Source organism: Dermacentor variabilis, chromosome 7 (genome assembly GCF_050947875.1).
Source record: "Dermacentor variabilis isolate Ectoservices chromosome 7, ASM5094787v1, whole genome shotgun sequence".
In the NCBI taxonomy this organism is placed as follows: Eukaryota; Metazoa; Arthropoda; class Arachnida; order Ixodida; family Ixodidae; genus Dermacentor; species Dermacentor variabilis.
The window spans coordinates 104,335,601-104,402,221 of record NC_134574.1 but is presented as its reverse complement, the minus strand read 5'-3'; the positions used below and the strand labels follow the sequence as shown (position 1 = coordinate 104,402,221).

The 66,621-nt window shown below is 48.3% G+C and overlaps 1 protein-coding gene across 1 annotated transcript; it reads left to right on the top strand.

The window, feature by feature from the left end:
* The first annotated feature begins 11,757 nt into the window (after nucleotides 1-11,757).
* On the top strand, nucleotides 11,758-63,495 carry LOC142586996 (uncharacterized). Its single transcript, XM_075697862.1, has 5 exons — nucleotides 11,758-11,895; nucleotides 22,572-22,641; nucleotides 35,696-35,791; nucleotides 60,539-60,664; nucleotides 63,289-63,495. Exons 1-5 carry the CDS (start codon nucleotides 11,869-11,871, stop codon nucleotides 63,300-63,302), a joined length of 333 nt encoding a protein of 110 aa, XP_075553977.1. The 5' UTR covers nucleotides 11,758-11,868; the 3' UTR covers nucleotides 63,303-63,495.
* The last annotated feature ends 3,126 nt before the right edge of the window (nucleotides 63,496-66,621 follow it).

Here is a 66,621-nt window from a genome sequence, read left to right as displayed (position 1 = left end):
GTGGCGAATAGAAAAACGAATCGTGGCTGTTAGAAGAAGACGGGAAAGCTTAGCGTCCACATCAGATACGGCGGCTTATCTGTCCATGAGAGCAGATAAGAGAACACCGTCAACAGAAACTTCGATTAGGTTCGAGGGACTGAGTGGAGGACTTCCACATTTCGACGGTGTCGCAGCCCTTGCCTCTTGCACTGCGAAAATTAGTGTTCCTTGTCCCGGGTGATGGGACGAGCTCGCATCGGCGACAAAGAACGACGGCGAGGAGACGGCGAACGACGGGTACATGGTGTCGGGCGGAAAGTCGGCGACATAACCGAAGAGTGGTCGTTATATGGGTGGTTTGGGTTGCTGGTCACAGATGGTGCAGTACAAGGTGGCTGCACAAGATCAGGTCATCGTGCGAAGTGACCGGTGCAGCCGCACGCAAAGCATATGGGATGGTTGTCAGGGGTACACCACCAGTTTGCTGGGCAGTTCTCATCCTTGTCACAGGACGCGTATTACGGGCGGCTGCCGATATGACTGCATGGCAGGCTGCAGTTGCGGCCTAGCCACGGCGTCGGCATAACGGAGAGGCGCATGCTAGAAGAGAGTGGTTGGGTCCGCGTGAGGACTTCAGCATGGCTGAGCGGTGCAGCCACCGGGACGGCACAATGACTTGAGCGTACCTTAGTGGAGCAGCCGCAAGAAATGGTAGTGGTCTGATGGCGTTGGTCTGGTAAGACCTTGGGGATTTGCTGCTCAATTGCGCGATGGAGCGGAGGCGTAAATTTCGGTACAGGCTCTTGTTACGCGGCGGCTGAACGATGGTCATCAAGGAGAGTTGCCGTGCAATTTCCGCCCGGATGAACGCTTTCATTTCTGCATGCAGTGATGACTAGTCGGAGATGGTAGCCCAAACAACAAGTCGTTCGTCGCGCAATGACAGGCGACGTTTCAACGAGCGCTACCTGCGTAACTCCTCGTAGCTTTGGCATAGAGGGACGATGTCGGTCATGGACTGAGGATTCTTTGTGGGAAGCATGTTGAAAGAGTCGTCCTCCCTCCGTTTCAGGACACGTCACAGTTTCGGGCTCCGACACCGTCACGTTGACTCTATTACCTAAGTGCAAAAGGTCATCAATGTAGCTGGTAAATGATTCAACCACTCTGTACGTTTTTGCAAACGTGATTCCGCACACAGCTTGCGCACAGCTGGGCGACCAAACACAGTCACTAAAGAGGTCTTGAACGCGGACCACGTCGGAAAAGCGGACTCATAATTGTACCAGAGACTGGCTACATCCGCTAGATAAAACTGCACGTTGCTGAGTTTCGCAGGTTCATCCCATTTGTTGTCATTATATATATATATATATATATATATATATATATATATATATATATATAGAACAAGTCAGAGTAGTTAAGATGGCTGACCACCAACACCACGCAGCAGCCAGCGTCTCCAGTCTTCTTTCTCTTTCTTCTTTTATCTTTCCGCAACAGGACCTGCCGGATGGCAAAGCGCCGTCGCGGCGCATGGTGGGCGAAGAATTGCAAGCGAAGTATAGCTTCAGCCGTGAAATGTGCACAACGTCAATAGGCGTCTGACTTGAGTATCCATGAAAGTGTAGTGGCGAAATCTTGTAATTGACATCGTTAACGTCGTGTAGGACTTCATAAGGGCCTGTGAAGCGAGAGAGAAGCTTCTGGGAGAGGCCAACCCGAAGACATGGTGGCCAGAGGGACACCAAAGCACCTGGCGTGAACTTAACATCGCGATGGCAGCGGTTGTAGGGCTCCTTTTTCATATGCTTCGAGGCTAATAAATGAGATTGGGCGACTTGACGTGCAATGTGATCGCGATCGATCACTTCACGAGCGTTACTCAGCTGCAACACGTGGCCCCGAAGGGAGACTAGTGTCAAACGGCAATGTGGGGTTGCTACCATGCAAGACATCAAAGGGTGGATATCCTGCGGTGTCAGGTCGGGACGAGTTATACACGAACTTCACGTAAGTCAGCGTGGCATCTCAGCCGCAGTGATCGTTGGAGACGTACATCGACAGCATTTCTGTGATTGTTCGGCTGAGACGTTCCGTAAGACCGTTCGTTTGTGGGTGGTAGGCGGTGGACAGCTTGTGCTCAGTGGCACAAGCGCGCAGGAGGTCTTCGACAACTCTAGACAAGAAAGAGCGTCCACAGTCTGCAACTCTCGATGTGCACCGTGGTAGAGAATGACGTCGTGGAGGAGAAAATCGGCGAAGACTGTTGCGCAACCAGTCAGCAACGCCTTTCTTATTGCGTAGCAGGTCACGTAATCAGTATCGATGTCGATCCACTTATTTCCTCTAGTCGTCGTTGGAAAAGGGCCAAGCAGGTCAAGGACTACGCGAAAGAGCCATTCAAAGGGAACTTCAATCGGGTGGAGTCATCTGACAGGTGCCAGGGGAGGTTTCTTCCGGCGGTGACACAAGTCACATGTTGCGACATAACGACGCCCAGAGCCGGTAGAGACCCGGCCAGAAGAACCGATTTGGTACACGGTCGTATGTACGCAAAACTCCAAAGTGTCCCGCCATTGGTGTATCCTGAAGTTGTTCGAGAACGACGGATCGCAGATGATGAGGAAGGACAAGGAGCAACACAGGACCGTCAGGGTTGATATTGCGGTGGTATAAGATGCCGTTATGTAGCACGAACATGTCGCACGTGCCATCGGTGCTGCCAGATTGCACTCCGGCGATGATGGACTGTAAGGATGCGTCGCATTACTCTTCAGCGTGCATGTCAGTCATGTCTGTCAAAGTCATCGCGCAGGTCACAGGATCATGCGAAACAAAATGGGGAGGATCCACGGGGATACGTGAGAGGCAGTGAGCGTCCTTGCGGAGACGTCCAGTCTTGTAATGGACACTAAATGAAAACTCCTGGAGCCGCAAAGCCCAGCGACCAAGCCGTCCAGTCGGGTTCCCAAGGAAGACAGCCAGCAGAGGGCGTGGTGGCCTGTAACGACCGAAAACGTGCGGCCGTACAAATGTGGCCGGTACTTGGCGACAGCCCAAACTAAAGCCAAGCACCTCCGCTCTGTGATGGAGTAATTTCTCTCGGCAGGTGACAGCAGGCGGCGGCCGTCAGCTATCACGCACTCGTTACCATTTCGCTGTAGGGCGAGAACAGCGCCGATGCCGTGGCCGCTTGCGTGATGGCGGACTTCGGTCGGTCCAGAAGGAGGAGGAGGAGGAGGAGTAGATTTTAATGAATAGAAAGGACGAGAGGTCGACCTGGAGAGCGTGTCTCTAGCCTGCTACTCCTCACTGGGGAAAGGGGAAGTGGGAAATACAGGGAAAGGTAGGTGGCGGGTGAATATGTTATGGTACAATGAGATACTATATACACGTTGTCCAATATGCAGATGCGCAGTGTAGACGCTATGCCAGTAAGAGTAATCTTGTCCATGCCCAGGGAAAGGTAGGTGGCGGGTGATTATGTTATGGTACAATGAGATACTATATGAAGGTTGTCCTATATGCGGATGCGCACTGTAGACGCAATACACGTAAGAATAATCTTGTGCATACAAAAAGTAATATTGTCCCAAAAAGTTCTTGCGCAAGCACATTTCGTACTGACTGCACGTCTCACAGCTTCTAGAGACGATCATCTAGACCAGTCTCACTTATAAAGTTTAAAAGTGATTTTATGGCACGTTGGGCACAGTGAACCCTCCTCCATGCGCCCAAAAGCTTTTCCTCTGAAAAAGGGCGGGAGTCCAAGCTGTCAACTGTAGATTTGTGTGTTCTTCGTTCGGCCGCATATTGAGGGCACACACAAAGTACGTGAGCTATTGTCTCGAGAGTGTGACGCTACATTCAGGGTCCCGTGCTTGTCCAATCTTGTGAAGGTACCGGCAGGTGTATGCCACACCCAGCCGTAATCGAAAATGAGTGTTTCCTGGCTTCTCCGCAACCGAAGTGGAAGCCGGAATTGTAATCCAGCGTCAAGTCTATGAAGGCGCTCTTGTCGATGTTCGGGGTTGTCCCAATGTCGTGCCGTAGAAGTTTTAAGGGAGGTATGGAGCAAGGCGTTAATGTCATACCGGGAAAAATGAATTTTTATAATAGTTCCGTCAGTGTGCGCCTTTTTTGCTTCCGCGTCAGCCTGTTCGTTTCCAGCTATACCACAATGGCCGGGAATCCACTGCAGCACGATGGTACGTCCAGAGTGAGACGCCTCAGCAAGTAGTAGAGACATGATGCCATGAACCAGAGGACTATATGCGGATCTGTCAGAAGGATCAAAGTGGGCCATTATGGGAGGGGTGGTCAGAAATCCGATGAGAGCGACGAACGCGTGAGCCTGCTTCGCGCCCCATGAGAATCGCATGTCCTTCTTTAGAAGATCTGTCAAAGTCCGAGCAACGTCGGCGAAGTTTTCTGAAGAAACGGCGAAAGTAAGAACACAGGCCGAGGAAGCAGCGCACGTCTGCAGCAGAACGTGGCACAGGCAAACTGCGTACGGCGCGAACTTTTTACGGATCTGCTTGGACACTGGATGCGTCAACGACATGTACGAACACGGTAATCTGACGGCGCCCGAATCGACACTTCGTGGAGTTAAGTTGAAAGTAGGCTTTTAGGAAGACTGCAAGAATTGTGCGGGAAAAAAACAATAACGTCGTCAAGGTAACAAAGACAGGTGGTCCATTTGTAGCCTCGCGGAAGAGAGTCCATTATACGTTCAAGTGTCGCACGAGCATTGCATAGGCATAAGGGCATGACTTTGCACTGATATAAGCCATACGGCGTGGTGAAGGCCGTCTTCTAGCGGTCCATTTCATCAAGTGAAATCTGCCAGTAGCCGGATAATAACGTCGGGATATGTGTGGATGGGATAACGTCGTGACTCTATAACAATTACAGGGATTCCTTCTCACAATCTAGGGATTTTTGGCCATAAATCTAGGGATAATATGGCACACTGAGTTAACAACACTGGAGCCAGGTCAAGCGCCAATACCTGACGAGAATAGATCATCTGCTTCCAGAGTTGCGCACCTTCGATGCGCGTTGCCATCAGGATCGATGCTCGTAGTATTAAGAATCCTTTCGACTCGAGTTCGTTAGGTGGGATGCATCAATGAACCCAAGCGCACCCGGCCGATGCACTCGAACGAGCGAACACAAAGATGATATTTCATTCGGGTGTAGAAAAATTTGGGCTTTCCGTAGAGATAAGTGCAAAGGTAAACGCGCTACTCGTGCTACTTGGCAGAAGAAATAACAGCCGCGTACAGCTAGCTATCTTGCACACTATCTATAGCACAACAAAGGGATGAGACCAACATTAGCGTAGTAACAGCGGCGGAAGTATGTGCTGCCAACCACGCCCGTCCAATTTCAGTCTAAAAAGAAGCACAGCATTGATTTCAGGTGACGTAATGCGGTAGGTGGTGCAGAGCCGCCGGCGCTGTCCCGCTACTTGAGAGTTGAGAGTGAAAGGACGTTGGAGAGAGAATGATAAATGTTAGTGTTGTGGTTGTAGAACCTACGCTCGTACTAGATTTTCTTGAAAATTTATTTTGATAATATATTCCTGAGAGGCAACGTACCATCTCTAAGGTGTTTTTGAGAATTTAAAGAAACGTAGTACGGGGCCCTTTTAAGTGAAAGCGCCACAGGCGTAGAAGAAAACTGGTCATACATCAGTCTTTGAATTTGTTTCGTACCTTTGGCTTTTTTATTTTGCAGAGAGCAGAATAGCGGCTCAACCTATTTCGTACATGGTGGAATTAGCTCAATATATATGTCCCATCGAATACTGGAAAAGTTGAGAGAAGTAAAGATATCACGAAGAAATTGTGCTCGTCTGTTTTTCTGTGTTTCTGTTTTTGTTTGGCAAACAAGGATGTGAGTTGTTATTATTGCATTTGGTCACGTAGGACATTACTAGGTCATTTCTTACGCGTGTGATTATAAGCTCAAAGCAATAACAGTCAAATTTACTTGGTGGATTCTTGTGCTGAAGCTTGGTTACATACGACGCTATCGTGAACTTCTGGAGGCTCGTAGAATTGGCGGACGCGTGCTTCACTAGTTATCCGACCACATGACTGACCGGTTCTTTTTTGTGCGAACAGAGGTTGGCCGCAAAGCTAAATATTACAGGTATGGCGGAGCTCCTTGAAGAGGACTATTAAGTATGACGTTGTTCATTGTGACCGCCATTGGGGCAGGTGAAATTTTACAGGAAACCATCTAGCTCTTGTTATGAGCAGATGACATTTCCTTTTCGACTACTGTGGTTACTCGCCCTCAGGTGCTTGCAAAGTTGCACCGCGCAGTGGTCATGATAGCAGCCTACTTTCATACACAAAGCTCGACTTGATCGACCGAGAAATGTGCCCCGACTGCGCCCGCACGTAAACATATGACGCCACACTTACTCTTCATTAATGGACGCACTATCAAGTATGGAATGGCCTCTCGATCCTTGGATGTAATTATCGACCTAAATGCTTCCGGGAGCACCCACTGAGCTTACCTGCATAAAGAACTGCCGTCGATTGCCCATTTACAGAGAATCATAAGCGGGAAAACATGCATCTGTGTACGCTCCATGCTTCATTTGTACAGAGCTCCATTTTCAGGATTTTTTGCGCTGCAGCTTTCCAGTGTTGTCCAGTACGTGCATGCCGAATTTTAATTCATTGGAGAGTTTACATGGCCAACCCTTTCGTTCATGTTTAGTACTTCCTCCCGGCGCTTGAACATCTGCCACAAACGTGCTCACGAGAGATCGTCCACTCTAATCATACGTTGCAAAAATACATTTGAAAGGATGCTGGCAACAACAGTGGGACAAAGAAACTCAAAATAATCTGTGCTTGGTAAAGCCGCGAATAGGTAACATGGTAACTGGATAAAAAGCAAGGCAAACCGATTTGGCACTCACCCGACTGAAAATAGGACACACATTTGGGGAAGCATTCTTACCTTCTCACAGGTAATGAACCCCCACCTGCAGCACATGTGGGGAAATGCTCACTATGGTACATGCCCTAGTAGAATGTGAGCACTGAGAAGCTCATAGTAAAAAATTTTCAGCAAATTTACGATGAGTGTATTCCACTACATCCTGCGTTATTCCTTGAAAGAGAACCACTTTTTAAAACAAGCAGCGTGATGGCATTCCCCAGTGATGTTGGCACAGTGGAAATTATATCTACAAAGGTATACTAGCTATTGACAGGTTGACAGCCCTCTATTTTACATCCAATGGAGGGATTCCTATGATGAAATAATTGTCGCTGGCCTCAGCGGACCTGCTTCAACAGGTGTATGACTTTTCTGGAGGCCAAGGGATATCCTACAGCCTTCGATAAATATACACCAACTCAGACTTTCGCATGACCATTCAAAGGCACTGTTCTCATCTTGTTTATCTCCAAACACTGTCAACTCCTAAATGTTTAACGCCTCAATATGTACATGCCCATACTTCTGTTGCATATCTTTTAGGCATTTTGCTGTAATTGTAGGCCCACTTACATTCATACTACATACACCCTCTTACCTAGCACCATCTCACAGCTTTAATAATATTGTTCTGGCGCTCTTTGGCTACAATTGGCCCTTGCGCCTTAAACACCAGACATCATGAAACACCCTTATAATGTTCCGGAATACTTGCATACGTAATCTATTGTAAAAAGGCGCATTTAACCTACATTTTCGGAACGTTGCCTACACATTACACATACCGTGCCTCTAAATTTCCCCAAATATCAAAAAGGTGCCGTGTTTAGTTCGCCGAAGACTCCCGAGAAAGAAACTGTGAACCTCGTACGACGAACAAAAAGGAAAGAAAAGAAAGCTCAATAATTATTTACAACGTTGTATTTAAGAGAATTACGCGAAAGTATCGCAGCGCAATAGACTCAAAATTATTCCGATTTTTACGGAATTTGAAGTTCGTACACCCTGCTTTAGGAGCGTGGGAAACATTTGGAGTAACGACAGTGTACCATCTTGTAAGGCTTGAACAAGTAACTTTATATAAAGGCTGCAATAAACACACGTGGATTAAACATTTATCGCTCGTCACACTGAACACGATGCCTACTTCAACGAGATACAAACGCCATAAATCACATGGTTTACTGACGAAACCAGAAAAAGCAACTAAATACCTTGTATACAGCATAGAAGTTGGGAGAAAAATGGTATTTAGTCGCTACTTTCAAAGCCCATCAGTAACCTAAACAGTTGAAACTTTGGGTTTACATCACCCAGAAACGGAACCGCATTTTTGAAAATATCAAATCTATACGTTTCCAAGCTGAAAAGCGTAGATCTGTGTTTCAAGGCCGCGTTGTTAGGTACAGAGAAACGGAGCCCACCGGGAAAAGGAAACAGCAGCGCCGGAGGAGGGTTCTGAAACGTCAGCGGCGGCGCCCGTAGAACGTTCTGGAAACGACGGCAGTACGCTCGCAGTGCCTTGGTACGCCTTGCACACGTCGCCGCGTGGGCCCAGAGCTGCGTTCCACATCGCGAATGGGTGACGACGCAGTAGGCCCTAGGCTTGGGCCGGGAACACCGAGAAAGTACGCCACGGCGGAATAGGCTAGAGCAGCTCAATATGCCGCTAGTCATCACCGCCATCGGTAGGAAGCGGCTATGTAAGAGGATGCGGCAGGGGCCCGACGAGAGCAATACGTGATTCCTAGTTCGACAGCACATCAACAGAAGGTACAACTGAGCTTTCGTCTCGACATTCTTAGAAAGTACTAACTATTCCCCGTATATCTTTGTTTTGTTTCTATTAGGGAACGTGTGCTAGTCTATACTCTTATGTTGAAACAACCTAAATATAAATAAAGATACAGACGTCAGAAGGGACACATGCCGATAGAAAAAAAATTGAAGGCAGTTTTGTAATGGTATTGCAATAGCTGTTCACTTTGGACAATGTCTTCTTATTAACGCATGAAGCACAAAACAATTACACGACAGAAAATTGTAGAAAGACCGCACAAGACAACTGCTGCCAAAATTATTTCTCACCAAATCGCTCAACTGTCGACATTCATGAAGGTAATGTTCGCCAACATAGCAAAGATAAGTGGTGGTGACGCAATGCAATTCCGCACCTTGTGGGCAGGGGCACACACACACACACACGCACACACGCACACACACACACACACACACACATATATGTATATATATATATATATATATATATATATATATATGTATAGACGCAATGATTCCGGTATTTCATAACCCGCCGTGGTTGCTCAGTGGCTATGGTGTTGGGCTGCTGAGCACGAGGTCGCGGGATCGAATCCCGGCCACGGCGGCCGCATTTCGATGGGGGCGAAATGCGAAAACACCCGTGTGCTTAGATTTAGGCGCACGTTAAAGAACCCCAGGTGGTCAAAATTTCCGGAGTCCTCCACTACGGCGTGCCTCATAATCAGAAAGTGGTTTTGGCACGTAAAACCCCAAATATTATTATTATTATCCGGTATTTCATATCCGAACAAATTCCTGCCATAAGGCACGCCATCGTTGGGCGTGGCTGATTAATTATAAAAATCAGCAGCACATTACACTCCTTGAACACGTGAAGGCGAAGGCCTGCTGCACACGTAGCAATGCATTACGTTATTCGATCGGAGTGATCAGAATTCTTGTAAGACATAGCGGGCTGCAGTGTGAAGTAAAGGTTTTGTGATGTAGGTCGATTTCCACAACGATACTTACGAGCACCTAATGCACCATCTAGAGGTTATTTCGTTGTTTCTTTCGTTCCTTCTTTCGTTCTTTCATTCCTTCGTTCTTTCTTTCTTCATTCATATTCAGCCATTGCATCCTTCTTTGCTTCCGGAGGTATGAGCTATTCCTTATTACGCTCATTTTTTCAAGTATGAGTCATTGCTGCTGATGATATTTTTTGTATCACTCGTCTACTATTTTGGTATCACTGGACCAGACGCCACTTTTTCCGGTGTGAGTCATTGCAACGCTTCTCTTAAGTCTTTCGCCTTAATAATTTACAATCCCGTGCCCTTCGGTTTAATCGAGCAAGCTGACTTGACGTTTTAAAATATGATTAGGTGGTCCCAAAAAACTGGACATTTTGGAAGAAGCGCAGGGGGAATTTTTTTATTGCGGGAACTGCCCCTCGCCAACCTTTACAATGCGAGCGGGCATGGCGCACCCCATTCGTCGTCGGCTGCAACTCTTCACGGCGAGGCACGAAAGACAAGCCTCACTGCCCAAGTACAGGACACGTACAAAAGAAAAGCACTACTTACGTGTTTGGCATATTCAGAATATAAATTTGGCTTAAACTGTAGTTTTGTTGGATTTTCCAGCGTGCAGCCACAGTGCCCGCTTTCAAAAGTGGGGGTGGGAAATGACACACTTTGCCCCTCACTTGTAACAGTGAATTAGGGGGGCGGGGGTCACATGCCCCACTGCCCCCTGTCCTTGGTAAATACGATTATTCTGTTGAATGAAAACTGACTTTCACCGCACTTCTTACATTTTAATAATAGCAAAAACATGCAGCGGCGCAATAGATTAAGAATGTTCGATTTTATAGTTTTGTTTATTAGTGAGTTTACAGAATTTGGACTCTATGAGACAACTCACGCAAGAACATCAGATATGAGAACGTGAACTATTTCACGTCTAGTAGGAGTGAAAAGCACCTGTGAAGCCACTTGCAAATTATTCCTGCCGCAACTGACTGCGAACCCGCTCCATACAATATACCCACACATAGCCATAAATAAAGATCCGTGTACGAATCGGTCGTTTATTTAAAATATGATTGCATAGTTTATTCAAGCTTGCAGCACATTTCCAATCAGAGGCGTTTAAATATGTATTCGACACATTTTCAATGTCATTACTTTCACCAACCCTTCTGCTGCTGATGTAGAATCTTGGCCTGCACAATTGTGCACACAGAGCCTAAAATGGATAGCCTCTACGCTCATGTTCTCCCGATGCCTTTAATCTGCAGTCGGATCCCCCAAATTGCCCACAAAAGTGTCTGCAAATAAAGCCTGCAAATGCGCGCAATATTGCCGCGCGACTGGCCGCTCGAGGTACTGTGGGTGTATTCGAAGGATTCTTTCACGCTTGGAAAAACACTTTCATGTAGCACGTACTGAGCAACAGAAAGCTCTATCAGGAGTTCTTCATGTTGCTCTACAATTTTATCATTGACGCTTTTCATCTAACTATAATAACTGATAGGTTAATCAACGAATGAGGACTAATTACATAGTTAGGTAGAGTGAAAAACAGAGTATCTCCAAGTGGTGACAAACAACATTACTATGGTTCTGTCTAGCTATGTGGCATTCGCATAATTTTAAACTCGGCGCGAAAGTTAGCTGGGACACCTTGTATATAAAATCCAAGGACAATGGCCTGCTGCAGACCACCAGCTGCTGTAGATCACACACACGCACGCACGCACACACACACTTTTTTTTTTACTTCGGCATTCCTAATGCTAAGGACATTAAAAAGAAGCGCAACTTAGTTGATTTATTGCAACAACATAGCGTCACCTGCATCTGAGCAGGAATAATCATTTTTGCGAACAGTTAGGCACTTCTGCGTTGATTGTGCTTCAACATTCCCCGCCATACCCATTTCATTGTTCTGTGTTAACGGCATAAATGACAATGGCGCTACTCTATGCAATGTCGGACTTTATGGTCAAAGGTAAATGAAGTATTGTCCTCGAAAAAGTTCGCTGATCATCGTAGATGAGTCCGCAGCTCTATAAGTACGGAGTAGGACGTCTTCTTTCTGGGCACGGAATAGCAGTTACACGCCGTGGAAACTTGCCGTACAATGTCTTCATCCAGTCTACCCAGAACCGTAAGAGTAAAATACTGCTTAATTTAGTGCCGCATTGTAATAATGTATTGACGGAGCATTCAGGTGGTATCGCTGAGAGCGCCCCCTGGTGTTGCACTGATCGTATTTGGCATTACTTTACTCAACTTTCAAGTAATACAAAGAGCATGTTAAGAACTGTATGATTGCTCAGTTCTTTCACACATTTTATTTTCTCGAATGATTCCGTGTTCGCATACTTCAAGGTCTCTGGTAATAATATTTCATGGAGTCATATTTTCTGTGCTTGCAAGCTTTGTGATTGCAATCTCTGCACGATATTTCATAGAAGAGACTGTTATTTTGCCTTACACCCAGCCTTTCCGATTAGCTAGATAGCGAGTGTTTCACTTACTTTCTTAACAAAACGTCGTTTCCTGCATTGAAATACAAAATCCAATGAGATGTCAATACATTTCCTCCTAAAGTACGGGTATAAATATATCGAAACTGGTCTTGAGAATTTCTTCGATGAGCACCCGCTTTGCTAACTCCCAGGGTAGAATTTGCAAATTCCGATATGGTGCCGTACGGTATTTAGTTAAAACGTTAAGTAGTGAATTTTGATTAATTCGCCAAATGTACATTTGAACATTTGTGCAAGTAATCTCCGCCTCATTGACTAGACCATCAGCTCATGAACTAGAACTGTGGTATCTGCCACAAGTAATTAAAAGTAATTGAAACTGTTCGCTGAAACACCCGGTTTTGCACAGCCCTCACGAATTCCTCTTGTTTCTGTTTGGTGATGCTAACTTTAACTAGAAACTATGGTTATATTTGTGCGTAGATGCTCCCAGCACAGTAGGGTGCAATGTAGACTTCTGCTGCATTTGTTGTACTGTCTAATTTGTAGAAGAGGCTGGCAGGCTTATCCTTGAGCCCATCCGCATTGTCTTGCAATTACAAGACTCCTTCCTAGTTTCACGCTTCCACATTTACTGATCCCGCAATGTATACATAATTAGGATTCCGTATTTCGACATTTTTCTCTGTGCTGATCAGTTCCGGCAGGTTAGGCAATTTGATCTCTTCTATAGAATTCCAGGCTGCAGTAATCCATCATCTCTGTGTGACGACCTTCGTAACATGTGCCATCTTGCCTGACACTTCTGTCTATTCACGTTAACGATCCGTTTAAGATCACGCTTTCCACTAAAGTAGCACTTAAATAAAGTGTGAAAGAATGTGGCTGAGAAAACGCACACCAATTCGGAGAGAGTTTGCTGCGTCCCTGGACAAACGAGGACGAAACACGATATCATAACCTCCTCTCTGTCAAGCTGCCGCGAGCAGCGTCACACGAATTTTTCAATCGTGTTCGACATCGTTGCCTTCTCTGAACTCAATTCCATATTATATGAAACGGGAGGGGGGCGGGGGGCGGGTTAGGAGCTCTGAGCAAGAATTCACCTAGTGCTTTATCCGGTGACGAAACAACCGCTGCTTGTACGCCGACACCTTACGTTGTGGCAAACAAAGAGAGAAAGAAGCAATTGTTGCCGCGTTCTCCCATTGAAGATAGATAGATAGGTAAACTTTAAAACAAGAATTATCAGGAAAATCGATGATGGCCGGGCCCCTAGTCCAGGGCTCCACTGGCTCTTGCCATCTTCTCAGCTCTATGTAGCAGCTTGAGCTGGTCGTCGAGGGCGGAGCTGGAGAGCAGTGCCTCCTGTTGCGTTTCGCCTGCGACACGTGGTTTTGCCGGCGCGACGGCGGCGGGGCGGCGGACATTTTGGCCCGATCGTCGTCACCGCAACACTCATCGCCAGGTGTTTCCAGGCGCGTCTGCGGCGATGCGACCGCCTAGGGATTTCGTTCCAGTCATTGTGCCCGAAACAGGCGATGCCAAAGCAGGGACCATCTTCTCGTTACAGTCATTGTGTCCGACCGGCAGCGCCACGACAGTGTGCTGCGCAGCGCCACGACCAGGTGCTACGAGATCGTGCGCAGCGCCACGACATGGTGCTACGGCATCGCTACGACAGTGTGCGTCACCATTAGCCCATTGTACATTCACGTGCTCGTCTTTTGAGGGGTTCCTTCTTGCCCTCAACTGCGAGAGTATAAAAACAGCTGCCCCCGGACGCCAGAGGAGGGCTCCGATTTCTTCTGTTGAGTGAAGTGCTCTCCCGTCTCTCTTCTTCGGTCAACCTGACCGCCAACTCTTTGCGATGTTAAAATAAACAAGTTGTTTCGTTGTTACCAGTCGACTCATGCTTTGCCGGGACCTTCGGATGCTTGCAGTTGTACCCCAGGCCGCCAGGCCAACGCTACCCTTGGGGCTTGCGACCCAGGTACAACCACGGGCGTCAGCGCCGAGTTATCAACAGATCGTACCAGCAGTCGGATCCAAACATCTGGTTGCCAGCGGTGAGATCGCCTACGACTTCAAACAACTGTCTGCCAGCGGCGAGATCGCGACAACGGAGGCCAGCAGCAAAGAGATGCAGTTGACAGTATGCTGAGCAGCTCAACGACGATCCGGGAGCAGTGCAACGAGCCCTGTGTGACGACTGGTTGCCTGCAGCGGAACGACTGCGCGGAATTCCTGCCTGCGAGGTTAGGTGAGTGCGGGACTTTCTTCTTCTGAGCTTTGCCAGGCTTTTGTTAGTGTCAGAAACAGAGCTGGTAATTGTGGTTGTCGTTGCTGCCGGGTTAGTTTGCGGCAAGACAATAGTAAGCAGTAGAGAAAGCAGCATTCAGAGCAGCCATGGATTTGAAGTCGTTGCGCAAACCGAAATTGTTGGAGCTTGCAAGAGAGTTGGGTCTGGATGTCTCAGACAAACTCAGAAAACCAGAACTGCTAAAGGCTATTCTTGAGTTAGAGGCTGAGGATGACGAGCTGTCGGAATGCCTTGAGACTATTGAGGAGAGGTCAAAAAGACAGGAGCGCGAACTTAAAGAGCAAAAAGAGAAATATGAGCGCGAACTTAAAGAGCAAAAAGAGAAACAGGAGCGCGAACTTAAAGAGCAAAAAGAGAAACAGGAGCGCGAACTTAAAGAGCAGAAAGAAAAAGAAGAGCGCCAACACGCTTTGGAAATGAAGCGTCTTGAGGTAGAGATGGAACGCGCTCGTAATGGAAGTCAGGCACACGGTGCAGGAGAACGCGTATTGTTCAAAATGACTGACCTGATGCGGCCGTTTAAGCTTGGAGAGGACATTGGTTTGTTCCTGGTTAACTTTGAGCGAACGTGCGAGAAGCAGGGGTTCTCTCGGGAAACGTGGCCACAGCGCTTGCTCACTTTGTTACCCGGCGAGGCGGCCGACGTAGTCGCTCGCTTGGATAGAGAGGAAGCAGAGGATTTCGACAAAGTAAAATCGAGTCTGCTAAAAAAGTACCGGCTGTCTGCGGAAGCGTTCCGTCGGAAGTTTCGGGAAAATGAGAAAGGCAAAAGTGAGTCATATACAGAGTTTGCGTATAGGCTTATGTCGAACATGCAGGAGTGGCTCAAAGAAGAGAAAGCGTTTGGTGACCACGATAAAGTTCTGCAGTGTTTCGGGCTAGAACAGTTTTATAGTCGGTTACCGGAGAACGTGCGATACTGGGTCTTGGATAGGCCAGACGTGAGTACGGTGGCTAGAGCCGCTGAGCTAGCCGAGGAGTTTGTGACGCGTCGAGCTCGCGGAGCTAAGGACGGTCAAAAGGGTGAATTTGGCTCGAAGTTTGAGAGGCCGAAGTTCACGCCCATGAGATTAAAGGGGGACACGCGTAGTGCGGATGCGAGCGAAAGCAGTCCGACCAAACGTAAAGAGACGGCGGCAGCCAAACGCAGAAAGCGGTTCGAGATGAGGCGAGCGCGCTTGTGTTATACGTGCCAGAAGCCGGGTCACTTTTCGGCGCAGTGTCCGGAAACAACACCAAAAGTTGTGTTTTTTTCAATAGGCAGCACTGACGAGAACATGAAGCTTCTTGAGCCTTACATGCGAGACCTCCTCGTAAACGGGAAAGAGTGCCGAGTGCTTCGCGATTCTGCAGCTACGATGGATGTAGTTCACCCGTCTTATGTAGAACCCCATATGTTCACGGGCGAGTGCGCATGGATCAAGCAAGCCGTGGAAGCTCATAGCGTGTGTCTGCCGGTAGCAAAGGTGCTTATTGAAGGACCTTTCGGAGCGCTTGAGACAGAGGCGGCAGTGTCATCTATGCTGCCACCCCAGTACCCGTACCTATTTTCAAACAGGTCCGATCACCTCCTGCGCGAGAAGGGGCTTTTGTTTGGTGAAGCTAGTGTTCAGGCCTTAACCAGATCGAAGGTTCGGGAGCTCGCTGCAAAGGCGGTAGTTGCGGGGCCGACGTTATCAAACAACGAAAAAGGGTCAGAGGCGCAGCAAGCTGATATTCAGAGCACGCCCGAACAGAATAAAATTGAGTCTGTAGCGTTGAAGGCGCCAGATACTGGAGAGGAAAATCCCGACGCGGGAAAGTTAGAAGAGCTATCTACTGATTTGCTCATCGCGCCTACGTCAGACGGACTTGATAGGTTGCTAAAAGTCAGCCGGACGGCTTTGATAGCCGAGCAAAAAAAAGGATGGCAGCCTGGAAAACGTGCGCTGCAATGTCAAAGAAGGTATCGCCAGGAAAACTGCGCGTTTTGTGGAAAGAGGTGGAGTCCTGTACCGGAAGTATCTAGACCGCCGAGGAGTGGAGTTCGATCAGCTGGTCGTGCCTCAATGCTATCGTCAGGATCTGTTGCGCTTGTCACATGGGGGTTCGTGGTCCGGACACCTAGGAGTTAAGAAAACTAAGGACCGTCTCTTGCAAGAGTACTATTGGCCAGGGTGTTTTCGGGACGCAGACCATTTCGTGAGGACATGTGACACTTGTCAGCGGGTGGGCAAACCAGGGGACAAATCAAGGGCGCCGTTGAAATTGGTACCTATCATAACGGAGCCTTTTAGACGGCTCGTTATTGATACTGTGGGACCTCTGCCGGTAACAGCCACGGGGTACAGACACATTTTGACTGTGATCTGCCCAGCGACAAAGTTCCCTGAAGCAGTGCCGCTTAAAGAACTCAGCTCAGTTGAGATAGTTAATGCACTACTGTCCATATTTGCGCGAGTTGGTTTCCCTGCGGAAATCCAATCAGATCAGGGCACAGTGTTTACTAGCGCTTTGACGACAACTTTTCTCGAAAGGTGTGGGGTAAAGCTGCTACACAGCTCAGTGTACCACCCACAGTCGAATTCCGTTGAGAAGCTCCACTCCGTCATGAAGCGCGTGTTGAGAGCGTTGTGTTTTGAACATCGAACTGACTGGGAGCTGTGTCTGCCTGGGGTGATGTTTGCTTTAAGGACCGCGCCGCATGCGGCTACGGGATTTTCGCCAGCTGAACTGGTGTACGGTCGCTCGCTTCGATCTCCGCTTCGCATGCTTCGAGAATCGTGGGAAGGTAGGGGCGACGACCCAGTCGTGGTGGAGTACGTGCTTAAGCTCCTCGAACGCTTAAGAAGGGCACAGGAGTTGTCAGGTGAAGCAATGGCAAAGGCCCAGCAGAGGGCCAAGGTTTATTATGATCGGACAGCCAGGGCCCGTCGTTTTGAGGTTGGCGATGAGGTCATGATATTGCGCACATCGCTAAACAACAAACTAGACGTGCAGTGGGAGGGCCCAGCACGAATTGTTCAGAAACTGTCGGACGTTAACTACGTGGTAAGTCTGCCAGGAAAGCGGAAAGCACAGCAAGTTTACCACTGTAATCTGCTCAAACCTTATAGACAAAGGGAAGCAGTGGTGTGCATGATGGTAAACGTTCCTGAAGAGCTTCCGGTCGAGCTTCCGGGACTAGGCTCAGTGACGAACAGGGAAGACACCGGTCAAGTCATTAGTGACCTTATCAGTAAAGCACCGCTGTCGCCTGAGCAGAAAACCGAACTACACCAGCTATTACAAGAGTTTCAAGGTCTGTTCTCTGAGAGGCCTGGTAGGACTTCTGTACTTACTCATGATATAGAACTTACCTCCACAGAGCCAGTACGATCCAAGGCGTATCGGGTGTCACCCCGCCAGAGCGATATTATGGAGGCTGAGGTAAAGAAAATGCTACAGCTCGGTGTTATTGAGGCAGGTGAGAGTGATTATACCTCCCCTTTGATTTTAGTTGAGGTACCGGGCAAGGAACCTCGTCCTTGCGTCGACTACCGCAGGCTTAATTCCATCACTAAGGATCAAATTTATCCGATCCCTAACATCGAGGAGCGCCTTGAGAAAGTTAGTAGCGCTCAGTTTATTTCCACCCTAGATCTTGTCAGGGGTTATTGGCAGGTTCCACTTACAGAAGAGGCTAGTAGGTATGCGGCGTTCATTTCACCAATGGGAACATTCCGTCCTAAAGTGTTGAGTTTTGGTTTGAAGAACGCGCCATACTGTTTTTCAAGTCTCATGGATAAAGTGTTGCGGGGACAGCAAGAATTCGCTTTACCGTATCTAGACGACGTAGCGATATTCTCCGCATCCTGGTCTGAGCATATGACACACTTGCGGGCAGTGCTAACCCGCCTGCGCGAAGCAGGCTTGACAGTAAAGGCTCCTAAGTGCCAGTTAGCACAGGCCGAGGTTGTCTACCTCGGTCACGTGATTGGTCAGGGTCGTCGCCGCCCCTCTGAAATAAAAGTGGCCGCTGTGCGAGACTTTCCGCAACCGCGCACCAAGACCGATATTCGGTCGTTCTTGGGTGTCGCTGGCTACTATCAGAGGTACATCCCTAGGTACTCTGATATCGCGGCTCCCCTGACGGATGCTCTAAGAAAGACAGAGCCTCAAACAGTCGTCTGGGACGAGACCAAGGAAAGAGCTTTTAGCGCCCTAAAGAGTGCCCTAACAAGCCAGCCTGTGCTACGATCGCCAGACTATACAAAAGGGTTCATTGTTCAGTGCGATGCTAGTGAGCGAGGCATGGGCGTTGTACTGTGCCAACGGGAAAATGGAGAAGTAGAACACCCCGTCCTGTATGCTAGTCGTAAGCTGACCAGTCGTGAGCAGGCGTATAGCGCCACCGAGAAAGAGTGTGCATGTCTCGTGTGGGCCGTTCAGAAATTGTCATGCTATCTAGCCGGCTCGAGGTTTATCATTGAGACGGATCACTGCCCTCTCCAATGGCTGCAGACCATCTCTCCCAAAAATGGCCGCCTCCTGCGCTGGAGCCTCGCTTTACAACAATATTCCTTTGAGGTGCGTTACAAAAAGGGGAGTCTCAACGGTAACGCCGATGGCTTAAGTCGAAGCCCCTAACGTAGGAATCAGCCTCAAAATTGTTTGTTACTGATGTTTTTCTTCCTGAGGCAGGATTTTTTTTAACATATTGCTTTTGTTTAGTGTTTCAAAGTGATGATATGCTTTCTAGTGCAATTTTTCAATTTGTGGACGCGTTCTGAGTGATGCTAGACTACTGTAAGGAACTAGGCAGTGGTATAAAAAGGGGAAAGAGCCTGGCAGGGCTTAGTGAGGGTTGTGCCGTGCTTGCTGACTGAGCGGTTGAGTTTTCAGCGTAGTTCTAACGCTTGCCGGGAACGAGAACAAAAATGTGAACTCTCCCGAAGTCACTTTGCAGTGTCCCGTGCGAACCTGAACGAGAGAACGAGGCCTTCTCTGTGCGCTGCGCTCAAGAAACGTCAAGGGACGCCCGACTTCGGTTATGAGCATCATCGAGCGACATCCCTCCGGACAGCGGATGCAGTCCCCTGTCCATCGGGATCTCCTTTCCCCGGCGGGGCGGTCTGTTGCGTTTCGCCTGCGACACGTGGTTTTGCCGGCGCGACGGCGGCGGGGCGGCGGACATTTTGGCCCGATCGTCGTCACCGCAACACTCATCGCCAGGTGTTTCCAGGCGCGTCTGCGGCGATGCGACCGCCTAGGGATTTCGTTCCAGTCATTGTGCCCGAAACAGGCGATGCCAAAGCAGGGATCTCATTCCAGTTATTGGGCCCGAAACAGGCGATGCCAAAGCAGGGATCTCGTTCCAGTCATTGTGCCCGAAACAGGCGATGCCAAAGCAGGGACCATCTTCTCGTTACAGTCATTGTGTCCGACCGGCAGCGCCACGACAGTGTGCTGCGCAGCGCCACGACCAGGTGCTACGAGATCGTGCGCAGCGCCACGACATGGTGCTACGGCATCGCTACGACAGTGTGCGTCACCATTAGCCCATTGTACATTCACGTGCTCGTCTTTTGAGGGGTTCCTTCTTGCCCTCAACTGCGAGAGTATAAAAACAGCTGCCCCCGGACGCCAGAGGAGGGCTCCGATTTCTTCTGTTGAGTGAAGTGCTCTCCCGTCTCTCTTCTTCGGTCAACCTGACCGCCAACTCTTTGCGATGTTAAAATAAACAAGTTGTTTCGTTGTTACCAGTCGACTCATGCTTTGCCGGGACCTTCGGATGCTTGCAGTTGTACCCCAGGCCGCCAGGCCAACGCTACCCTTGGGGCTTGCGACCCAGGTACAACCACGGGCGTCAGCGCCGAGTTATCAACAGATCGTACCAGCAGTCGGATCCAAACACTCCCAATGGGCTCCCGCGTGGTGTTCATGTCGGGGGGTTCTATGTTATATAGTTTGCCCTGCCACGTAATGTGGTATAGGGTTGGTATGGCCCCGCACCACGGGCATTTGTCCCTGTAGACTGTGGCGCGTATGCGATGTAATATATGTAGGTTCGTGTAAGTGCCTGTCTGGAACCTACGCCAGGCAGCGGCGTCCTCTGTGTTTCGACTTCGATGGGGTGGTGGATATCGGAAGTGTCGCCAACTGGGGTAGCTCACGGTGGTTGAATACTCGAGGTTGACAGGATCAGGGTCTTCTGCGGCTGGCGTAATGAGTGCTCAGTCATGTACGAATCCTCGAGCTGCTCTGTCGGCCTGCAGGTTGCGCGTGATGCCAGTGTGGCTCGGCATCCAGATGATGGTTTAGGTGGTGAAGAACTCGGGGTCCTCCTGGAGTATTTGGGCTAGGACTTGTGCAGCAGGTCTTTCAAGTCTTCCCTGAAGGAAGTTGCGGCAGGCCTGCTGGGAATCCGCGAGGATCGTCAGTGGTTGGTTTGCGTGCTGGCCTTCGCGCATGGCTAACGCGATGGCCTGCTCTTCTGCTTCCGTACTCGTGCAGGGGCGGGTCGATGCAGCGTAGGTAACGCGGCCTCGGTGGTCGCATACCATTACCACAGCGCCCTTGTTGTTCGTCCCATACATGGAATAATGCTGCTCGACACCAGCTGGTATTGAAGACCATGCTACGCCGCAAAACATCCAGCACGGTTCCAGGAAACGGGGCAACCAGACAGTAAATCTAAGACAACGTGAAAGTGAAGAAGCGCTGGACATGCTTTTGACTCAGCTGGACATGGGTGATGCACGATTTAATTAAATTTTACAAACAGTTTATGCCAGAGTATTTACACGCACACTACAAAAATTATACAGGTCTAATGCTAACTTTGGAATATATAATAGGCAAAATATTTTGAAGAGGGTAACTAAATTTTATAAAAATTTGTGTAGTTGCCAATGCACTTCGTGGAATATATACAAAGCGAAGATTTCGGGAAAAAATGGTAAAAGTTTGCCCATTAATTTTTCTGCGTCTGTGGCGGAAAGTAAACTGGCGCATAACCATTCTCTCCCGCTCTCCTGTGCTAAGCCATGCAAGACACGTGGCGGTCATCTGAAACAGCTAGTTGGCGTGAGCCCGATAAACGTTTCGGTTGTCGGTCACTTCTATAGAGGTTAGAGCGTCAGGCTGCTGTGCTAGGAGACAGAGGATCGATGCCCGAGTCGGGAACATATTTCAATCTTTTGTATAATGTTCCAGCTTTTCGGTGAAACAGCAGCAGCAGCAACCGCCAGCAGCCAGCCGGAACGATCACGAAAGTCTGAGACGGTTCACAGAATAAATTCTGCTTTAGAGCTGTTCACCTTCTCGAGTTTGTCTTGCAGCGCCGCGGTAACGTACCCGCTCGGCAAATTAGTAAGAATTGATCAGGAGGATCCAGCCGACTGTCGTTTATATTAACTCAGTGATCGACCTGAATTTCATTACAGCGTCTGCGTCATCAGCCCAGTTTATTATTGCTTTATCTCCCGGACCATTCCGCCCTACTCGACAGAAAAGGAGGGAAAAAAACCGACCGAGCAGAGAGTAGCCGACCTCCTGGAAAGAAGGCATTAAAAGCTTCGACGTAATAAAGAAATTATAGTCTTGAAAGCGTATATCAGCTGCACTGATGATATTCAGGTAGCATGCGTTGTTTCACTCAGTATATGCTCTGCATCTGGTACCTTGTAGAACAAAACCTAACCTTGTAGAACAAATTCGGTTACCGACGCACCCTTAGGCGTAGCACAGGTGTGGCGATCTATAAACCAATTCGTTACATGAATGCTGCCCTCCGTGCGCGCTGTTCGGCATAAAAGCAGCCGCACCAGCCACGGTCAGCGAAGTTCGGAGGGGTTGGCCTAGAAAGCATCTCATGATCCCCCAAAGAAACTTCCTAGGCTCTATTGGTTCGCTTTAACGTTGCCAGGTTTGTTTTGCACTGGTGCCCTGCATGCATGCTAATATTCGTATTCTACAAGACTGCGCTGTAGGCCTCTCAATCAACTCAGTTATGTGCTTCACCCCCACTGGTCGAAGCTTAATTTACAATCTGTACTATCTTTACAGCCACGGAGGGCTCAATTCTACCGTGCAATGGAATTTGTGGTGATGATAATCCTTTCTAGCACAATATTAAGTAAGTATACTGTTTGCCTCCTATATTTGTACAGATGGTCAAAAATCTCAACGTTAAACGCGTCCTGAACCACCCCTGAGGCTTGGTTAAAAAGACACAGTATTTGGACTGCAAACACCGCTGTGAACGTGTCAGCCAAATTTCTTTTCTGGCGGCTTTGTTTTGTAATATAGCAGATTACCATACGCGCTTGCAATTAGCCAACAGCTGACATCAATAAAAAAGGGTGTTTGGATCAGTGCGCTTCCTCCTGCTCTTATTGTGTATTTATTGACGCAGTTTAATAAACAGGCTGAAGTCTTCTTCCGAAATTCTATAATAATTACGTACTTCCGGAAGAAGCCGTCAGTAGTCTGTTCACGCTCGAGCGCGGCCTCTCGTGAAGGAATGAAACTTTTGCCACCCTGCTTATCGGCACGCAACCATCTGGTCTCGCTAATTACGACTGCTTGTGAACACTCAACTAGCCTAGATCTAACCACGCGAAGCTTACAGTCAGACAACACGCACGCTTGCCAGGGCGTGCACACTCCTGACCTCTCCTCGTGTAACGCCTTGGAAGATTTCACTTCGTATTGAGCTATAGATAACACTTCAAAATGCGCAAGTGTGATGGGGCTACTATCCGTTGCTCAAGCTGATTCAGGACAAAGCCGGTCTGCACCACGTAGCATGGCCAGACTGGAGCACATGAGCGCGAGCTCGCACTCAAGCCCTGTCATACACAAAGGAAACGCAGCGCATACGTGCTACAGTTGCACGCAGCTGCATTCTGCTACGTAGCGTAAATACTGCGGCCGCTGCTGTGTGCCCTCATGACTCCGCTGGCTTAGCGCAGTGCGGCCCACTGAGGACAACCGCGTTTACCGCGTCGCGGGTGCCAAAATAGGATGTTGGGGAGTCTACATGAACATCTAAAATCAAACTCCAACTGCGTGCCATGGGGACGTTCAATAGGCTAGGCGTTCTGGGAGCGCGCCACCCGGCCGTAGCCTTCGCAGTACAAGTCATTGAAGAAGACGCAGAAGTACCGCGATGGCTATTTTTGATTGCTAATAACTCCGCTTCTGCTGAACGGTACTTTTTGCGGCGAAGAGTTTCTGAAAAGCCTATTTTAATTTCAAGTCCATTTCTGGACTTCCATACGTGGCTCGGGGCCTCTTTAAGTTCGCAGTCAATGCAAAATAGGCATAGTTTAATAATATATCAGCCTAAACAGGGCCAAAGACAGTACAAAAGAAAGTGCCGACGATTACGATTCTTGGTAATGCGATCTTTGAGCGTAGCTGCTTCCTTATTTCAACACCAGGCAACCGCATGCAGAACACACAGTGCCGAACGGACGCTGTTGAGCGTTTTGGATAGGGCATCACACACCGCGATCCGCCGCTATCGAGAAGGCGCTCCGGTGACGCGTATCTTATAGTGGGTCACCGCCGCGGAGATGGCGTGGGGTAGATCAGCAATTACTATTTAATGTTTCTTTTGAGGTGGGATGATGAAACAGCGGTATCAAGTCGAGGTCACACACTCATTCACTCACAGACAGGGCTCAATGTGGCCGCGCAAGGTTGAGGTGGTAAGTAGAAATAAGGGGACGAAACGCTATATCTCTCTTTCGAGTCACCGCAACGGCGCTGCGCCAGGTAAGGGGAGATACAGGGCAAGAAAAGGGCAGCCCGGCGCAATCACTGCCAGAGGCGACAAATGTCACTGAGGAATGCGACCCGCAAACGGGGAAGCGAGAGAGCCCTACAGCCACGCTTCGCGGAGACCGAGGAGCGGAGAGCCATGGATCACGCGCGAGGCGGCAAAGAGCACCCGCCGGCGGCCCCGTGGCAGTGCCGCGACAGCGGGAGAAGGTGCGGGGAGGGCGGAGTGCACGGTAGCTCCGAGAGTCACCGCAAAGGCGCTGCGCGGAGGAAGGGGGAGAGAGGATGGGCGAGAACACCTGATCCGGCAATGGAGGACACGGGGAGAACAAGGCCCGCGCCGCGCGCGAGAGATGGCAGCAGGAGCGCGCGCAGCTAGAGCAGCGCGCTGCTGATGACTTTGGTTACGGCGAAGTCGATGGCGACGGCGCCGCGAAACGCGGGAACAGGCGCCAAAGAGCTGCGCTTAAAAAGCGTGCGGTCCTTCGCGCTGTTAACACTTTGGTATGCACCAACTATAGCCCACGTCAACGCTGTAGTTCAGTATACTAATCATGCTCGCGAGGGTCTCGAAATTATACACGCTATGCATTCAACGTGCAAGGCCTTTCTTATGCGTGCGATATATAACTTTACGAGGTTTATTGAGAGATCATGATGGTTACTTACGTAGTAATTTTTCAGACCTCATTAACAATTTGCGCTGCCGTAGTCAATAGCCAAATAGAGCAGCCACGGTAATTGAAGTAAGCAATGATGGATTCGGCCAAAACGCAGTGTAAAAAGAAACAGAATGTTTTTTCGCATTTCAATGTAGCGGCTGTAATATAGCGCCCACGAATATGCGAGGAGGCGGTCATGGTCAAGTAGACAAACTCTAGCTTGTTCACCCATTCTTTGAGCTAGTTACTACTAAAATTAGGTAAGCCACACGATGACAGAAAGGTGACGCAGAGCGCCCGGCAGAACTGCAACACAAGCTGCATTCGTATTGCTAGGTTTTGGGGAAATAAAGTATGGGAAAGGGCGACAGCATCGAGCCAGCTAATCTGCAGAACTGTGTCCAGGGGTGTTATTACGCAAAGCTATTCCAAACTGTTTCTATTCCGCTTCTGCAATAAACCCTCCCAGGTTGGCCAGAAATTTTTTGAGCCCCAGCCGCTTTCGCTTGTCAATCAGGCAACATCACGAGAACCGCGAAAACTGCCTACTATATATGACGTGTAAGCACTTAATAGGTGTGACTACACCGAGGAAAAGAAAAACAACTGTTCCCGAATGTACGCCACTGTATACGAATCTGGCAACACCGGCCGCGTCTACAAACTTTTCGTGGCGTAATCGCGTAGCGCCTGCATGTTGTGGGGATCGCCGATCATCGACGTGCTCAGGACCCTAACATGCTACAGCCGCCTTCATTTTTCACCGTTTATAGGAGAGTCCACTTCGCGGTGCCTCCACGTATCAACGAAGCCATGCCCTCTGGACTTTGCAGTATTGGATGTGCGTTCGGATGGAATTCTCAATAGCGTTTCTACTCTGTCACCCGAACTTTTGCCGTGGTGATGGGCGCTTCGAATCTAAACAAAGTACCGTGTAACCAATTGTCCATAGGCTCGTAATTTTTTACTCAATCCTCTAAAATAACTCTGCATTGCATTACAATACCGCAGATTCGTTGCGTTCGCCCGAAAACAGATCTCTTACGAGAAGGCTTTGATGCAAATTGAAGCTCCGCGGTACTAATGCTGTTCGTCAAACTCATGAAGCGTCATACGTACAACTAATGAGCACAGTGGTTGCTCCGTTCGCGTTTGCATCGCGCTTCGAGCATGCGAATTGAAAGTGTGCGAATCAGGTCGCATATTTATGTTCTGTGAAAACGAAGCACAAACGTGATCGGTGAGTCTACCGTCGTAGCTAACTTATTCCGCGCGTTGCCTTCTGCGGTTCGCCGCACAAATTATCGAGTTTTCACTCAATAGGGCGTTGCAGGGGTTCTCTCATTCGCGCTTCACACTGCTTTTGTGTTGCAGGCATTCTTAAGTATGGCCGACTATTTGCGGACAATCTGGGTGGAAGCACAGCGCAATAGCATGAGCAACCCGGCAAATGCCCAGTTACGAGCACGTATATAGTGAGGCGTATCGCTATCAGAGCAGAAAGCGAAGAAACGCACGATAATTAAATGAAAAATTGGAAATACGTAAAACGAACGCCCATTCGTATTCAGAGCGCGTTGCACGATGAAGCTTCAGTACAGAGCGCGCGGGCCCTCACGTTTGCTCTGTTGGTTTTGAACTACTCTTTCTTTTTCTGTGGCAATGTGCCCCAACGTTCTATCCGTGCTCTTCTATTTTGTTTGCATGGCGAAACCTTCTTTGGTGAACTTTCGTGAGCTGCCTAGACTCGTCTGTCAATAAATATCATTTCTAAAGGCTCCATCTGCACGCTTATGCTGAGCTGCCAACGCGCTTTCCTCCTTTTTTGTTTCTTTTTCCAGTGAGAATCAAAATACACATGTCTTGATGATCGCACTGTGTGCTCAGATGCTTCATTCATTTTTTTGCTGAAAGGAACTTAGAGAGAAATGTATTTTCCAAGAAGCCTTGCGGCGCTTCACGTTACTTTAGCGAAATTATTTTTCCAGCCACTAACTTCCTTGAAACGCTAAAGAATCTCTAAGAGCACTGTGGATGAAACAGCAGAGCCTTCACATAAATATTTAAGAAAATATAGTGGCACTCATATTGACTAAATAGGCATTCGCGGGCGGAAACTAATATTCGCACGGGAGCATGCTTAGCCCTTGAGCACCAATTTAAACGATACTGGCGCGATGAAAAACGCAAACTAAAGAATAAATGGGCTGAGGGAACATGTCGCAGTAAACAAACAGGCACGAAGGAACCAGAACGAAAACCATGTATACGTCGGCCACTGCTTCACATACGTATACGATTTTATTCGGTAACTTTTGCCTATGCGTGAAAAAAACAAGCCTAGATTTTTACCGGCATTGCGATAAACCCCTTGCTACGCATATGGCAGCGAATAGCAGTGGAAGCACTTTACAGAGCTTAGGTGCAAAAAGAAGCTATGCATGTAGCTATGTTGTCGGGCGAGCAGTTTCGTTTTGCCGTTCTCTAGGCATGATGGCGGATGATGCTTTGCCACAATTCTATACATATGGCGCTTCATATTTTGAATATCCCCTATTTGCCAACTTCTTTGGGTTGCGATCTCTTTGTCACTCACGTGGCGAAAGAAAAACGCGATAGCTCACCATGGGAACTGATGAACGTAAAACTGTTCCAATCTGATCGTATTCTAATCGCCTGACGTCCCATTTAGGTAATCGCCGACCTTAAAGCACCTTCTTTTGTACCAACCAATCAAACGCCCTGCTCGTTTATAGGTCACTTATTCTTCTACTTCAAAGCCAGTAGCATTCCCTGCTTTTACAAGCTTTTCTGACCTAATTTACTGACAAGAGGTGAGGAGCTAGCAGTAATGGTCAGGGTTTCGGTGGCGCCGGGTTCGCGCAGTATAAGTTCATGACCGGGTGACGAAGGCGGTGCCAGCGCCTGGGAATGGCCCGCTACCTCTTGCGTAGTTTTCGATGTTTGGTCGAAAATCACAGTGGCGTGCAAATTAAACGTAGAAATGCGGCTAAGAGGAAGGCCCAGCGAAGAAGAATTGGCACTGATGTCATATTCGCGCCCAAACGGCTCGACAGCGATATACTACCAGGACAAGCTCCGTGGAGATGATGGGGAACGCCACCCACCACCAAAATGTTACGCGACCGAAGGCTTAGGAACGGGAGGCTATTTACAAAGTATATTTACAAATGGTAACTGCAGCACTGGCCAGTTCAGCGGACAGCTCGATAGCCAGAGAGCGTTTGTCGTCTTCGTCGGGGCGCCCACGTGCATCTTCAACAAGAAACACGCAATATGCATGTATCAATATCATCAGCAGTCTCGAAGATATAGTAAAACCAGCGGAAGGATTCCATACTGACCTGTACAGTGCTAAGCTCACCAGGCCTCAAGCCCTGACGTTCAGAATGCTTCAAACAAACACGTACCCCACGCAGAACAGACTCCACCACTACATGCCTGACCTATACAAAACATCATATTGCGGAAATTGCCATGGAACACTAGACGTACATCACTTGCTCTGGCCGTGTGGTCGAACCCACGCAAACAAGGATCAAGACTCCGCCAGGCTACAAGACGCATTGCGCAGCACGGACCTGGCGGAGCAGCTCTGGGCCGTCCAGCGAGCCCACGATGCGGCCAGGGAGTTACAACTCCCGGTCCCAACGTGGGAGTAGCCCGCTCTATGGGACCTTGCGCCCCGTAGCTCGCAGGACCTTTCTATAAAGTTACTCCATCCATCCATCCATGTACAGTGCCCAGAGCGTTCACGATATTATAACTAGCGATGAAGTTAAAACGGCCTTGCAGGACATGAAACGGGGAAAAACGGCAGGACAAGATGGAATAACAGACGATTTATTCAAGTATGGAGTAGACATCAATTCTTGAAAAGCTTGCCCCCTTTTATATGAAATGTCTCTCGACATCAAGGGTCCCAGAGAGCTGGAAGAATGCCAACATTATACAAATTTACAAAACGTTAAAGAATTGAAAAGTTATATATTCATTAGCTTACTTCCAGTACTTTACATTATATTCAACAAGATAATTTTTAACAGAATAAGCTAAACACTTGATTTCAGACAACCTAAAGAACAGGCTTGCTTCAGGAAGGGATACTCTGCAGTGGATCACATCCATGCCATCAATCAGCTAGCCGACAAATCTGCAGAGTACAATCAGCGTCTCTTATATGGCCTCCACAGATTAGTAAAATGCATTTGATTCTGTACACTTACCAGCAGTCATAGTGGCATTACGTTATCAAGGACTAAAGCAAGTTTACGCAACTATCTTGGAAAATGTCTACAGAGACTCCACAGCACCCCTTCGTTCTCCACCAGAAAAGTGGGAAGATACCTATAAAGAAATGGGTCCGACAAGGAGACAGAATCTCTCCAATGCTATTCACTGCATACTTGGAATACATATTCAAGCTATTAAACGAGGAAGCATTAGGAGTAAGGATCAACGGCGAATATTCTGGCAAACTTTGGTTTGCAGATGACATTGCTTTGTTCAGCAACCCTGGGGACGAGTTACATAAAACTATTGAGGACCTTAACAAAGAGAGTGTAAGAGTAGGGTTGAAGATCATTATGCAGAAAACAAAGGTACTTACAAACAGACTGACAAGAGAACAATCGTTCAGGATCGCCAGTGAGCATGTAACGTTTGTGAAGGAATGTGTATACCTAGGTCAATTACTCACAGGGAACACTGATCATCAGAAGGAATTTTGCAGAAGAACAAAAATGGGCTGCAGCGCATACGGCAGACCTTGTCAGATACTGACTGGGAGCTTACCACAATTATTGAAATGAAAGGTGTACAATCAATACATTTTATCGGTGCTAATATGTGGGGCGGAAACTTGGAAATTGAAAAACAAGCTCGAGAACAAGTTAAGGAATGCACAAACAGTGATGGAACAAAGAATGATTGGCTTAGCGATAAGAGACAGAAAGAGAGCGGTCTGGAGCAGAGAGCAAACGGGGATAGCCAATATTGTAATTGACATTAGGAGGGGAAAAAATTACCGACGATTACGTAACTTCCTAATGCGAAATTTGAGCGCAGCAAATAAGCTGTTTCACCTTTTCGATAGATTGAGGCCAAGAAATCGAGCAACACATGTATGCGCTATCACAGAATTTTTTTTTATATTTCCCATACTCCTGGATCATCCCGACGGCGGCGACGGTAAGCTTCTGCTTCGGCGGCACGCACCTCTGGATTCTGACGGCGACGGCGCTGGGCCTCTGCTCTGGCAGCTCGTTTAGCAGCAGCAGCAGCAGCAGCAGACGGAGGACTTCCATCGGTCGTCTCGCTCATGGCTCAGAAAGAACTGGCAGATAATTTCGCAGTGGCGAACGGCAGCGGCAATTTCGGCTCGGGCGGTGCACATATACAGATCCGCCGCCACCGATCTGGCTCTCTGATTGCCACCGCACAGGGCGAACGGCAGCGGCAATTTCGGCTCGGGCGGTGCACATATACAGATCCGCCGCCACCGATCTGGCTCTCTGATTGCCACCGCACAGGGGTTGCATTGGAGGAGGAGCGAAAAAAGGAATTAAGTTCGAGCCGGCGCTTTGACAACCGGAGACTCGCAGGAAGAGGGGGGAGGGGGGCGGCGTGTACACCCAGCGGCAAACGATGGGGGCAGAAGCGTGCGCAGCAAGCGGACAACACGATAAAGGGAGGAGGGAAGAGATAGCAGCGACTGACTGATGCCGCTGACGCCGATAGTGAGTCAACCCCAGCTGCGGAGTTGGTTTCAGGGACAACGCCGCCGATGCCGACACAAACAATATGATACCCTCGCTTCCGCAGCGCTAAGAACCAGGTCTAGCCGTGGGAAGGTGGTCACGTATTCGTCGACGTGCCGGGGCCTACGTGAAATAACCGGCGCGTCGGCAACTGAAGAGCACCCTATCCGCCACACAATAACAGGGGGGGGGACCCTTTCCTCCTCTTTCTGCATGGCGGCGACGGTGTTCTATGCAGTCACGTTATCTTGACTCTCTAGCGGCGTCAGCGGCATCCAGCGGTATCAGTCGGTCGCTGCTAGCGCTGGGGGGATGAAAGGGGGGCGGAGCTGGTTACGAGGCCGACGACAATGCCGACGACGACGCGAAACCCAGGAACGGACGCCAAAGAGCTGCGCTCTAAAATTGAGCTGGGCAGGCCATTTAATGCATAGGTTGGATAACCGGTGGACCATTAGAGTTATAGAAAGGGCGCCAAGTGAAGGGAGAACGAGAGAGAGAGAAATAAACTTTATTGTGAGACCAGGCTTCTTGAGCCCAAAGCTAGGTGGCCTCCTCAGTCCAAGTAGCTATGGCTCGCCGCCGTAGCCCGAGCCTGGTTCACCAACAGCAGCTGGCTGTTAGGGTCTTGCGTCACCAGCAGAGCCTCCAACTGGTCTTCCAATTCTTCTTCTGAATCCGCCTCTTTCGGCATGTTATCGCCTGGTGGTGATGATGGCGGTGGTGCGTCTCAATTATTGCTGCACCCCAGCACCATATGGCGCAAGGTGTTGGGCGTGTATGGCAGGCAGAACTTGCAGTGTCGCCCGTAGGAGCCCGGATACATGGCATGCAGCAGTGTTCCCTGTGGGTAGGTTCGAGCCTGTAATCTTGTCCAGGTTACCGCTTTGTCCCTGCTCATCGTGTTATGCGCGGGTGGGTAGCGACGCCTCTGCATCCTGTAGTGCGCCAAGATATCCGAGTACTTCTTGGATATCCGTTCATCATCCTCATCACAGTCGTCGGTCCGTGTTCTCTGCGTGTCGGAGATGGCTCGGCGTGCATGATCTCGAGCCGCGGCGTGCGCCGCCTGGTTCCCCGCGGGAGACTTGTGTCCCTCCGTCCTGAGGATTTGTGCTGCTTCTATCTCGGTGTTGTTCAAGACCTGAAGTGCTGCCTTTTCAATCCTTCCGTTCATATACCTTCTGCATGCTTCTTGCGAGTCCGTCACAACGGTAACCATGGTCTTCTTGCATATTGCGATGGCCAGGGTTATGCCCAGCTCTTCCGCTGTGCTCGTGTCCTTGGCACGTATTGATGTCGCTGTAAGTTCTCCGCCCTTCTCGTCAACCACGCTGATTGCAAATCGATCATTTGTTCTTTGCGCAGCTGCATCCGTATATCTAACGTTTTCTTGTTTGCTGTTGGTGCGTTCGAGTATGCGCTTGAGCGCCTGTATTCTCGCCTATCTCCTTTCCATGTCGTACTCTGGATGCATGTTTCTGGGAATGGTACTTATGTGTAGCTTGTCTCTCATCTCGTGTGGGTACGCTGAGGTAGGTGCCTTTCATCCTTGACTTGGTAGCCCAGATCTTGTAGCAGGGCTCTTCCCGTCTTTGTCAGCTTTAGCCTCTCCAGTTGGTTGACGTTGTGCGCTTCCACAAGCTCTTCCCACGTGTTGTGGACTCCCATTTTGAGTAATTTCACTGTGGACGTGGAGGGCGACAGGCCTAAGGCAATCTTGTAGGATTTTCTGATGAGGGCGTTTACTTTGCCTCGTTGACTGTACTTCATGTCAACGTATGGGGTCCCGTCCGCGACGATGCTCGTGAGCAGCGCTTTTATTATTTTCGTGCAGTCTTCTTCCTTGAGTCCGTGACTTTTGCTCGTCACTCTTTTGATAAGGTGGGCTATTTGTTGCACTGTTCTCAGAATTTTTTCCAATTCTGCTCCCCCGGCCCCGTCCTTTTGAATCAGAAGTCTGAGGATGCGGAGCGTCGTAACCTGCGGAATCATGATGCCTCCCACTTTACTACCGGGACTGGTATCTGCTGCGGTTGTCGGCCTCTTGTGCGCTTCCTTAGCACCAAGAGCTCCGACTTTTCAGGTGCGCACGCCAGTCCACATGCTTCCAGGTACTTTTCCGATGTGTCAACCGCTTCTTACAGAGCGTCTTGCTGTTTACCTGTCGACCCTCCCGTAGTCCAGATGGTGAGGTCGTCAGCATATATTGCGTGACCCATCCCTTCTATTTGCTTCAATTGCTTGGGTAGCGAGCTCATCGCCAGATTGAATAGCATCGGCGAAATGACGGAGCCTTGTGGGGTTCCCTTTCGCGCTATGTCAAATTTCTCAGAGCGTAAGTTGCCTATCCCCACTGTGGCTGTCCTTTCTTTCACAAAAGCTTTGATGTAATTATATATTTTTTCGCCGCAGTTTATACGTTGAGGCGTTGTCACCAGGGCGCCAGTCACCAGGGGCCCAGATTATCTGGACGCATCGTCACCTTAAGGGAAGAGTTCCGGAGAACATCTTCTGTGCTGTGGGTGCTGGTAGTCCTCTTGTGTAGCTGCTATTGGCTGTTTTGGAATCTCTGATGATGCAGTAAGCATTGGTAGAGGCGTAGGCCAAAGCGACGGCCGTTTCTTCTCCTTCTTTGACTTCAGTGCTGAGTATTGATGCGCTCGCGGATAGGCGGTACTGCGTGCCTGCAGCTACAGCGACCACCATGGCGTTCTGCTTGGGGTATTTCGCTGTGTCCACGTAGACTACTTCTGTGGCTTGGTAGTAGCGTTTTTGTAGTCATTTAGCCGTGTCTGCACATCGCTCCTGATTGTGTTCAGCGTGCATATTACGAGGTGGGGGCTAGGTAACTGGATGAGTGCGAATGTTCGCGCTCATCCAGTTACCTCGGTCTGATTTAGTTACCTTTAGGTCCAAATTTGGTTGTTTAGGTTATGCCTAGGGTGCATATTGGCTTCCTTTGGTGCCACTTTAGTGGCTTCAATCGCGTTTGGAGCAAGGATGCAATCCAAGCTTCCAAAGGGGGCTGGGTACCTGAGAAAGCGGGGAGGGCTCTAGCCTGGTGGAAAGCGTCCCAATTCGTGATGCGCAGTTGACGGCCCTTGACTTTTCGCCGGCCCGCTCAAATTGTTGTTTGCACTAAATAGCGGTGGCTGGCCAAGTTATCCTGTGTGTTGATCCAGTCTGCCTGTGGTATTCGTTTTGCGAATGTCAGACGTGGAGTAGTGCCTCTGCTAACGCTGCTTCCCATATGAGTGGGGCAAGTTCGACTTGTGACAAGAGTAAGACCTAGGTTCTGGCCGTCAAACCATAGTTGTCTTCCCTTTTGGCGGTTCACTGGTTACTCTATGCCATCGCAGGCGCGTTTAGGTCCCCAACAGTGAGCAGGGGGCTCCTCTAGCTACTTGATCTACTTTGGTGAGGAATCATAGAAATCTATGTTTTTGTTTGGGGCTGCGGTACACATTGAGGTTGAAGAGGCGCTGTTGCGTGCGCATTGCAGGTGGAATGACCTCCAGGAGAGTGTGGACTGCTGTATCAATGCCTGTGTGATGCTGTATAACCGGAGTGTCTCGCTTAACTGGTGTGGGTACTTGGCGCCTGCGGCTATCATCGGAAACTGCGGTGTACGCCGTGTATTCCGAAATCTTAGCCGGTTCTTCGGCCTCTTGGAATGTGATAGCATCGGGAGAGGTATGCGGTGCCAGAGAGGTAATATATTGTTGCAAGTGTGCTCATTTTCGCCGGACGCCCCGGCAGTTCCACTGCCAAATGCAGTAGGTAACTCGTTTGGGTTTACTCACAGGCATCTTTGTCGGGACGGGAGTACGGCTTCCTTAGGGGACCTGCTCCGGGGCGGAGTAGGGTGTTTTCAAACTCTGTCAAACGGGTGCTGTGTTTTGACCATGTCTTGAAGTGCTTTGTGCGTGTCGTCTATTTTAAAGCGAAGCTGCTTATGGCTAGGTTCTGGCGGATCTCGTCTCCCTGGACAGACTCATTTTTAATGCGTGGGCCGATCCCGAAGATAGTGCGATGCCGGGCAGAGGCACGGCGGAGGTGCAGTTCGCCATTAACGGGCCCACAATCGCAGCTTCGCTGGCCATCCTTCTTCACACAGTGGGAAGGCACTGAATTTTTTTCCTGTCTCTGTTCCCTTGCCGCAAAGGTTTGCTCAATTTTGGGCGACGGAGAGCAATGATGTCACTACTGGCGCAGCCAATCGCGCCCTTCTCTTTCTCTTTTTGTTCACGCATGCGCATCGTTTTCTGCCTGAGGAGTTTTCGGCGTACGGGCGACAAATGGACAGACAAATCGGCTAGCTATATATTGCTTAGCTGTAAAAATCCTCATTACTACAGTGACTACATTCAAAGTTTGTTCTTATATGCAGCAAACATCATGAACATTTGTTCAGTGGTTGTCCAGAAAAAAATCATCTTTCGTTCCCACACATTTCGACAGCGGCCCGCCAATATAAAGCGTCCTCACCAGGCAATATTGCAGAACATTTCCCGGCTAACCCAGTTTTTTTTTACGGGAAATAAGGGTGTAAACATCGCATTCGGCGCTGTGGTGATATAAAGAAACGGTTTTCGAGAAATATTGGCTGAGAGCACAAAACTCATCGCAAGTAAATTTTTAGCCAATAATTTCTTGAATTAAGGGAAAATGGTCTAAAACATTTGTTGTATAACCGCGGCCGGACAGACGTAATAAATGGTAGAATTACTCGGTTGGCAAGTATTTCTAAATTGCTACTCTTTCAAATGTTGTCTCTAATTTTGTCTGTTAAGGTGTACTTTTTACCTCACGGTTGATTATCCCGTGTGAAGCGAACGAGTGCCCGTTTATTGATATAAGGACGCGGATTTCAACTTGCATGCCCTGTGCGCCCAAGTTGCTTAAGTCACACGCCATTGTAAATTAGTGCTGCATTTCCTTGGGCTTTCTGTTGCAGTGATTTCCTCGTGTAGTATAGACTGCCCGGAGGAGGGCAAACCTAAAGCAATATGCGTACAAGGAGGGCCCCGTGAAGGATGCAACTGCACATGTGGTAAGTTTTATATGCTTAAGTATAAAATGCAATAAAAATGATGACACTGCGAAAAGCAAAGAGAAGCACATTTTGCCACTCCATCGCCCCTTAACTCATTTACTGCGACAGCCCGTCTCTTCTTTAATGCAACAGTACTATGGACTAACTTCACCCACTTTGAAGATGTCTAACAAAACATATAGACCGAGCCGAAGGCGCTGTAGTCTAACAGATCCCCTGAAAGCCCTACCAGTCACAAGAAAATAATGAGAAATTAGCACATGATCCAGGCGATTCATAAAGGAATTTTCGAAGAGGGTTTGGCTAGTTGATGTTGATGCAGTTGCTGTGGCATAGTTACTACCACCCTACCAAGGATAACAGGAAATAGTTTCCAAACTCACAACTTTTTTCTCTTAGCTGAATTTACGCTAGTAACTATGTCACAGCAATCGATTCATAGGACTCTGGCGTCAAAGAATCATGCGTGTAGTCGAGGCCGAATGCTTAAGGCATTGGACGGCTGGAGTACTAGAAGGGAAACGTTATGGAAGTCATCTCACGTGACGGTGGACGGTAATGCGATTACCATTTAAGCGATGTAGCAACAGATAATATTGATTGAGTTGCGTTTATTTAAAATCAATAGTGGCGATTCGGAGACTTCTGTTGCTTCGGCTAAATGCGACACAGACTGTCTTTTCTGTTGGCCCACTTCGCTATGACATTCGCTTCACAAGGTCGCCTTTGAATATGGCGGCATGACGAGAGCTGATTGACGATGACGCAGTGAGGATGGTGGAATGATGAAGAATCAATTTCAAAAGAATATACTGGTGATCTAGTTGGTATGACATTATTTACACAGTAGCACAGAAGCACACGGACGGCAAAAGAAAAATATGGGACACTGCGCTGAATATGAATGAGAAAATGCATGAGAATGAATATTGTCGATGTAATAGGAAAGGCGTCAGACAACCATGGCACGACGACGATCAGATGATAATTCTGGATTCATAACGATCGTACAAAGGCGACACCCTGATGACGATGGCATGATGACATTGTGCTGATGATGAGTCTATGACGACAACCACGTGGCTAAGCTGGAATCACGACGATGGTAGTGACCACGACAGCATAACGACGATAGTATTACAACACATTCGTGACAGCGACTGTCTGTCGACGATGCCAGGGCAGAGGCAGCATAATCACTAGTGAATGACGGCAATATGATTACGATAGGATGAAGGAATACCGGTGATGAACCGATGAAGGCCCTGTGGTGACGACGGTATGGCAGCAATAGAAGAATGTTCCTGTAGTGATGTGGTTTGTCTGCGTGGCAACAATCATATGGTGACGACACTCTTACGACTACGGTTTGACGACGAAGGCAACCAATAGTCGAATGACGAAGTTAGAATGGTGACGGTGGAAAGACCACGAAGGATACACCATGTCGGTGTGGCAACGCATGCATGACGACGATGCCGTAAAAAAGTGGGTCAATAGGATGGCGACAAGTGCATGACGACGCCGGTATGACGACTGTGTCATGAAGGCTGTAGGACTAGGATGGAGTGTCGACAGTCACGTGACGACAATGACTTGGCGACAACGGTATGACTCAAGTGAAATGACGGAGGTAGAGTGACGATGGCGGAACGATCACAACGGCCTCACGACGATGGTATTAGAACGAATGTATGACGATTCAATGAAGAGAATAGCTTGACGAGAGTTGGACGGTAAAACTGGAATGGCGACGTTGAAAGGAACATTGCCGGATTATCACCTTGTGCTACAAAAATTCTTGCACCAAGTGTTCCGTGTAGTCATCAGAACCACGAGGATACCTGCCTTTAAGGTAGGGGACCATGTTTTGGGACTTTAAGGACGATTGTGTGCCCACCCAAGGCGAGTCGTCGCTAAGCCTAGGCTTGCTCCGCCGACCGCTTGGCCTAGCCGCCGCGGCCGACGGGCGGTCGCTGCTGGAACGCACATTATTCCGAACTCTACCTGCATCATGGCCACTCCCATGAGTGTTGAAATAGAGGGGGAGGATATTCACCCCGAAGAAGTAACCAGGACCCTGGGCTGGCGCATCGCCGGTGAACGCAAGTCCCGACCACGTCAGCGAGACCTAGGTCTACCCAATGCACTTCAATCAAAACCCTCCGGTGCCGGTCGTAGACCCGAGAACGCCAAAGATACGATAATCAAGAGAGCGCGCATGCCTGCACTGCCCCGAGACGATACCAAGATCGTGGTGAGACCACGCGGGGGTCTGAATATCAGCAAGGTCGGCCATATGGAAGTTGGCCGGGCCATTTACGCTGCGGCGGGAGTCACCAAAGAAGAATGGATCCGGGACGTAATATGCCCAAATTACCAGCAAAACATCGTTGTCATCAGTACTTCAAAGAGAGAAAATGCTAACTGGTATGTTGGAGTCACCAAGATTGTCGTCCAAGGAAATGAGCACGAGGTCAGAGCCTACGAATCGGCCCCCTATGGCATGACCAAGGGAGTCATACGAGGCGTCCCCCTCGGAGACACGGTTCAAGAAATCAACGAGAACATCGTCAACGAATATAATCCCACTGCTGTAGAGGCCAACCGCATCGCTAACACGACGTCTGTGGTGATCGCCTTCAATGGACTCAAAGTGCCGAACTACGTTCGTTACGGGGGCCTGCTCGCCAAATGCTCGTTATAGAGAAAACAGATAGAATCTGCTATCAGTGCGGTCGCCTGGGCCACCGCATGGATGTTTGCCCTGATCCAACACACCGGATCTGCCGGGGATGTGGTGCTCGAAATCCCGATGAACAGCACAAGTGTACCCCCAAGTGTGACCTCTGTGGAGGAGAACATTTGACCGCAGACAAGGTGTGCAGAGCTCGCTTCAAGATCCCGTACGTGGTACGGAAACGCCGGTGGGAGCGGAAAGATACCAACTACACGCCTGCAGAAACCTCCAAACCGCCACGTCGGGAGGGAGCAGCTACGTCCGGGTACCGGAATCACTCTCTTTCCCGTGAAGGCGGACGAGGGCGGAGAAGCAGCTGCGCCTCAAAGCCGGGCTTGAGAGCGTCGTCGCCGGGTGACGTGGCCGGCAGCAGCTGCAGCGGGCGCCGCCGGGAGTCGCGCTCAAGGTCGAAGACCCGGAGCCCGACACCGTCGAGGAACGCCGCTAAACAGGTGGGCTGGGCAGTTAGATCTCCCATCGCTCTTAGCAACAAAGATTTCCCTCCCCTTCCCCAGACTCCCAAGAAAGATTGTGAGGAATGCATGCAACTCAAAGCGCTTGTAGTTAAGCAAAATGAGCAAATCAGCGCGCTTCTTGCGCGCATGGAGGCATTAGAAAAATCGAAAAGCAGCGAGGATGTCACAAAACGCAAAATTGCCAGGAGGGACGCTCAACCGGAGCCCTCTGTAACAGCAATGGAGGCAGTGAAAATTGAATCGAGTTCATCTGAGGAACCGGCGTGGGCCAACCCGATTGAAGCCCTCACCGAGATGGTCACACAGCTTGCCAGCCAAATCGGCTTGATAACGTCCAAGATGGCCAAGTTCGACGCGCTAGAAGCTAATGTCAACCAGCTCATACTAGCCACTTAAAAAGCTAAAAAGCGAGCCCCGTATGGGAAACCGTGCATGGCAAGTAGTCTCACGACTACCAACCTGAGCCAAGATGGCGGCCAGGCGTAAAAATAGGAAGGAAGATACAACGATCTTAGCCCAATGGAACTGCCGAGGAATTAAGGACAAAATAGGCGAATTACAGCAATACATAGATAATGCGGAACACAAACCAGATATCCTTGCATTTCAAGAAACGAACTCGCGACCAAAACTCGCGGGGTACGTCACATACACCGATCCCAATGAGAAAAGCACAGCCATCCTAGTCCGAAGCAACATAGCTGCAACGCAGCACATTACCACCCAGAGAGGGTGTGAACACGTTCTCTTGGAAATTCACAGCAGGGGCATAGGAAGCAAAGACAACATCTTTATACTGAACGCATACTGCCGGCCCTCCAAGAAGAACCTCGACATAGAGGGCACATTACCCGACAGCAAGAGAGAGGCGGCCAGCCGACCCCTATTGATATTAGGAGATTTCAATGCGCCTCACACAATATGGGGTTACAAATTTTGCTCCAAGAGAGGCAGGGTGCTGGCGAACCTCCTGGATCAGCACACATTAGCCCTACTCAACGAACCAGACACTCCCACCCGCATGGGCACAAGTACGACCCGGGACACCACTCCAGACCTTATCTGCTGAGTGGAACCTTGGACGTCTCGTGGCAGAACACAGGCGTGAACCTGGGGTCGGACCACGATATCCTCAATATTACGATCAGGGGGCCTGCGTTCAAGGCCCGAATGGGAACAACAAAGATAACTGACTGGGACAAACTTCGAAAAAGGCAAGCAGCCGATGAAGACGAGGACACGAACAGCACCAAATCGTATGGGGAATGGGCTAAGGAACAACTCGAGCTGGTAGAAAAATACACCCAGAAAATTGCGACCACACTGCAGACACCCTGTGTGGACGCAAAGCTTGCCCTGCCCACCTTTGGGAAGCACGACACAGCCTCACCAGACGCTGGAAAAAACAACGACACAACAAGAAACTTCGCAAACGCATCCATGATCTCAACAAGCAAGCAGCTGAATACGCGTCCAAGCTGTGCAGAGAGAACTGGCTGAGCGTGTGTGATGGACTGCAGGGCACCCTTCCTACCAGGAAGACGTGGTGCCTCCTTCGTCACCTGATCTATCCTCTCACCAGCAAGAGCGCCACTAATCGAAGCCTCACGCGCACCCTCCACAACTATACTGGGGGTGCCGACAAACTCATCAACGACCCGAAGGCCAAGTACCTGAAAACGGAGAAGGGTGATATCGCACCTCCCGACTACACAGGACGTACCAATTAAGCGTTAGACAAGTCATTCATTGACACCGAGTTGATCTCGGCAATCTCCGGGAGCAACAGGGGCAGCGTGACGCGACCCGATACCATTACCTACAAGTTACTTAACAACCTCGAGCACAAGGGCCGCAGACAGCTGCTCGAGTATATGAACCGGGTCTGGGAGTCTGGCAATCTTCCACACGAATGGAAAGAGGCAGAAGTCCGCTTCATACCCAAGCCTGGGAAGACACCTCACATCGACAACATGCGACCGATATCCCTCACGTCCTGCGTGGGGAAGGTCATGGAACGTATGGTACTTAAGAGGTTGCAGCGACATCTTGATGCCACCGATCAGATGCCAGAGACAATGTATGGCTTTAGGCAACACCTGGGCACCCAAGATGTTCTCGTACAACTCAAGGAACTGGTAATTAAGCGAGCAACGAAGCAGGTGCCGCGAGCGATACTAGCGCTAGACCTCACAGGTGCCTTTTATAACGTCACACATGAAAGTGTCCTCCGCAACCTGCGCAACACGGGTTGTGGAGTGAAAACTTACAACTACATCCGAGACTTTCTTCGTAACCGAACGGCAAGGATCAGAATAGGAGAGGAGACATCCCAACCGATCTCCTTGGGGAATCAAGGAACGCCGCAAAGTTCGGTCCTTTCCCCCCTCCTATTTAACATGGCTCTCCTGCCATTGCCCAAGCTTCTCGAATCAATAGATGGTCTGGGCCACGCATTATATGCCGACGACATCACCCTCTGGACTGCGAGGGCAGGGTCGGATGGCTGGATGGAAAACACGCTCCAAAAAGCGGCTGATACGATCAACAGCTATGTGAAGACATGTGGCCTTTGCTGTTCGCCTCAAAAATCGGAGCTGACGATTGTCCGACCACATGCATCAAGGACACAAGCAGAAAAAATGGAAATCACTTTGGAAGGGAACCGGATCCTCCCGGAAACTCAACTCAGGACCCTGGGCCTCCTGGTCAAGGCAGACGGCAAGGCAACAGCCATGATTAGAAAAATGAAGCTCACGTCAGACGAAATCTTGAACATGATCAGACGAGTGGCCAACAGGAGGAGGTGTCTGAAGGAATCGGACACCTTGCGCCTCGTTGAGGCCTTTGTTATCTTACGAATCGTGTATGCAGCGCCGTACCTGCAGCTCCTCAAGAAGGACGTCTTACATCTTGACGCAATAATCAGGAAAGCCACGAAGCAGGCCCTGGGCATTCCCATAAATCCATCCACGACAAAATTACTTCAAATGGGAGTCCACAACACAGCAGCCGAGCTCGTAGAAGCCCACCTATCCAATCAAAGGGTACGCCTTAGCCAGACCAAGGCGGGCAGAAGCGTCCTCCGCAAGCTAGGATGGCAAGAATCGCACTACACCCGCCACGACCAATTACCCGAAAAGTTGAGTGAGAAGTTGGAATGCAAACCACTACCACGCAACATGAACCCCACAAGGCATGCCGGACGACGCGACGCCCCGGCAAGAGCCATCTCCAGGACCCTGAAGGAAGACGACACTGTTTTATATACAGACGCCTCTCTATCGAAACGCTCCACGAGGGCAACAGTCGTGGTCATCGGGCTAGAAAAGCTGGTCACCTGCGCATCAATCTACACTCCGTCTTCGGAGGAAGCAGAAGAAGCAGCGATAGCTCTCGCACTCCTGCAACCAAACGTCACCATGATCGTCACGGACTCAAAAGGATGATGGCTCGATGGCAACGGCATAACAAGAGGCAAATTACAGAGCTATAATGATGACGGTGCAATCACTATGACGTGATAACGATGATGTCTCACCTAGTGGCTCAAGCTACAGAAACTACGGCCACTGGGTCGTGGTGGAATGCGCGACGATGGCAACATGACAGGAGTTAAATGGAGAAGATCAAGTGACAAAGACGGTTTGGCCACTACGGCCTCATGATGGCGGTATGGCAAGCACTGCACGCCGACTGCAGGACGACAGTGAGAGCCGGTTGGCAAATCTGGAATGACAATGATGCTACGACTACGACAGTAGCACGACTGCGAGCACCTACATTCAGGCGCAATTATTCGACATTTTGGTCACTGGATTGGCGTAGAAGATGTGACGAAGGTGGCAAGTTGAGACAGATAATGAAACTAGAATGACGACAATGAAACAACCACGACGGCATCGCGACCACAAGCCTATTGACCCAAGCTGGTAAGCAGTTTCGGCCACTGGGTCAAGGTAACAAGCTAGCTAGCTAGCCGGACGGACGGACGGACGGACGTTAAACGGCTGAAGCGGGCCAATAATGCTGTTTGCATATTAAAGTCGTGGTGTATAGAGCATACACGAGTGCTTAACAGTGTGGACAACATAGCAAGCTTGTAACATACGAAGTACCCGCCGTGGTTGCTCAGTGGCTATGGTGTTGGGCTGCTGAGCACGAGGTCGCGGGATAGAATCCAGGCCACGGCGGCCGCAGTTCGATGGGGGCGAAATGCGAAAACACCCGTGTACTTAGATTTAGGTGCACGTTAAAGAACCCCAGGTGGTCGAAATCTCCGGAGTCCCCCACTACGGCGCGCCTCATAATCAGAAAGTGGTTTTGGCACGTAAAACCCCATAATTTTAACATACGAAGTGCAGATACGCCAGCTTGAATGAGAGTATGCAAGGCCACCCATGAAACTTGTGCCCGCAGCTATCTATCTACCTATCTATCTAGCCTCCAACGCCGACCTAGTGAAGAAGTCGACTAGCTTGATCCACAAGGTATGTGCTCGCGGCGGTGAGGCCATTGGGGTCGTTCCATCGTCCTTAATCCAGCTTCGTTATCTGACTCTCGTCACGCTTGCTCGTCACCCCTTGTACACTGACCTAGTGGCCGGAGTTCTCTAGTAGCTTGGGCCACTAGGTATGTGATTGTGGTCGTGATGCGGTAGTGCTCGTGGCATCATCATCAATCCTACTTTGTTGTCCAACTTCTGTGACGCCAGTGTCGTCACGTCGTCATCCACACAGTCGTGACGCATTAGTTGTCACACCGCCGTCATAATATCATCGTAGTCACTCTGTCATAATCACTCCAGCTTCGTGATTGGACTATGGTCATGGCTTCGTAATCACGTCCTCATCACCATACAGTCTCCATGACACAGTCGTCCTCATGTCATTGTCTTCATACACTCGTGCCCATTCCATTGTCCTCACACAGTTGTCATACTATCGTGGTCATTTGGTCGTCCTCATACAGTCGTCCTCCCACGTTCGTAGTAGTATTGTCGTCGTGGTGCCGTCGCAGTCGATCTATTATAGTGACTCTGACGTCGTCATCCGACTCTCGACATGTCGCCGTCGTCACGCAGTCGTCGCGATACCATTAACGTCCTGCCGTCAACGTCAGCTGGTATTGTACCATCATCATATCTTCAGCACAGTCGTCACAATTTCCTCATGACAGTCATCATACATCTTCGTTGCTCCATAGGCGTCAATCCTTCTTGACCATTTTGGGAGGATCTTGCTGTTCTGATTCAATCACGATTACGCGCCGTTGTCATGGCATCGTCGTGATTACGTCGTCTTCCAACGGTTGCTATCATGCATCATTTGTGATACCGTCGTCTTCAAGCTGTCGTCGTGAATGCAGCTTTGTCATTTGTTTCCCACCATGCCGTCGTTGTCAACCCGTCGTGGTCTCGCACTGGTTAACATCTCATTGTTCTACTGTCCTCGTCACCAAACCCGTGAATCCTCCTGAAGGCGAGCCCTCAAGAGAGCATTCGTCACCCTCATTCGTCCTCACCCTCACATGGGGAAGGTGAGGATCACCTTCGGAAAGAGAAGTAAGGGTGAGGTGAGGGAGACCGAGGGACGGTGCTGTGACGATGTTGCGTTATATGAGGGAAACGTGATTCGTATTGTTGAAGCACAGAAAAGTCAGTTCGTATGCATGGTGGGTTTAACATCTAAATTGTTGAAGTGGGCCGGCAGGAAGTGTCTCTTGCGCAGATGTCCGTCAGTTCCAAGGTTTAGCTAAATAAAGTCATAAATCACTGTAGCTATTAGCTGTAGCTAAACTTATTGAAAGCTGTAGCCGCTGAAAGCGCCAGCGAACGTGGCACAAGCGACACGGACTTTCTGGCGTTACTGATTTTATCTTTTTTTCGCTGATCACCTCCAGCCAGTGCACTCCTCTATCCGAAGTAAACACCCTCGAGATTACCTTTCCTTGCTGTAATGAGGTTGACAAACTAATTTAGTTTTAGGATTTTCGGGCTCTGACAGCGCTTGTTCAAATTTGGACTAAAGGAAACATCTAGATGAACAAAGATAACGTCGTGGTTAAGTAGCTAGAGTTCATCTACAATACAACTAAAACTTGTTTGTTTCAAGCTTAAGCTCACACATGGTAATGAAAATCGAGCGATCTTATTTGCAGTAAACATTCAGCTTAAGTGCTTTAGCTCAACCACTGCAAGGTGGAGCTGTGGCACTGATTGCCAAGAATAAGCACAGCAGAATAATTGAATGTATTAACACCTAGTTTCTTATCTATAATCATGAATTTCGACAACTTCTCAGTTTTCAAATCTCCATAACGAGGCTGAAATATGCGGCATGAAAAACACCGCTAGCAATGTATTAGACACGTATGAGGCCTCTGCACATAGATTCATGTTTCGTCTCGTTCGCCATCCGGGGGCATGTGCCTGTCGCTGGGCAGTCACCGCCCTACCAAATCAATCTCAACTTGCGCAACTTGCATCGTGCCTAATTTTTTAAGACCGCTATTTTTGTGTTCAAAAACATAATCAGCTTGGTACATTTAACCTGCAGGCGAGGGGAAGGCCCTGATAAAGTATTTCAAACAACCACAGCAAACGACTGGTGTGCCTTGCAGCATAAAATCGTTGATTTATCAAATGCAAGAATTATTTATTCTCTGTCTAAAGATAGCCTACGTAGCATTGCCGTCTCAGTATATTATCATCATAAACAACCTAATCAAACCTCTTACAGGTGTAACTGTTGAATTTCAGCGGGTAATCACGGCTCCTCGTAGATATGCTCGTGGAAATGACCTTGGTCGAACTTGCAGAGCCATTTCAACACCCATAGAACACTAACTTGATTTTTTTCTGAAGGAGTCTGTCACTTGACTTTCACGATTTCATTCCCAGGCTGTTTCTAAATCAGATCAAGACTATTACTTGTTTGACTATTAATTTAGACTATTACTTGACTATAGACTATTACTTGAAGAAAAAAGAGCACATATTTCTTATTTTGAAAAATTGAGGGCCACTTTTTGGTGACGTGTAGCGAAAAGTTGCGCTGCGTAGGTTGCTTATGGTCTTTGAAGACATTTGCTGAAAAGTCACTTTTTCCCATTTTTATGCGTTATTTCATTTCATTTATTGTACCTTCAAGGCCAGAAGGCGTTACAGAAGGGAGTGGAAGGAAATGCGGAGCATGTGCAGATAACAGGCTATAATATTAAAAAAGATTAGAAAGTGCGGATTAACAAAAGCATTCTTCGATAGTAGTTCTAAAAGCAGATGTATCGGTTGTGCTAACAATTCAGGCTGGCAGATGATTCCATTCATTGCTAGTTTTAGCAATAAATGAACGAAAAAATAGGTTCGTGCGACAATGTGGAACGCTCAATTTATAGTGATGCTCAGTACGAGATGATATGTATGCAGGTTCGGACAAAATTCCACGTTTTAATTCCGGATTGTAACAATAAATTTTGTGCAGCAGTGATAAGCGTGCTAACTTCTTATGGGATGAGAGGACAGGGAGGTTTAAAGTAACCTTCATAGATGTTACGCTTGATGTCCGAGAATAGTTAGTAAGAATGAAACGCACGCTACGATTTGTATAGATTCTATTGCATTTGTTAAGTAATCCCAGCCAGGGTCCCATACAGAAGAGGCATATTCAAGCTTAGGACGTATTGGTGTTTTGTATAGAAGTAGCTTCAAGTTAGCGGGTGCCATAAAGAAATTGCGAAGAGGGTAAGGAAGCGTACGGTTAGCATTTTTAGTGATGTGGTTTATGTGTGTTTGCATGGAAAAATTAGATGTTATGTGGACGCCTAAGTATTTATAGGAACTGACTTCTTCGAGTACAGAGTTCTTCAAGTGATAGTTGGATTGGTTAGACGAAGCAGTATTGCGGGAAATCCTCATTAGTTTCCATTGGCTGTTAAGTCGCATTTTCTAAGTGTCGCACCAGTTAGTTACCTTGTCTAGATGAGATTGTAGGTTTAGAGCGTCAGAATTTGATGATATTACTCTGTAAATGAAACAATCGGCTGCAAATACCCTATGGAGGACGCTACGCAGTTAGGCAAATCATTAATATAAATGAGAAAAAGCAAGGGTCCGAGAACAGAACCTTGCGGCACCCCTGAACTGACAGGACAACGCGAAGAGTCAAAATTGTTATGTTAGCTGAGACAAATAGAAATACAACTGACAGGAGTATTTCGAGGCTCGTTCAATATATATATATATATATATATATATAGAGAGAGAGAGAGAGAGACAGAGAGAGACCTTTGCGATTCCCCCCCCCCCGCACTCGAGAAATGGTATGCCACTGTTACTCGGTCAGCGCGTATTGATGCGACGACCATGCAGCTGAGGGGCATTTTGGTGAGTCAGGGTGCGAGTGAACCCGGCTGAGTTAAATTTTGTGAAGTCTGAATGCGAGTGAGCCCGACCGAGTACAATGCTGTTGAGCCCGAGTCCGAGTGATTCTTGTGCAATAAGAAAGTTATTTTGTGAGTGAGTTCCGTTTATTTTGCAGACCTAAACACGAATAAAAACAACTGAATTGGCGGCTGGGACTGCAGCATGATACTAGATACATCACACGAGTTCATCAATATAGATTAAGCAGGAGAATACGCTGCTCTGCGTCCCAACTGCAATTTCGCCCTCCCTTTCACGAAAGCACGCCTCCGCTGTCCCGCGCCAGTCGCGGAGCACCGGGATCCAAAGTCGGTGCCACTGCGTCCTGACTATAGCGGCGCTGCCAATCTTCCACCGCCATCCATGTATTTCCTCTGCTCGGCATTAAGCAGGCTTGGAAGAGAAATGGGTTAAGGATTGCTGAAAAGGGCAAAGCTTCTGGGAACTTGCGAGTACAGTGCATGCCATTTAAGCATTTCATTTCTCTCTGGCGACTAAGGTCAAACAAGGCGTGCTGTTGGCTGCGTTGTTGCGAGAAACGCGCAATTTAGACGCTATCAGGGTTTCTCCAGTTTCACCACTGCAGTTACCCTTCCCGTTCAGCGTTCGGGGTAACACTCTCCTGCTTTGTTTGGGGGCTCGAGACTTCGTGCGGAAGCAGCGATGGCTGCCGTTCAGCGTGACTTGACGTCATGGCACTGCTCATTCACTGGCCGTGCTGCTAAACTGCGCAGGTGGCATTGTCTGCGATGAGTGATACTGCTGTTGCCTATGCGGACTTACCGGTCATTCCGATCGTTCATTGTCCAGCGCAACCTCTTAGAAGAACGAGACGAGGCCGACTTACAACACCTCATGTCAAATGCTGTCTTGAATCGTTATTCGATTGAATGTCGCCGATGTAGCTTTCGCGAGCCTTGACGGACGCCAAATGCTAATAGCAGGGAGCATGACGCCGAGCAGCTAGTCTCGGCAAGCCAGCCTCCTATGATGCTGCCCCATGACATTCTTTCCAGACCCGATCTGTCCAGTGAACCTTCAGCGGAAGGCGCTGCAAGGTCATAGGGCTTTTTCAACCATTTCATGGTGCGCACGGTAGGTTTAGTGCCATGCACGTGGCAAGCTCTGCCATACACGAGTTCAATGCAGAAACAATATTGCTTTCGCATCACGGGGTGAGCGCCTATTCCCCATGTGTCTTTGTCAATATTGCTACGGGATAGTGTTTCCAATGACGAAGAGCCGAGCAGTACGAAGACGACGACGACGATTTGAAGCTAGCGTGGGCTGTTGCCTCTTGGCCAAGCGCAGCGTATTTTTTTGTAAACATACTTGTACATAGCTTTTCGTCTGCGTATTCCTCCGTAACATATCTGGGGGAGGTGGACGTTCCCTGTACCTCGTCACGGAGCTTCGCAGTGGACGGTTCGTCGAGCCTTCCTTCATGGCTCCCGGCGACGACAACCCGACTCCGCCGGCTCCGACACCTGCTGCCACCTCGACGACCTAAATCACTCTCCCCGCTCCCCGTGATCCTGGCGTACTCTCGGGCAAAGATGGGGAAGGCGTCGATGACTGGATCAGCCTCTATGAACACGTCACCCGCAATAACCGGTGGGACCCTACTATTATGCTCGCCAACGTAGTCTTTTACCTCGGTGGCACACCTAGAGTTTGGTATCGCACGCACGAAGATGAGCTCACCAGTTGGGATTCACTTAAGGCACAGCTTCGAGACTTGTTCGGCAACCCCTACGGGCACCAACTTGCCGCGCAGAAGGCGCTTTCCGGCAGTGTGCAGACGTCAACAGAGCCCTATGTCACGTACATTCAGGACGTCTTGGCTCTGTGCCGCAAAGTTGACACCCACATGACTGAGTCAGACAAGGTTGCCCACATCCTCAAAGGCAATTCCGATGACGCCTTCAACTTGCTCGTTTGCAACAACGTAGCGACGGTGGATGCTATTATAAAAGAGTGCCGCCGCCAGGAACTCGCTAAAAGCCGACGTATTGACTAGCAGTTTGCCCGTCTGCCCAACACCCCAGCGGCATCTTCCTGTGCCGATACTCCTCGTCCCAACAACACTGCCGATGTTACCAGGATCGTCCGGCGTGAGATTGAGGCCGCCTATCCGGCTGCCTTCGACTCCAGTCCCACCAACACATCTGCAGTCACGGTCTCACTGATCCAGGCAGTTGTCCGCCAAGAGTTCGAAAACATGGGTCTTCACACCATCTGCTCGGCCCATTGTCCTGATACCCGCCTTGCTTCTTCGATTCCGCCCCGTCCCACATCTTCTTGCCCACCACGTTTCCGCAACCCATCTGAATGGCGCACTGCTGACGAGAAGCCCATTTCTTTCCACTGCCATCGAATCAGGCACATTTCTCAGCACTGTCGCAGTCGCTGGAGTTCCCCGACCCGGTCTACTTATACTGCCTCCTCTCGCCCCCCAGGTGGCCCTTCTGGTCCCTATGCCACACGCTCCGATAAGGCCGCCGCTGATTCTCCTACACCGAACCGCTCGTATTCTCGCTCGCCTTCACCCCAACGACGACAATCTCGCTTTCCCCTACCGCGTCGCTCCTATTCGCCGACTCCCTTCGGACGCTGCTCCCAGCCGGAAAACTAGACGATGCAGCGCCTCGAGGTGACGCTGCATTGCTCCCTACGCCGCCAAATCCTCTCCTGGCGTTGGCCACTCATCTGAACCTTCTTGACGTGCAAGTCGACGGTGTTTCTGTGTCTGCACTCATACACACTGGGAAGAATTTGTCCGTAATGAGCGCTGACCTTCGTAACCGGCTCAAGAAAATTGTCACGCCCGCCACGACGCCTGTTGTCCGTGTCGCCGATGGCGGAGCAGCCCCCGTAATTGGTATGTGTACTGCCCGCGTCTCCTTCGCCGGTCGCTCAACAATCGTGTTATTCACATTCATCGCTCACTGTCCTCACGACATCATCCTCGGCTTAGACTTCCTCTCCGCACATTCTGCTCTCATCGATTGCTACGCCAGTACTCTCCGCCTCGACCTGCCTGCTCTGGATCCCGCTGAATAACAACCTACTCGCCTCAGTTCCGTCGACTTCGTTCGCTTGCCACCTTCGGCACTGACTTACGTTGACTTCGTGTCATCCCCACCAGTCCCAGACGGTCACTACATCGCGACTCTTATGCAAGAAGTCCTCCTTACACACGGGATCACAGTACCTCATACAGTTTCATCTATTACGGCGAATCGCGTCTGCCTGCCAGTGGTCAATTTTGGCTTGACGACACAAGTGCTGCCACGCGGGATGTCTCTGGCCCAACTTTGCTCATGCGAGGATCGCTCTGTAGTATAGATTTCAGTAGACGACCATTCAGCCGATCCTCCTCTAACGTCGCGGTCGGCAACTTGTACCATCGCCAACTTACAGAAAATGATTGCACCCGACATGCCCTCCGAGCACGCTCGTGCGCTCTACCGCGTGCTGATTTCCTACCAAGATATTTTTTACTTTAACGATCGTCCTTTGGTCCAAACAACAGCTGTCAAACATCGCATTAATACCGGCGATACCCCTCCTATTCATCGCCGCCCCTATTGAGTATCACCGACTGAGCGTCAAGTTATTCACACCGAAGTTCGCAAAATGCTTGCCAAGAACATTATTGAACCGTCATGTAGTCCATGGGCGTCACCTGTTGCGCTGGTAAAAAAGTATGGCTCATGGCGCTTTCGCGTGGATTATCGGCACCTTAACAAGGTTTACAAAAAGGACGTGTATCCCCTACCTCGGATTGATGACGCCCTTGACTGCCTCCACGGTGCTCGCTATTTCTCCTCTATTGACCTTCGCTCCGGCTATTGGCAGATTGCCGTGGACGATCTCGACCGCGAGAAGACTGCATTTGTAACACCCGACGGTTTTTATCAATTCAAAGTGATGCTGTTCGGTCTATGCAACGCTCCTGCCACTTTTGAACGCATGATGGACTCCCTTCTTCACGGTTTCAAATGATCCACGTGCCTGTGCTACTTGGACGACGTTATAGTATTCTCCCCAACATTCGCTACGCACCTCGAGCGCCTCTCAGCAGTCCTGGACGTTTTTCGGCGTGCCGGTCTGCAACTCAATGCATCGAAGTGCCAATTCGGCCGTCGCCAGATTACCGTCTTTGGACATCTCTTTGACGCGAGCGGAGTGCAACCGGACCCAGGCAAGATCCATGCTGTTACGCACTTCCCTGCCTCAAAGTGTGTCAAGGATGTGCGCAGCTTCATCGGCCTTTGCTCGTACTTCCGCCGTTTCGTGAAAACTTTCGCGGCCATAGCACGACCACTAACCGAGCTTTTGAAAAAAGACGCCCCTTTCCAGTGGGGCGATAACGAGGCCTCTGCATTCTCGCTTCTAATCGACCTTCTCACAACGCCTCCCGTTCTGGCCCATATCGATCCTTCTGCGCCTACTGAAGTCCGTACTGATGCCAGCGGTCACGGAATTGACGCAGTACTGGCACAACGCCAGCGTGACCACAACCGTGTTATCGCTTACGCCAGCAGGCTCCTCTCGCGCGCGGAGCGCAACTATTCCATCACTGAGCGTGAGTGTCTGGCCCTAGTTTGGGCGGTTGCGAAGTTCCGCCCATACTTATATGGCCAACCCTTTTCCGTTGTCACAGACCATCACGCACTTTGCTGATTATGCTCATTGAAAGACCCTACAGCAAGACTTGGTCGCTGGGCCTTACGCCTCCAAGAATATTCGTTCTCTGTTACCTACAAATCCGGCCGACTACACAAGGACGCTGACTGCCTGTCTCGCTACCCGGTAGACGAGCCTGACGACGCCGACAGTAGTACAGCCGGCGGCATTTTCTCTGTGTCTGCCTTCGTTAACATTGCCGATGAGCAGTACCGAGACCTATCGCTGCGAGTACTCATCGAGCGTCTGCGCTCTACACCTACCGATGCATCCTTTCGCCGATATGTCCTCCAGGGCGGCATTCTGTACCGAAGGAACTTCCTCCCAGATGGCCCTGATCTTCTTCTTGTCGTGCCAAAACATCTACGACAGACTGTGCTCTTTGAGATGCATGACGCACCCACTGTAGGACATCTTGTGGTAACCCGCACGCACGACCGCATCCGCCGCCGCTTCTATTGGCCTAGTCTCGCTCGCTCCGTCCGACGCTATGTTGCTGCCTGTGATCCCTGCCAGCATCGGAAAACACCTCAGGTGCTACCTTCCGGTTATTTACAGCCGATCACCGTCCCTGTGGAACCGTTCTTTCGTGTTGGATTAGACCTCCTCGGTCCCTTTCCCACGTCATCCTCTGGGAACAAATGGGTAGCCGTCGCAACTGATTACGCCACCTGATACGCTATCACGCGGGCTCTACCTACCAGTTGCGCCACTGACGTCGCGGACTTTCTCTTGCGTGACATTATCTTAGTGCATGGCGCCGCGCGACAGCTGCTTACTGACCGTGGTCGTAACTTCCTCTCGAAAGTTATCGCCGACATTGTGCGTTCCTGCTCTATTCAACACAAGCTGACTACCTCATACCATCCCCAAACCAATGGCCTGACAGAGCGGTTAAACCGCACTCTTACCGACATGATGTCCAAGTACTTTTCGAAGGACCACCACGACTGGGACGCTGCCCTTCCTTACGTCGCATTTGCTTATAATTCTTCCTGGCACGACACCGCCGGATTTTCTCCATTTTATCTACTCTACAGTCGCGAACCAACCTAACCCCTTGACACGGTACTTCCTCCTGCTGCGATCTCAACAACCGAGTATGCGCGCGACGCCATCGCCCTCGCCGACCATGCACGCCAGCTTGCCCGTGCTCGACTGACGGATTCGCAAACCACGCAGCAGCGTCAGTACAACGCCCGCAATCGTGACGTACAGTTTTCGCTCGTGATCCTGTGGTCGCCCTCTCGTCACGTCGAACTTTCAGAAAAGCTCCTTTCGCGATACACAGGGACCTACCACGCGCTGCGCCAGGTGACGCCTGTGACTTACGAAATCGCTCCTGTGAGCGCAACCTCGTCATCTACTCTGGCATCTACTGATGTCGTCCACGTCAGTAGGCTCAAGACCTACTACACTGCTTCAGACTCCGGCCTTTAGTCGCTCCGGGACGGCGCTTTTGCCGCCGGGGGTAGTGCTACGGGATAGTATTTCCAATGACGAAGAGCCGAGCAGTACGAAGACGACGATGACGATTTGAAGCTAGCGCGGGCTGTTGCCTCTTGGCCAAGCGCAGCGTATTTTCTTGTAGAAATACATGTACATAGCTTTTCGTCTGCCTCTTCCTCCGTAACAATATTTTTATGACTGTGCTTCAAGATGATCTCGTCACGCTGCCTCTTTAATTCTTTCCATCCTCCTTGTTTCATGCGCGAGTTCAGCGCGGTTTACAGCAAATATAGTTGTCAGCAGTGCCACTGTTGAAATTGACCATTTGCACTTATGGTATGTATAGTGTCGCACACAAAACCACGGTCAATTTCTTGGATTACACGGCATAAAAATTCTCTCTGCCTAGCGTTATGTCCGACACCTCAAAATGCTTTACAGTGAGCTGGTGCTCATGTGGTTTTATAGTAAATTGTGGATAAGGGCATAACGTATAGTCAAGCCTTATCGCGCTCAATTTCAGCATGGAAAACTTTCTTTTAGGAGGCAAGACTTCAGTTAGTACACTGCTAGGAAGAAAAAAAAACTGATTTATTCCCAACTGTCAGAAATGCAAATGCGGAACAGAATAATAAGTGTGTGCGCAGCGCACGCACGCAGACACAAATAGGAATTTGCATATTATTAAAGATCACTTTTATTTATTATATCTTACATATAATCGAAATAACTGCAGCACTACCAAACTCAAACGTCATACTTACTTTGTTCTTACAAGGCCTCGTGATGAACAAGAAACAAAGAAATTTCTTGTACATTGAGCGAATTCTGGGGTTTTAGGTGCCAGAACCAACTTTTATATCAACAACTCTCGGGTGACACTTCTGCGTTCCTTTGTGTATGTGTGTGTCTTCCCTCTACCACTCTTCATCTTTGCGCACTTCTTTAAAAAGGTCTTTCTGTCTCCCGTTACCCCTACCGCAGTCTAGGGTAGCAAAATGGATATCTATCTTCCGGTTAACCTCCCTACCTTTTCCATCCCTTTTATCACTTTCTCTCTCTCTCTCTCTCTCTCGCTTACTGTTTTCTAAATTATTAGCGTTATTAATCCGTCTGTATTTCCGATATATTTGCCTGGTGTACAGGTCTTTATCTCATTGATACGTGCAATCCAAAATAAATTCTGAGTTCCTCAGGTCTGTCGGCCAAGACATTTCTTGGTCTGATTGAATAAGTCTGAAGGGATGGGGACTGAGTATAATTTTTGTGAGTTTTAGTCCGTGTCATATCGACAAAGCATAATTCTGGTGAGTCTGAGTCCGAGTGAGCCAGGCTTAGGAGATTTATCGTGAGTGTGAGTCCCTGTAAGCCCAGCTGAGCATAGATCTTATCAGTTTTAATCCGAGGGAGTCTGGGTGAGTATTGTTTTGACGAGTCTAGGGGTTAGTGATGCCGGCTGAGTAGAATCTCGGTGAGTCGGAGTACGAGTGAGCTCTCAGCAAAAAATTGCACGTTAAAGAACCCCAGGTGGTCGACATTTCCAGAGTCCACTACGGCGTGCCTCATAATCGGAAAGTGGTTTTGGCACATAAAACCCCATAATTATTGTTCTTCCTTCTTAAAGCACAACAATTTTTTTCCAAACAGCCATCTTCGCTTGTCGCGCTGCTTATCCACTACGGCACAGCTCATTCACACTACAAGCTATCCAATGGCTGTAATCGACAAGTGCGCAAAGGTTGATATCATTGTATTTGATTTTGGGAAAGCGCCTGCACCTTGTAGGAAACTCTCAAATTGTACAGTGGCTCGACACGTATCTCACGCAACGCAAACAGTTTGTTCGTATAGGCAACTCGAACTCAGAATTTGTATTTGTTCTCTTAGGCATTCCCCAGAAAGCGGTGCCCAGACCACTACTTCATTAATTTATATTAACAATTTACAAATGACTTCTCCGGTGCGTTTTCGATTATTTGCCGACGATTCCGTTGCATACACGCAAACTGAGTCAGATGAAGATGAACATATACTAAATAACATTATCTAAGAAATTAAGAAGTGGTGTTTATAATGGCAAGTATGACTAAACGTTTCCAAATGTGTTCAGGTGAGAATTACGCGTAACAGGATACTACTCGTCTACATCTATAACATCAGCAATGTTCCATTAATTGGTGCAGAAAAATGTGAACATCTGGGATTATAGCTAAATTCTGCGCTAACCTGGAATAGTTATGTGAAATACATAGCTTCATTGGCTTTGACGAAACATTACATGCTAAGAATTCGTCTGAAATGCTGCACTTCTAAAACTATGCTTCTGACCTACACGACATTATTTACAGCCTTATGGGAATACCCAGACGATGTTTGGGATCCGGACACTAAGTCTGATAATAAATGAATTGAACGTGCTCCTAAAAAGAGCGCTAACATTCATCTTTAGCGCCTATGGCAGGCATGTGTCCTTTACTGACATTGGGCAATTATGCGGCCTTCCTACTTTAGAATCACATAGAAAGCTTCACCGACTACAAATGCTCCCTAATATTGTAAACAGTAGAACAAATATGCAACGCATCAGTTACATGCAGTATAACAGCGCAAAGCACGCGAGATGGCAACACAGCAAGGTGATTCTAATGCTAAGAGTGAAAACAATGCACACCGTTTCTACTTTTCTCCTCGAACCATAGCAGAATGGTACGCGTTTTCATGTGACGTTGTTGTGTTATCTTCAGCCGATGCCTTCAGAACTGCCGTGCAACCTTACTTTTGATATTTATCAGCAATGTTCTTCTTTTCATTGATTGTGCATACAGCTTGCATCGTATGCGTGTCACAAATGTTTATTTTCCAAGCACTTCTTTGCTACTATTTACGGAATGGCTTCGGGAATCTAAGGCTATACTCGTGCATCAGTTTCTGAATAGCTATTTTTTGTTTGCCTTTTCCTTAGGTTTCCTTCATTGATGTTTTCAGTTAACTTCGGGAGCCTTGTTTATTATCTTTATGGTTAATAGCTCTTTAGTACGTTGGCTATGGCTACAAACAGATATGTGTTTTCATCCCTTCTATTCGGTGCTCTTGTACCTGCGGTATTGTTTGAGGAAAAAGTATTTCCTGAGAATACGAGCTTAATGCAGTACTAAAGACTTACTACCTTTTCTTGTTCTTGCCTCCAGTCGTCGTTTAGTCACATCTTCTTTGTTAGTATTTGTACACATTATAATATTGCCAGTATTTCTATACATTATTATTATTTCAGTCAATTTGGTCGACCTGAATGATTTCAATGTATCATTTATTCATCTTAATAAAACCGATGTATCCACTCCTGCCATGGCTTCCAAAAGATAGCCGGCATTATCGGACAAATAGATAAAAAATTATGGGCTCTCTTATTACTTCTCTTAAGAGGTGACCGGCGAAAGCCTACTCTTCCTGGGTGAATCTTTTTTTTATGTATTGAGCATGCTCTAAACCACCGGCCTCTTGACCAATCCCCTTTAGTGGATATGAGCCAGTACTTGGGATACAAGGCAAGTAGCGGCCAGTCTATCGGGCAGTCGAGTTCCGGACCGGACGTGCCGAAATGATTTTGCGAGAACGTGCACAGGAACCGGGTAAATCATTTACCAACTACATTGAAGATGTTCTCGATTTGTGTAAGAGAGTCAAGGTGACGATGACAGAGACCAACAAAATCTCATGTGTCTTGAAAGGGATAGAGGACGATGCTTTCAACATGCTTCTTGCTAAAAGTCCTTAGTCCGTGACCGACATCCTCACTCTTTTCCAAAGGAGCTACGCAGGCAGCTGTCGCACACGTCACCCTTCATCGCGCCACGAACAAATCGCTGGTTTGGCTGCCATCTCTGAGCACTCAGCGCTGCTTGCAGAAATGAAAGCGTTCGTCTGGGCGGAAGTGTCACGCCAGCTCTCCTTGATGGCCTTCTCTCAGCTGCCGCGTATTCCACAGCCTGCCTCAAATTTTATGCCTCCGCTCCATCGAGCGATCACGCAGGAAATTGCCGAAGTCTTACCAGACCAGCGCTATCATTTCCTGCACCTGCTTCACTAAGCTACGCTGAAGTCATTGCGCCGCCCCAACAGGTCCCGGTGGTTGCACCACTCAGCTACGCCGAAGTCGTCGCGCGGACCCAACCACTCTCTCCAAGCATGCCTCTCCGTTATGCCGAGGTCGTGGCAAGGCCCCAAGTGCAACCCGCCATGAAATCACATCAGCAGCTAGGAGGACTCGTAGCTAGTAAATGTCATCTAGCGCCACGCCACCCGTGGTCAGAAAGCCCAACTGTCCATATAACGACCACTCGTCGGCTATGCCAGCGACTTTGCGCCCGACGCCAACTGCCCGCTGTTCGCCGTCTCCTCGTTGTCGCTCTCTGTCGCCGATGCGAGCTCGACCCGTCGCTCGGGACGAGGAAAGCTAATCGTCGCAGTCCAAGAGGCAAAGGCTGCGACACGATCGAAATCTAAAAGTCATCAATGCAGTCTCTTGAACGTAAGCGAAGTGTTTGTTGACGGTGTTCGCCATCTACACTTGTGGACAGAGGAGTCGCCGTATGTTGTATGGACCCTAAGCTTTGCCGTAAATTTCGGAAAGTCTCGACGCCCCTTTCTGGACTGTCCCTCCGCACAGCCAGGGCTCAGAATATTAACCCCTTAGCGGCTTGCACTGCTCGTGTTGTCATTGAAGATGATCTATACGCCATAGAACTCGCGTTCCTTTCCTCGTGCTCTCAGACGTTATCGTCGGCTGGACAGGTACGCAACCAGTGGTGACATTCAACTTCATCCTAAATTGTGTTCAACCATGGCAGCTTCCGATCTAAAATAGTTATTTTACTTTGAATAACGTTTTTTTTTGTACATATGCATTATACTATATGTGGATAGTCGTTGGGACGCTGTTTGTCATGTCAGGTGTTGTCGCATCTCCTGCGCACATTCACAGCAGGGCTGGAACATCAGGACATAACCGAAGTGCCTCACAGTGCTTTGTATGGCTGTAGAAACAGCTCTCCAACATTTTTCATTATGCAAGGCACGCACGATGAGCGGCCCTTTTCTGTTGATTTGCCATGCATGTGCTGCATATGGGTTGTCGTCACCATCATCAAATAACCATGAAGGAATGGTTGAACTTCCGGGGAATAAGAATTCTTTTAACATGGTGGCTGCGGTGATGTGAGTTGTAATCAATAAGCATTACAAGAACCAAACCTTTACTGGCTTCTTGGAATGAAACTGAAGAACCTTTGGGACTCCCATAACGAAACACGCGCGAATGTTCCCAGCTAATAATTACAAAAATATGATATGTTGAGTATTGCAATGTTATTCCTCCCGTTGTCTGATATTTATTTTAATATTCTTTTACTAGTGTATATTAAATTCTTTATTTATTTAGTGCATACTGGGAACCAAATGAAGCCCAAGCAGGTCAGGGAGTATAAAGAAATAAACCCATATGAGTGCATGAATCATGTCAAAAATATCAACTACAGAGTAAAATAAGGTCGACTATAATACAAAAGTGGGACACAACTTTAGTATAAGTCAGTCAGTAGGCATATTTAAATAAGGTCGCTGCACTAATACATTCCACTTGGCGATTCGTGTTTCCAAAAAAGTAATAATTATATACATTGGTGCGTGCAAAAATTGGTTAACAATTATGCATATGTTTGAGGCGGTATGCTCTTGTCGAAGCACCCTCAGGTCTAATTCCCAGCTTACCAAAGTATATTGAACGAAAAATTTTTAGCCTTGCGATTTTCATCTTATCTGGTATTAATTGTAGATTTGCTAGTAGAAACGTATGGATGACCGTCCTGACGTTTTTACCGATTGTATATGAATCGGGAAGTGCGTGTCCACGTCAAGGAGAAGCAGCATGGTGCTTGTTACAGGCGGATCTAGCCATGCAAACGTACGCTGGCAGTTCCTCTGCCAAGCATACATTATTTTAACAAAGGAGCTGGAGGGTGCCAAACATGTTGCAGAGCTAAACGCGACTAGACATGGCTACTTATCAGTAACGCTGCTAGCTCCACCAGCGTTTTCTTGCGCTCCAGAATTTATCTGCGAAATATTTGGGTTGCAAAGCAAACACGCAAAATTCCAATTGGCTAGTGTAGTGATGCCTAGTATAGTAATTTCAGCATGGTAGAGAACTAGCGTATAGGGAGTCGCACATATTGCGTGCGTAATGACACAAGTAAAAGCGATTTTTACTGTTTCTCGTCTATTATGTTCTCCTAATTATATTTAATAAAGGCAGAAACCCAGGAAACATTAAACACAGGCAGGATTGAAGTGGCGGAATACTCAACACAACTATCAGTAATTATAATATTACTGTGGAGTTCGGCCTCAAGAGCACACGGGGTTCTCTGAGCGAAACTATGCATGTGGCAGTAACGCAGAACTTCTTACAGCACAGACAAAACAAATCGTGGTCACTAGAGTCTGTCAATAGGGCTTCGTAAAACGTTTTGTTGGGAGAGTTGGTTCACGGCTGAGACGGAACAATTAGTAGGGGAAAAGAAACGAGAACCGGACGAGCACCAGTCCTGTGTTCTCGTCTCGTCCTCGTTTATCTTGTGCTGCTATTTTTGCTTTCTCATTGCCTTCATCCAGTTGTTTAGCGCTGTTCACTGCTCGTAATCTTCGTTTACATCACCTCGTGCCGTCCTTCTACAAAAGCATTACAAGGGAACGAAGAAGATCGGCAATTTGACCGCCTAACAGTGCATTAAACAAGAAGGAACGGGATTAACCAAGGGGCCCGAATTTTTTTATCACTCATATCATCAGAAGCCAATAAACACACATTAGGCAGTAATCAAATTCCACTCTATCTTTTTCTACTTTTCTTCTTTTGGGAGCGAGAAAGACAGTGTGCTTTACTTCACTTTGTTTGCTTTTTCTTTCAGTTGATCGTAGAATGCCGTGCCCGCCATTGGAAAGCCAACTTAAACTTTGCGACGCCGGCAGACAGCTTTCTTGCCCTGTTGGATGGGAGTTTCTTGCAGGAAGATCTGCATGCTCTTGCCGATGCAGTAAGTGCGACACGCATGTCTTTGGAAAAAAAGTTACGCATTCAGTGAAGTGTTTCGTGGAAAAAAACACGCGGCTCAGTAGCCAATGGGGCTTATTTCGAACTAGTGCCTTCGCTTTACTTATATGTGCAGCGCGATCATTTTCATGTATTACGGAATTTTAAAAAAGCGCCTGTTGCAGATAACACAATTATAGTCCGTGTGCTCGAATATTCAGAGAGGCGGCCATTATACTTGCTCGAGAAATAGAAACGTGAATTCATCTAATTAACAGAAATTCACTCATTAACTCCCTTATGAATTATTTTGTGCCACATATTGCAATTTGAGAATTGCAGCCGGTGAAGATGCAAGGCGTATCCTCTTATGATGAATTCTCAGACTGAAACGAAGTTCGAAAAACACCCTAATAAACTCGCCCTAAAAGTTCGCTAAGCGCACGTTTATTTTGTGCCACACTTTGAGAAACAATATCTCGGAACTGGTTTCGTCCTTCAAATTCATTTCAAGTGGATGCAGCTCGCAAATTAACAGGCCACAATTTGTACCTTGCAATATGTGCCACTAGTTAATTAGTTAGCAAGATACCTAGTGCACTTTCGTTTATTGGTTCAATATTTGTTTTGATTTTTTGTGCTAGTATGTCCACCTTTTCGAATAGTACTGCTCAAGGACGAGAATAACTCTATCTGCCTCAAGAGATCTCTTAAAATTTCTCGCGATTTAACAATAATTATCCCGACTATAGGTTGAAAAGATACCATCACAGTGATGAAGGCACTGAGTGAATTATTCACATCCTGTACTTTGCGTCCCAATGCCTACCAATCAAGACGCCTCACCATTGCTTTCATGGAACCTCTTCAGCACATGGGGTTACGTCACATCTGTACAGCAGATCGAACCAATTGCTGTTCGATAGTCGTATCTACACGAACAACCTACATATCTGCTGAAAGTTGGAAACTTCAGGGGATCGATAGTAGCAGAAAAATGATGCTTATGCCTCCGATATTACGATATAGAGCCTTTCTCATCCTATGGTCATCCTATCTCATGCTATGGTCAATGTCGATGGTAATGCGATTGCCATTTGAGGAATGAAGCGATCGCATCGGATTTATGACGTTATTTTATCGAATATTTGTTGTGGTCGCCCTGAGACTTCCGTTACATCGACATAGGCCGCATGCTCGGGTATAGTCCCACTTTGCTATGGTACTCGATTGCCAAGGTCGCCCGTGAGCATGGCGGCATCAAGAAACGACTGTATAACACTTTCGTATTTACGACTATCGAATGGCGAAAAAGGATTGACTTGGTGGACCGACAAAGGTGGTGAGACAACGGCAGCATGACGACAATGATAAAGCGATTCTTAACCGATTACGATGGTGTAGCGAATACAACATAACGACGACGAGATGAAGACAGTGGGATGACGACGGCGGTATCACAACGGTGGCATATTCAAGGATAAATGGCGAAAGTAGAATTACAATGGAATGACGAAGTAGGATTGACGTCCATGGTATGACGAGGATAGTATGCATAGAGTTTCTCGCTACATTACCTAGAAGGAAATCTGGCGCTGCTGCGCTGTGGTATGCATGGGAATGCCGGTATATTGCGGATTCGGATTGGCATCGTTCTCGTAGAGACAGGGCACCTTGAAGACGCGCTTGGCAAGTACCGTCCCGTGTGTCACAATGATTCATTTTCTACTAAAACAGCACGTAAAAAGCTGTTTTAGCTTTATTATTACGCGAAAACATGTTTTGCTTAACTATAAGAACTTGTTATTGTGTGTCCGACTACATGTTACGTAAAAAGTATCAGCGGGCCACTAAAGATGGAGGACAAACGACAAGGTTCGCGCTCGCTTTGAAACAGTTGGTCCTCTGTTCATGCTTTTCTTCGCTTGGTCATGTATCGTGGGTGAGTAAAAATGTAATATGCGTGAATGGAAACATTTTATGAAGATTTTACTTTGAGAACGCGTTATTTATGTAGCCATATCCACGTTTTAGACGAAGCCTCTTACAACACCAGCCAACACGAGCCTCGCAGGCACATATACCGTCATTCCCATGACGGCACGGTGCCCCCTTAAGAAACTCCCATAGACGGTGGCGCCAGATTACCCTCTAGGTGTTATAGTGAGAAACTCTATGATGGTATGAAAACTGACCACTGTGTTGGTGTAACAGCATGGATGGATGGATGGATGGATGGATGGATGGAAAGCACCGGATGTGGACCAGAAATGCTAATCACATTAAAAACAGCTTCGAAATACAGGTTTTGTTCAAGGTCCTTACAGTAATGCAGGCGCATGCATGTAATCGCATATTTACGTTGCAGAGGTACCTGCGTGGCTATCTCTGTTCATAAGCCCACTGCAACTGTATCAACAATGCCGCAACTGTAGCAGCTTTGCTTACTCAAACTCGTTCGCACCTCCTCACTCGCGCTCGCCGAGCGGATATGGCGCGGAGGCTAACTATCGCATGTAAAGCTACAAGCAGCAGCAACGCTGTAGTAAATATAGTTCCACTATCAGAAAATGTCATACAAGCTTGCGGTATTTTGTCACTGTGTCGCAATTAACGGTTCCGTTCTAGTCCTTGCAGAGTGATGGCCCTCAACAACGAATAAGCAAGGAAAGCGCCACTTTGTGCTAAAAGTACCTTGTGCTACAACTATATGACCCGCACCTCCACTGTGAGCCAGTTTTGCTTTTAAGAAGACGGAGAATTCTTTCTACAGAAGCCTCGTACTAATGCACCCACTCCTTTAAAAGGTGTCACTCAATAAAAAAAATTCTGGAGATTCCATGCATGAATCGATGTTATCCGAAGCATATGGAATCTAGTTGGTTATCGACATCGTTACAGGGTTATGCAACTTGCTACCAAATCAATCAACATGTTTGTATAGTGTGAACAATTGCGTCCGCGATAAGAACGTGTGTGTGACAATACCAGCCAGGCGATGAAGAGGGTGACTACGATAGCATGACGTAGAAGGTGACGGCACAAGGAATGATTTGTTGTATCTTAGTGAAGGAATTCACAGTGCGGATTCACCTGATTTAGAGTCTGCGTTTCAGCGCATTTTGTGACAGATTGGGCGCGCAAACAAAATATTGGCAGAGAGCACGCTTACGCCCTTTTGTAGAGGTTAGACATTAACATCGGATGACATTGGGCGTTCGCATAGGTTGAAAGTATACAAATTGTCAGGAATCACCATTAGATGCTAAGAGTTTAATTAATCGCTTTACTGAAGCTTCTGTTCAGATAAATTCCGACATGCTGATTGAACCAGGCTATTGCTTTTTCCTGGTGCAGTAGCTAGATAGCAGAAACTGAAGCCGCCTTGACAATGTCAGGAATTATATTTTCATTAATGTTGTTACGGGGAAGTGTGAAACAATATCAAGCAGTTCCAAGAGAGCTAGCAAGAGGTATTCAGCAGCTTTAAACAGCACTGAAAGACCTCTGCTGGAGCTTCAAACACGCCTTGGAACGCATGTGGTGACTTCCGTGGAATACATTTTCGAAATGCATTTTTTCTAGAGCACATAGTACTAGCGAATTTACAACAATCAATGTGTAGCTCTCTCATTCCTATTCAAAGTCTTATGCTCCGAAGGAGCGGAGTAGTGCCGTTTGTAATGCGCTACCTAAGACGTTACGGGCCATGTCTTCAATTTTGTGCTTCTTCGTACCACGCATGTAGATCGGTATTGTTAGTAAGCCATGCCTGCGGTCGTCGTTGGTGTCAATAATTTACGGTGAACGGCTGTTTTTTCTAGTGCTAAGTAGCATTGAGCTGCACATTTCATTGCGCACTTATGTCTAAGGCAAGGAATTTCCGAGGCTCGAATGAAGCATCATCTTAAATGTTTATTCGTGCATTGACGTCGGCGGCACACACACCCGCTCGGCGATGTACGTCGCACTACCGACTTGCACTGAATGTATTTCTAATGTAATGAGCTTCGACCACGAAGGCGAAGCACCTCGAAAGTGTGCTACTGGGGAAGTATATGCCCTGGAGCTTCCATGAAACCCAGCACTGCAGCATCCACAAGAATTGCGACGCAGAAATAATCGTTCACATTTGGCACTGAAATGTACACTGTCCCGTCACTTAAGTAGTTTTTTTCTTATGGGTGGCAGAGTGTTTGTTATAACAAATGTAAATCTCAAGTGAGTAAGCATGGCAAAGACGGGGACCGTCTGCACCGTGTTATATATATATATATATATATATACATATATATATATATATATATATATATATATATATATATATATATATATATATATATATATATATATATATATATATATATATATATATATATATATATATATATATATATATATATATAATGGCTGAGGATCAACAAGTTTCCACTGATTACGCCGAAAGGATAGCCCCTTCTCAGAACATACGCATTTCTGGCACTTAGTCGGGACATTGATGGGGTGTTAAAGGGCAACTCCGCCGTTTTAGCCATATTAGGATATTGTCATTTTAAATTGCATTGACAGTCCCATCACGGGTAGGGTGGTTTAATTTGCTTAGAAATTATACAATAATCTTAAAGTAGCAATAAACAAGATACCAAAACTGAGATCGGTAGCTGCATCGTGGACGTCATGATAAGTGCATGAGGTCAGATTCTACACTACCATAACGTACACGCGGTACATAATGTACACACGTACGATGTACCGGTCGTCGATTTCCAGTTTGAACACATGGAGGAAGGAAAAAGATAGGAGGGAAAATTACGTCACGCGGCCAGCCTTGGCAAACGAACGCTCTGTGAAGCCACGGCGGCGGCCCGAAACGTGACCTCTTGCGCCGAGATCACGGAGAAAATTCGACATTTGCCGAGACGTTTCGTTGCCGGTAGTTTTCATTCGCTGCGCATTCGGCCGGAAGCTGCTAGTTGCTCACACGGTGGCCTCCATGGCTGCTCTGCCTGTATCTCTGGTCGCATTTTTCTGTGAATGCATTGTTCCGCTTCGGTCTTTTCCTGCAAGGCATGTGTTTCGCACTTTGGGGGAGTTGTGAGAGGTTCACAGTCCAACGTCAGCGCATTTAGGCTACAGGTATGCTTCGGCCAAAGTAAACAGACCATTGAGAGCGATAATAAGCGATATGTCTTTGAAACAATTTTCACCAAGGCCTTGCCCGTGTGTACTTTGCCTTGTTATGCGAGCCTTATTGATTTGCATTGTCCCTGGATCAGTGGCATCTTACGCATGAGGATTTTCATGCATGCGATTGATCGCATTGCGGGAGCCGAGTCATCTTTACACGCCAAACGCGGTGGAGTTTATTGCCTCAGATGACGCTGACTCCCGCAAGAAACGGAGAGTTGCATTTGCTACGCACGTGCAATGCTGTTCTCTCGAGAAACGCGGTGCGCTGTCAATTTATCTGTTCCCATGAAGAGAAGAAACTACTGCAAACAGCGCTTGTTGGAGCTTTTGGCGTTTGAGACTGGTATACGGCCGGGTCATGCGATCACCGCTATGTTCCCAAGCACTGACCCTGCTTCGAACATTGCGCACTGCAACACGAACAAGCGGTAGGTCATTGGACAGATACGATCTTATTACAAAACATCATGGGGTTTTAGGTGCTAGAACCGCGATCTCATTATGAAGCACGCCGCAGAGGAGGACTCCGGAATAATTTGGCCACCCATAGTTCTTTAACGAGCATCTAAATCTAAATACACGGGTGGTTTCGCATTTCGCCCCTCTCGAAATGCGGCCGCCCTGGTCGGGATTCGATCCCGAGATCTCGTGCTTAGCAGCACAACACCATCGCCATTAAGCAACCATGGCGGTTAAAACATAACATGTATCGGTGAACGAATGAGAAAGGTGAGCTCACACTCAAACTAAACTTTACTTCATCCTTCACAC

Bases quoted from the DNA above. Each gene is read 5' to 3' on its own strand.
- LOC142586996 (XM_075697862.1), top strand. From the start codon at position 11,869: ATGTCTTCATCCAGTCTACCCAGAACC. The intron at 22,642-35,695 runs GTAAGTATACTG...TTTCTGTTGCAG, and splicing joins CCTTTCTAGCACAATATTAA to TGATTTCCTCGTGTAGTATA. The intron at 35,792-60,538 runs GTAAGTTTTATA...TTTTTCTTTCAG, and splicing joins AGGATGCAACTGCACATGTG to TTGATCGTAGAATGCCGTGC.